A 69,264-nucleotide genomic window follows, 5' to 3' on the forward strand; every position below is an offset into this window, starting at 1 on the left:
AGGCTTATGAACGGGGCTGAGATGACAACACGGCCTGAGGCGGCAGGAAAAAATGGACACATGTGCTCAGCTGCATTGTGCAGGGTGCCTTCAGAAACTGGCAAGGACAAGTTGCCTTTCTGGGCCTGAATCTCAGCCAGAGTCCTGGCATTTGGAGGTCAGGTTTCTGCCTCCTTTCCTTTTGGTGGTGCAGCTTGCTGCTCACAGGTGTTTTGGAGGCAAAAAGCGCCTAAGCTGCTCAGCAGTAAAGCAAGGCCTCCTGTATGCAAGTATGCAGCCAAGCACAAAGGAATATCCAGTGCTGCTGTTTAGTCTCCATCCCCAAGAGGCTGGAGGTGCTGCCAGGAGGTCACCTTCTCCCCGGCAGCAGTGTGCCCACCCTAGTGCTGACAGCAGTCCTCCTCAGGTAAATCTGAGAAGCAAAGCGGGGTGTAATATCCCACCCCACAAGACGTCTGAGGAGAAGGCACTGGGAGCTGCAGCTGTAGCCCCTGGGGTTCCGCCTCTCAAGGCCTCTGGGAGCCCGGTACGTGGCACGCTGAGCGCAGCACCCAAGTGCAGGGCTTTGAGTGGAGCGTGGCCCTGAAAGTGCCAGGGAGCCGTGTGTCAGTTCTCCCAGCATGGGATGAGCAGGGCAGGGAGGGCTGGAGCAGGTAGTTGTGGCCGAGTGGTGAAGGCGATGGACTAGAAATCCATTGGGGTTTCCCCGCGCAGGTTCGAATCCTGCCAACTACGGGGTGCAGTCTGCTTTTGGGCTGCCTGCAATTAACTGCGTGGGACTTGGCTCCTCCATACTGTACCTGCTGCCCAGGGAGACTGTAAAACCCCCTTGCCCACAGCACTTGTCCTCCCCCACAAGCTGTCCCAGAAATTCCTCGATGAATGGGCAATCTCCATCCCCTTGACAAGATAGGCAAGCTGGGGAAAGAGAAGGGACCAGAACGGAGTATGAGCCATGAGAAGAGGTCCAATGTTGTTGCTTCTTGAGCAGAACTTAAGAGCCTGATCTCACCTAACATCCCAAGCAGCACAGCACAGAAACTTCAGCAGCTCATCTCCAAAGACAGCCTGCACAGCATGGCTCTCTCTCAGTGCTAAAGATGAAGGGAAGGCACCTTATGGATCTCAGACCTTGCCAGCACAAAAGACCCCAGAGCCTTCCTGGGATACCTTGCAGCATTTATGACTGGACAGCACACAGTCTGGAACGGTTAGCCCTACCCTGGGGTGACTGGGAACCACCACCACTCCCAGCAGTCTTGGGCAGGACAGGCACCGCTCAAGGCACAGAGAGGAGGGCTTGCGGTTTCCCTGACTCCCTGGCACCCTGCACGGCGGCAGAGGCAGCCCTCAGCTGTCAGAGAGCAGCAAGGACAGGGCTGCGCCAGGAGGGAGGACCAGCTGGGAGCTGTGGGGGAGCACAGCACAGCATAGGCAGGGCAAGACCCAAACAGCCGCTCTGAAAGGCAAGGCACTAGCTGCTATGCACCTGGCTGAGAGGAACAAACACTGCCTAGGACAAGGAGCTTTTACTCCAGGCTCAGTGTGACATGAAGACCCAACCTAAAGCAGCTCTCACTGGCTGAGAACACCCCATACTGATGAGAAAACATTAGGAGAAGTGCCGTTCATAAAAACCCCAGGTATATGACCATGGACAGCATAGCAATCGACCGGAATCTAGTATAAAACCTCTCCAATTCCACTTGACATTGCTTTAGAGCAATGGAGACTAACATCCCAGTGATCGTACATCCACAGCAGCTGCTGGGATAAAGCACATATTGATTTCTGTGCGAATAACGAACTGATCAGCCCAGCCCTTAACAGCAGTAATTTGATTGTTCAGCACAACTGTATTGTAAACATCCATAAACCTTGTTTGCCTCTATACCGGGGTCCTCCATGCTGGGTGGTCTCTGTGAGAAGAGATAAGAGGCAGCCCTGTGCCAGATATGGCTGGTTCCAGCTGCCTCCACAACTCTGAGCCAAGGTGAAGTTTGTGGCATGGAGAGCACCCGTGATGGAGCTCCAGGATGCCTTGCTCCTTCCCTTGCCAGGCCATGACCTTTCGATTGCAATGACCCCTCAAAGACAATCCAGGACGGCCTCTTCCAGAAGTCCTCCCTGTCCCAGTGCTTCGGGAGTTGGCAGCAGGAACACAGCACGGGTATCTGCAGGTGAGCTCCCTACTACCTGAGTAACTGAGGGGCCAGTAGCCACAGGTTCGCTTGGATGTTGGCTGTGAGGCCACGTCTGGCTCTGCGGGCAATGGGCCATCCACAGGACTATGGCTTGCACTGGGTGTCAGTCTTCATTCCATAGTGGATACCGCTGTAGGATAAATCTCTTTACGTCCAAACTCTTCTCGGTGCAAAGTCCGTCACTTTTATATCCAGTCACTCCCTGGTCCACAACGGTTTTGCTGAGCCATGTCCTTGCGTTTGTCTTGACCCATGAACTTTCTCATCCAGTTTTCTGTGCCCTGCACCCCACTGAAGGTGGGGAACGGAGTGAGCAGCTGGGTGAGTGTTTGGCTCGGTGCTTAAACCACCACAGCTACATGCACAGAAACGCACACACGAGTGCGGGGTCCATGCGTAGCTGGCACAGCTACGAACACAGACGGGGAGCGTTTCCATTAGCAGCACCCCCAGAAGCAGCCCGCGCACTCCGAGCAGCATGAACAAGAGAGAGGCCCGACCGTTTTCTTTCCCTCTGGCTGCTTAGGACGGGAGATCAGTGCTGGACAAGGATACCTTCCGTCCCACATGCAGAGCAGCAGGTCTGCCGAAGCCTGGTCTGTAGGATCGGTGTGTGCAGTGTCGCTGCACGGAGTTCAGTCCCGGTTTGTCCCGTGTGGTGCTGCAAGCGTGGGCAGTCGCCAGTGCTGATCTCGCCTAGGCGGTGAGTAGTGCATGTCGGGATTCCCTAGCTGCCGTGTTACCCAGAGAGAAAGCACTCACAGGCAAGCACCTTGAGGTCGTGTGTGTGCGCAGGGGCCTGGCAGGAGGAGGCCGCCCAGGCTCGGAAGAGGAGGAGCCGGAGGGATGAAGGCCTGAGGTGCGTTGGTGGTAGAGTGGTGAGCATAGCTGCCTTCCAGGCAGTTGACCCAGGTTTGGTTCCTGGCCCACGCAGACAAGCTTTTCTTTCACCCGGCCCCACAGTGCTTTGCCCACCTGGAAACAGCAGGCTGCAGGGCACTGCCTTGGATCCTTCAGACACTCGCAGGGAGTGCTGAAGCACCGGAGCAGGCGCTCAGAGAACTTTGGGATTCTCCCTGCCTGGGTATCACGCTCAGGTTTCAATGGGGCTCAGGCACTGAGCAGCCTGCTCTACCTTTGGAGCTAGCCCTGCTTTGAGCCGGCGTTTGGACTAGTGTCGTCCTGAGGTGCCCTGTAGTCAAGCTCCTTCCATGAAGTTCCTCACCAGCAAGCATGGAGAGCACCCGTGGGAAGAGGGGCACCTGGGAGTAAAGGCCCAGCAGTAAGAGGCCAAGAGGGACATGGCAAGCTCTGGGGCATTTCCCTTCAGCACTGCTGACGGGTCAGAGTCAATCCTCACACAATCCCACCACGGGTTGCACAAGCACTGGTAGCATTTCTCGGAAGGCCTGCCCTCAAGCAGCATGAGCCACAGAAGAGATCTTCCTGTGCACACTGGAGGAGGAAGAGGAGACATGCCTAAGGTGGAATCCGACCATGCCGGATAATGTTGTGATTGAGGGAGATGCTGAAGGCGCTGGGTTTGTTCAGCCTGAAGAAGAGAAGGCGAGGGGTCCTCTGCTGTGTGAAGGTGGCTCTCTGGCTCTCCAAGGTCTGCACTGTACCCAAAAGTTTTCAGTAGTGCAGGAGCCAGGAGTGGCCTGGCATCCTCTGTGAGCCAGCCTGGCCTGAGCTGCAGCTCCGAGGGGCTGCGGAGCTCTGGGAGATCTCGGGCTGCCCACTGAAGCCTGTAAGGGGGGCGCAATGTGTCCTTTGCGCAGCGTACCCCAGGGAGGAGCAGCAGCGGAGTCTACAGTGGTAGGAGCAGACAACATGACCTTGGGGAAGCAAACAGAGTGGGGACTCTGGAAGCCCCAGCAGGCAGAGCTGCCAGGAAGGACACCAAGGGCACAAAGGCCTGAGCAAGAAAGCTGCCTGCACGGGCCCACACAACCCATTGGCCCAGAATCCTTTCTCCCCAAGTGCTGAGTGGGCCTAGCAGAGCCCCAGGAACACCTTCCCTTGCTTGGAGAAAGGCTGTCTCAGCCCCAGAAGGGACATCCCTCCTCCGGCAGTGGCACGGCACCTGCATGGGAAAGGGGTCCCTCCACCTCTTTGCAAGAGGCCCTGCTCTTGCTCCTCCCGGATACTCCTCCCACCCTTCTCGGTCCTGCAGGTCCCAGGGGTGGATGAGGAAAGCCCTCAGTGATGCTGCTTCTCCGGGGCATGCTTTCAGAGTAGTGACTCTGTACAGATTTAACCCTTCTCCGGTGACTGGCTGTTTCTCATGCCCTCTCTGAATGTAACCTGCCATTTGATAGCTTAGGCTTTGGCATGGCCTGTCTCCTGGGTTCAGCAGTATCGGATGCCAGCCCAGTGCTTCAGGCAGTCCAGAGGTACCAGGAGGTGGTTGCCTCAGGCTCACAGTAATATGTACCTGAGTCTGGAGCAGCCTCAGGGGAGAAAATATCATTCCCACTGATGGCAGGCCTCTTTGGGGTAGGGGGGGAACAGCGTGTCCGGGAGAGAAAGACCCAGACTGGAGGCCATCCAGGACTGTGCGAGCAGAGGAACACAGTCCATGTTGTGCAACCCAAAACAAGCTGCTTTGGGTCCTCCTGCCATCTCTTCCCTCAGTTCAACCTCGTCCCCTGCCCTCTCTCGGTCGCCTCGTTCGGCAAGGTGAGGAGCTTTGCTAGGACTGCAATGGAGAATAGGGATACCTGGCTGCTTAGTATGAGCTACAAGGCGAGAAAGAGGAGAGTCAAGAACACACAGAGGCAGATTGACAGGCTGTCCGACACGGGGGTGAAGGGAGGCATCAGCAGAGACCGCACGTGCAAACATGGAAGCAGCGCTGTCTGGCCGTGAATGTACTTAGTGAGGTGCAATGTTGAAGAGGTTTGTGTGGAAACTTGATAGGCAGGTATATTTATGCAAAATCAGGATGCTCCGAGGCAGTCAGTCCGGGTGTAGTCAGACAGGGCATGCCAGGCTTGCCGAGAGCGCTGTGCATCTCCCCTGAAGGGTTGTGCGAGCAGAGACTGGCTGGTTGCAGAGGAAGAGCGCTGTACTTGGAGTGGGCGAGGGAGACAGAGAGACTGCTGGGCTGAGCCAGGAGCACATGGCTCAGATGGGGTGGCCAGAGGGGAAAGAAAGCTCATGTCCAGGAGGTCCCATGGTGTAATGGTGAGCACTCTGGACTCTGAATCCAGTGATCTGAGTTCAAATCTCAGTGGGACCTTAGCCTTTTGGCTCCCTCCGGGCTTTCCTCACCATGCTTTCACCTTCACAGCCTTCCTCTTGGATCAATTCTTTAAAGACCCCTGATCCTCCCTCCTTTCCTGTGCTCCCAGCCCTACCACCGACAGCAGTGCCCCTTCTCCTGCCCTGTGCTCACCAAACCTCTGCTGCTTTGCTGACAACGCACCCCCATCCACTCTCGGTGTCATTGTGCTTGAGGGCTGCTCCTGGATGAGGGCATCCAGCAGGGCCTCAGAGAATCACACAACAGATGAGGTGGAGATGATGCAGTGCGAACCCAGCTCAAAGCAGGACCAAGTAGAGGACTTTTTTCATGGTGCTGTTTGCGTCGATGTTCGACACCTCCAAAGATGGAGACGTTCAAAACTCCCTGAGCATCAGTAGCCCATTTCAGCAACCTCATAGTTTTACTGTGTGTGGTATTATTGTACTTCCAGCCCTGTCCATTGCCTCTTGCTTTCTCTATGTCTCTCAGGCTTTTCTGTCTCTCGCTCGCCGCCTGGCTTATTTTTGTTGCTCTGGTATCATCTCGGGGAGTGCCACCCACAACTTGCATGATCCAAGCTTGGCAAAATAGTTGCTACTGTGGGAGAGGGCAGGTTGTCCTTCTTCCTTGCAGGGTGGGTGGCTAATCGAGGGAGAAGGAGGAGGACAAACCAGCACGAGTCTCCAGCTATGCTGCACAAAGTCTTTAATGAGAAGGAGCAAGTGCAGTGGCACAGAACAGAGACCAAGAAAGACGGCGACAGGGTACAGGGAGGCACAGAGAACGGCCCATTACCCTAGGAGGACAATCTCCACTCAAAGCACTGGCCTTTCCCCATTCTGCTGTACCTGGTGGCAATCCCAGCCCACCGAGAGCAGCCCCTAACTCCAGCACCCTCCCCCCGTCAGCAGGAGGTTCAGCAAAGCAGAAGAGAACGAGCCCTTTCTCGAGGAGCTCAGAGCAAAGCAGAGCCAGGGGAGGCACGGCGAGGCCTGCCGTGCAGCGAGGAGCAGCGGGCACAGGTCCCTCCTGCCGGGTGGGATGAGGACACCCATGCCGTCTGCAAGCCGGAGCTACGCTCCTGCTGCTGCAGAGTCCTCATCTTCCCTCCCGCTCCACAGGGGATGATCCGGCAGGTTCAGCAGTTCAGACCGCAGCGGGGGGGAGGCAGACAGAGCCCAGACCCCCCCAGACCAAGGGAGCCTCCAGAAGAGATGGGGACCCCCCCGGCGCTGAGGGAGCTCCCAACAGCAGCTGACAGAGAGGATCCCACGGCTGTGCTCTGAGGGAAAGAGGTGAGGATGGGGCCCGGCAGGGTCACCACCACCGGCGAGGCCTCGATGAAGACATTCGAGTCAGCGCAGCGGGCGACACAGGGCTCACTGCAGCTGCTTGCAAGTGGGGTTGGGCCACAGGAGCCGCAGGGGCGTGGGGGACAGGGCCTGAAGCAAGACATCTCTCGGAGAGGGAGGCAAAGCTGAAACACAGAGCAGAGGGGAAAAAGGAACCCCGTTATCAGCCAGTCTATCATTTCTGCAGCTCTCTCTGCAGGTACACCTTCCTGCCCTCCATCTCCCTTTCTAGCTCCATGTCCAGAAAGGGCCTCCAGATGAGCTTGCCAGCACACACAGGGCGTGACAGCTCACTTCCAAGGTTACATTTGAAGGCCTGGGAGCACCGATGTGCCTTACTGGTTGCTGATTCCACCAGGACCTCCTCCTGCATTTCCTGGTGCAGCAGCATGGGTGAAGGTGGATGCGGTTATCCCAGCACAAACAGGCTGGAGTGAACAGGTGTCTCAGAAATCCCCTCTGAAAAAACACACACTGTGCCTACAGCTCCCACGGCCCTCATCGTGCCTTCCAAGCTGCACAGCACAGGAAGGCTGTCCCACTTGTGGGAAAGGAGCCAGCACAGTGGGTTTCAAGCCCCTGTGGAAAGAGTGATCACAGCCCACCCCCAGCGCAAGCACTGCTGCATTGAAGAAGGCACTGGATGCACTTGGCCATTTGGTTAGAGTCCATCTGCTAAAGGCGCAAATTCTGTTGGGCGCACCTCCCTGCATCTGTGCCCCATTGATCCCCTTCTGCTCTTCCCACCTATCCCCGGCCACCACCATCGAAAGGGAAAGAGGTGAGAGCCTTTAAGAATTCCATTCCATGGCCAAACTGGGCAGCTCAAGTATTGACCTGAGTAGCCACCATGACAGCAGTTCAGCCCATAGAGAGAGAGATGGAGCAGTCTCAGGCTTACCTTGTTCCTCAAGGAAAGGGAGGCGAGAGAGGAGGATGCAGAGCCTGGAGCTGCGCAGGCTTTTATGGGGTGTCCCAGAGCCCTGCGGTGCCACACACATTCCTTGCTCATGAAGCATCTGAACTCCTCGTAGCTCTCGCTTGCTGAGGCTCAGTGGTGACTAAGCCCTTCCCTCTTTCATCTGACATGTTGTACTTGCGCTTCATACAACTGAACTTCGAAGTGATGAATGTGTGCCCCAGCCTTCTAATGCCAATTAATTCCAAGGTATCAAGGTTGTATGCAGGGTTGCGTAATATGGAGTCCCAGAATCCCAGAATGCCAGAACGGTAGGGGTTGGAAGGGACCTCTGGAGATCACCTAGTGCACCCCCCCTGCTAAAGTACTTTCGCCTGGAGGACATTGCACACGACTGCATCTGAGTGAGTTTGAATATCTCGAGGGAAGGAGACTCCACAGCCTCCCTGGGCAGCCTGTTCCAGTGCTCTGCCACCCTCAGAGCAAAGAAGTTTTGCCTCCTGTTCAGGCGGAACTTCCAGCGGTCCAGTTTGTGCCCGTTGTCCCTTGTCCTGTCAGTGGGCACCACTGGAAAAAGACTGGCCCCATCCTCTCGACACCCACACTTTAGATATTTTTAAGTGCTGATAAGGTCCCCTCTCAGTCTTCTCTTCTCCAGGCTGAACAGCCGCAGGTCTCACAGAAGAGATACTCCGGTCCCCTCATCATCTTAGCAGCCTGTTGCTGGACTCTGTCCTGTTTTTCCTTGGCCCTCCTTAACCTGGGGACCCGGAACAGGACACAGTACTCCAGATGTGGCCTCATCAGGGCAGAGTCGAGGGGAAGGAGAACCTCTCTCGACCTGCTCACCACTCTTCTTAGTGCAGCCCAGGCTACCACAAGGGCACATTGCTGGCTCCTGATTAACTTGCTGTCCACCAGAACTCCCAGGTCCTTCTCCAGCACCTTGACCTGTACTGGTGCATGGGGTTATTCCTCCCCAGGTGCAGGACCCTGCACTTGCCCTTATTGAACCTCACTAGGTTCCTCTCTGCCCAGCTCTCCAGCCTGTCCTGATCTCGCTGAATGGCAGCACAGCCTTTGGGTGTTATCAGCCACTCCTCCCACTTCAGTATCGTCAGCAAACTTGCTGAGGGTACACCCTGTCCCTTCATCCCGGTCGTTGATGAATATATTGAATAAGACTGGACCCAGTACAGATTGCCTTTCTCACAGTGCCTTCTTGAAGGTGAATACGGCCACCAGTCACAGAGAACTTCAGCTGCGAGGGACACTTCAAATCGACTCTCAGGAGCTTTTAGTGCAGACACTCTAGATGAACTTGAGAGACATTTCTCCCCACGGGCCATCCTAGACACACAGAAAGCTGTAGGTACGTTCAGGCAGAAGGCCGGGACTGCAGTATCCCACACGGGAGAAGGGACGCACGTCTCCAGGCAAAAGTCAACATCAAGGGAAGACCACGGTGTGCTGCAGGGAAGAATCCTGTGGGCAGGAGTGATGGCCATGAGGACCTTGCTCTCGTTAGTCAGTCTCTACCGCGGCCTGTTTTTGTGATCAAAGAGATGCCTGTGTTCTGATGGCTGCTAGGTTGGGCAATGACTTGGAAGGCAGCTATGGCATGAGATTCCACAGAAGTACCGGTTGTTTTGGGAACAGTGTTAAAATGTGTGGAAATGATCTTGAGGAAAGCAGCACTTTGGGAGGAGTGAGCCTAAGAGCTCTGTTATCCCTGGCACGCCTGAGGCCGGGGCAGAGTATTCAGGGAAGTCCACAGCAGGGTGACTCCTGTTTGCCTGGAGTTCAGGGGTTTTCCCAACTCTTCCACATCACGATGACTCCCAGGTGTTCTGGGAGACTGATCCGATGGCCCTTTGTAGCCTGAAATGTGTGGAACGGGGCCACGCCAGTCCTGACACAGGAAAAGGAGCCGTGAGCTTTTGGCTCCCTGCCCTCTGCCTCTCCTCAAAAGCAGCCCATCCAAGTCTGGCCTCGGGGGATGCCCTTGCTGATGAGAACAGCTCCATTTGGGTGTGGGTCTCTTTCAGGGAAGAACACAGGCATCTCTTTGAGCACAAAACAAGTCCGTGCTAGAGCCTGATGAGCATAAACAAGGTCTTCACGGCCCTCACTCCTGACCCGCAAGGGGCTTCCCTGTAGCCCACAAGGGTCTTTCTTTGCCGTTGAGCTTTGGCTAATCCCTGGAGAGGTGCATCTCTTCTTCCATGTGGGATTGTGCAGTCTTGACCTTCTGCCTGAACCTACCCACAGTCTTCTCTGTGTCTACGTTGACCCGTTGGAGAAGAGTCTCTCAGGGTTAGCCTTAATGCCTGCACTTAGAGCACTTGAGAGCTGACTTGAAGTGGCCATCATGGCTCAATTTCACCACGGCTTGTGGCCATGCTCAAAACGAAGAAGGCAATGTGACAAAGGCAATACATGTGACGCAAACCCCCTTCAGATCTCCCTGCGCACTGCCCTGAGACTTTTGGATAACTGGCCTCATGAGCCTGGGACATAGACAAATTGTTCTGATATTAGGAAGCATCATGCTCGTGATGTTTGCACTCAGAGTTGTGGTTAATGGCTCACTGTCCAGGTGGGGGCCTGTGACGAGTGGCATTCCTCGGGGGTCTGTATTGGGACCAGTATTATTTGACCTCTTTGTTGGGGACATGGAGAGTGGGATTGAGTGCACGCTCAGCAAGTTGGCAGATGACACCAAGCTGAGCACTGTGACTGACACGCTGGAGGGAAGGAATGCCATCCAGAGGGACCTTGACAGGCTGGAGAGGTGGGCCCGTGCCAACCTGATGAAGTTCAACAAGGCCAAGCACAAGGTCCTGCACCTGAGTCGGGGCAATCACAAGCCCAGATACAGGCTGGGCGATGAGTGGCTTGAGAGCAGCCCTATGTAGAAGGACTTGGGAGTTCTGTTGGATGAAAAACTGGCTATGAGCCAGCAATGTGCTCTCACAGCCCAGAAAGGAATCGCATCCTGGGGCTGCATCAAAAGCAGCACGGCAGCAGGTCAAGGGAGGTGACTCTCACCTAGTCTGCTCTCGTGAGAGCCCACCTGGAGTACTGTGTTCAGCTCTGGGGCCCCCAGCTTGCCCTTATCGGACATCAACCTGCTTGAGTGTGTCTAGAGGAGGGCCACAAAGATGATCAGGGGGTTGGAGCACTTTCCCTTTGAGGATAAGGTGGGAGAGTTGGGGTTGTTCAGCCCGGAGAAGAGAAGGCTCTGGGGAGATCTTACAGCAGCCCCTTTAAGCATGGGAAGGTGGGGAGAGACTCTTTATCAGCGACCAGAGAGAGAGGATGAGGGGTAATGGTTTTTAAATGAAAGAAGGTAGATTTAGTTCAAATTATTAGGAAGAAATTCTTTGTGGGTAGTGAGACACAGGAATATGTTGCCCAGAGAAGTTGGGGATGTCCCCTCGGAGGAAGTGTTCAAGGCCAGGGTGCACGGGGCTTTGATTAACCTGGTCTAGTGGAAGATGTCACTACCCGCGGCAGGGGGGTTGTAATGAGACAATCTTTAAGGTCTCTTCCAGCCCGAAATTTTCTATGATCTATGACAAGCTCCGAGCTGTGGGGGAGCGCAGGAACCAACAGGCAGGGCAAGACCCGCTCAGCCAATGTGAAAGGCAAGGCTGCAACACGTGTGGTGGGTTGACCTAGGCTGGATGCCAGGTGCCCACCAAAGCTGCTCTATCACTCCCCCTCCTCAACTGGGCAGGGGAGACAAAAATAGAACAACAGTCTCGTGGGTCAAGATAAGGACCGGGAAATCACTCAGCATTTACCGTCATGAGCAAAACAGATTCGACTTGGGAAAAAATGTAATTTTTTATTACAGAGAGGAGCAATGAGAAATAAAACCAAATCTTTAAACACCTTCCCCCCACCCCTCCCTTCTTTCCTGGGCTTAACTTTATTCCCCATTTCTCTCCCTCCTCCCCCTGAGCAGCGCAGGGGGACAGGGAATGGGGGTTGGGGTCAGTTCATCACACTGTTGTTTCTGCTGCTCCTTCCTCCTCAGGGGGAGGACTCCTAACACGCTCCCCCTGCTCCAGTGTGGGGCTCTTCTCATGGGAGAGAGTCCTCCATGACTTCTCCAGCGTGAGTCCTTCCCACGGGCTACAGTTCTTCACAAACTGCTCCAGCATGGCCCCCCCCCCCCCCCCCCCCCCACACACGGGGTCACCAGCAGCAAACCTGCTCCAGCGTGGGCTTCTCTCTCTCCATGGGTCCACAGGTCTTGCCAGGAGCCTGCTCCGGTGCAGGCTTCCCACGGGGTCACAGCTTCCTTCAGGCATCCAGCTACTCCGACGTAGGGTCCTCCACGGGGTGTAGGCAGTCATCTGCTCCACCGCCCATGGGCTGCAGGGGGACAGCCTGCCTCACCATGGTCTTCACCACGGGTTGTAGGGGAATCTCTGCTCTGGCACCTATAGCACCTCCTTCCCCCGCTTCTTCACTGACCTTTGTGTCTGCAGAAATGTTTCTCTCACATATTCTCAATCCTCTCTCTCGCTGCAATTACTGCTACTACTGCGCAATAGCTTTTCCCTTTCTGAAACACGCTGTCCCAGAGTCGCTACCACCATCGCTGACTGGCTCGGCCTTGGAGAGCAGCGGGCGCATCTTAGAGCCGTCCGGCATTGGCTGTAACGGGGGAGCTGTATTCTCACAGAAGCCACCCCTGTAATCCCCCCGCAACCAAAACTTTCCCACGCATACCCATTACAACGGGGGAATGATTTCCCTTGGAAATCCTATGCTAAGCATCCTTGCTCCCTCCTCAGCCAGCAAAGAACAGACTTTCAGAATGGACCCAGTCCCGCAGCACCCTGGGAGCTGGGTTTCTGGGCAGGGTTGCAGCCCTCATGAGCTCGCTGGAGAGCAGCTCCTCTGCGCCCTGCAAAGCAACAAGGTGCCCCCTCACTGTGGGGTTTCCTTCAGCACCTGCAGAGCCGTCTCGGGTGGTCAAAGAGAAAGTGCCCAGGCAGGGTTATGGCAGGAGATGTGGGGAGAAGGGCAAAGCAAGGCCTTTGCGCTGCCCATAGCAGGCCCGCTACCAGTGAGGTTTCCAGGGAGACATTTTCCCAGTTCGGGCAAGGGAAAAAGGACAGAGGAAGGGAAGGAGGCATGAGTGCTGGCAGTGCCAGGGAGCAGCCGGCAGGGCTGCAGGAGGTGCCAGCTGACACCCTCCAGGAGCAGAGTGGCGCAGCGGAAGCGTGCTGGGCCCATAACCCAGAGGTCGATGGATCGAAACCATCCTCTGCTAATTGAGTTTTTTCCTGATTCCTCGTGGTGGCTGCCTCTCCCAGCAAGTTTTAGCCTGCACGGCTCCAGCTCTCTGAGTACCCATGGCCATGCCTTTCCCACACCCTGAGAGCCTACTCTCTGCCGCTGCCCCCTTCTTTCACCTTTGCTATCTTAGGAGGCCTCAGGAGCCAGCAATCCCAAAGTGACCCTCCCAAGGCAGATGGGTGGGTGTCGAGCAGTAGGCAGAGCTCCCCCCACGAGGCAGTGGGTGTCCTGGCAACACGGGTCTTTCTCCTTTCCCATCAGGCATCTCAATCCCAACTTCCCAGCTGCAAGCAGGGACCTCCAGCAATCCGCAGGTGGGGAGGAGGACAAGGCTGCTGCTACTTTGGGAAACACCAATGCGATTGACTCTGCCACCCGGGGGCTTTCTTTGTCCTGCTCTGTCTGCTGAGCAGGGCCAAGCGGGTATTGCCTATGGACACTGTATTGGCTATATGTGGCCAGATGTTGGTAGTGGAGGGCGGCAGGGGTGCTGCAGGGTGGCCTCTCTATAGAAGAGATAAGAGGCAGCCCTGTGCCAGATATGGCTGGTTCCAACTGCCTCCACAACACTGAGCCAAGGTGAAGTTTGTGGCATGGAGGGCACCCGTGATGGAGCTCCAGGATGCCTTGCTCCTTCCCTTGCCAGGCCATGACCTTTCGATTGCAATGACCCCTCAAAGACAATCCAGGGCGGCCTCTTCCAGAAGTCCTCCCTGTCCCAGTGCTTCGGGAGTTGGCAGCAGGAACACAGCACGGGTATCTGCAGGTGAGCTCCCTACTACCTGAGTAACTGAGGGGCCAGTAGCCACAGGTTCGCTTGGATGTTGACTGTGAGGCCACGTCTGGCTCTGCGGGCAATGGGCCATCCACAGGACTATGGCTTGCACTGGGTGTCAGTCTTCATTCCATAGTGGATACCGCTGTAGGATAAATCTCTTTACGTCCAAACTCTTCTCGGTGCAAAGTCCGTCACTTTTATATCCAGTCACTCCCTGGTCCACAACGGTTTTGCTGAGCCATGTCCTTGCGTTTGTCTTGACCCATGAACTTTCTCATCCAGTTTTCTGTGCCCTGCACCCCACTGAAGGTGGGGAAAGGAGTGAGCAGCTGGGTGGGTGTTTGGCTCGGTGCTTAAACCACCACAGCTACATGCACAGAAACGCACACACGAGTGCGGGGTCCATGAGTAGCTGGCACAGCTACGAACACAGACGGGGAGCGTTTCCATTAGCAGCACCCCCAGAAGCAGCCCGCGCACTCCGAGCAGCATGAACAAGAGAGAGGCCCGACCGTTTTCTTTCCCTCTGGCTGCTTAGGACGGGAGATCAGTGCTGGACAAGGATACCTTCCGTCCCACATGCAGAGCAGCAGGTCTGCCGAAGCCTGGTCTGTAGGATCGGTGTGTGCAGTGTCGCTGCACGGAGTTCAGTCCCGGTTTGTCCCGTGTGGTGCTGCAAGCGTGGGCAGTCGCCAGTGCTGATCTCGCCTAGGCGGTGAGTAGTGCATGTCGGGATTCCCTAGCTGCCGTGTTACCCAGAGAGAAAGCACTCACAGGCAAGCACCTTGAGGTCGTGTGTGTGCGCAGGGGCCTGGCAGGAGGAGGCCGCCCAGGCTCGGAAGAGGAGGAGCCGGAGGGATGAAGGCCTGAGGTGCGTTGGTGGTAGAGTGGTGAGCATAGCTGCCTTCCAGGCAGTTGACCCAGGTTTGGTTCCTGGCCCACGCAGACAAGCTTTTCTTTCACCCGGCCCCACAGTGCTTTGCCCACCTGGAAACAGCAGGCTGCAGGGCACTGCCCTGGATCCTTCAGACACTCGCAGGGAGTGCTGAAGCACCGGAGCAGGCGCTCAGAGAACTTTGGGATTCTCCCTGCCTGGGTATCACGCTCAGGTTTCAATGGGGCTCAGGCACTGAGCAGCCTGCTCTACCTTTGGAGCTAGCCCTGCTTTGAGCCGGCGTTTGGACTAGTGTCGTCCTGAGGTGCCCTGTAGTCAAGCTCCTTCCATGAAGTTCCTCACCAGCAAGCATGGAGAGCACCCGTGGGAAGAGGGGCACCTGGGAGTAAAGGCCCAGCAGTAAGAGGCCAAGAGGGACATGGCAAGCTCTGGGGCATTTCCCTTCAGCACTGCTGACGGGTCAGAGTCAATCCTCACACAATCCCACCACGGGTTGCACAAGCACTGGTAGCATTTCTCAGAAGGCCTGCCCTCAAGCAGCATGAGCCACAGAAGAGATCTTCCTGTGCACACTGGAGGAGGAAGAGGAGACATGCCTAAGGTGGAATCCGACCATGCCGGATAATGTTGTGATTGAGGGAGATGCTGAAGGCGCTGGGTTTGTTCAGCCTGAAGAAGAGAAGGCGAGGGGTCCTCTGCTGTGTGAAGGTGGCTCTCTGGCTCTCCAAGGTCTGCACTGTACCCAAAAGTTTTCAGTAGTGCAGGAGCCAGGAGTGGCCTGGCATCCTCTGTGAGCCAGCCTGGCCTGAGCTGCAGCTCCGAGGGGCTGCGGAGCTCTGGGAGATCTCGGGCTGCCCACTGAAGCCTGTAAGGGGGGCGCAATGTGTCCTTTGCGCAGCGTACCCCAGGGAGGAGCAGCAGCGGAGTCTACAGTGGTAGGAGCAGACAACATGACCTTGGGGAAGCAAACAGAGTGGGGACTCTGGAAGCCCCAGCAGGCAGAGCTGCCAGGAAGGACACCAAGGGCACAAAGGCCTGAGCAAGAAAGCTGCCTGCACGGGCCCACACAACCCATTGGCCCAGAATCCTTTCTCCCCAAGTGCTGAGTGGGCCTAGCAGAGCCCCAGGAACACCTTCCCTTGCTTGGAGAAAGGCTGTCTCAGCCCCAGAAGGGACATCCCTCCTCCGGCAGTGGCACGGCACCTGCATGGGAAAGGGGTCCCTCCACCTCTTTGCAAGAGGCCCTGCTCTTGCTCCTCCCGGATACTCCTCCCACCCTTCTCGGTCCTGCAGGTCCCAGGGGTGGATGAGGAAAGCCCTCAGTGATGCTGCTTCTCCGGGGCATGCTTTCAGAGTAGTGACTCTGTACAGATTTAACCCTTCTCCGGTGACTGGCTGTTTCTCATGCCCTCTCTGAATGTAACCTGCCATTTGATAGCTTAGGCTTTGGCATGGCCTGTCTCCTGGGTTCAGCAGTATCGGATGCCAGCCCAGTGCTTCAGGCAGTCCAGAGGTACCAGGAGGTGGTTGCCTCAGGCTCACAGTAATATGTACCTGAGTCTGGAGCAGCCTCAGGGGAGAAAATATCATTCCCACTGATGGCAGGCCTCTTTGGGGTAGGGGGGGAACAGCGTGTCCGGGAGAGAAAGACCCAGACTGGAGGCCATCCAGGACTGTGCGAGCAGAGGAACACAGTCCATGTTGTGCAACCCAAAACAAGCTGCTTTGGGTCCTCCTGCCATCTCTTCCCTCAGTTCAACCTCGTCCCCTGCCCTCTCTCGGTCGCCTCGTTCGGCAAGGTGAGGAGCTTTGCTAGGACTGCAATGGAGAATAGGGATACCTGGCTGCTTAGTATGAGCTACAAGGCGAGAAAGAGGAGAGTCAAGAACACACAGAGGCAGATTGACAGGCTGTCCGACACGGGGGTGAAGGGAGGCATCAGCAGAGACCGCACGTGCAAACATGGAAGCAGCGCTGTCTGGCCGTGAATGTACTTAGTGAGGTGCAATGTTGAAGAGGTTTGTGTGGAAACTTGATAGGCAGGTGTATTTATGCAAAATCAGGATGCTCCGAGGCAGTCAGTCCGGGTGTAGTCAGACAGGGCATGCCAGGCTTGCCGAGAGCGCTGTGCATCTCCCCTGAAGGGTTGTGCGAGCAGAGACTGGCTGGTTGCAGAGGAAGAGCGCTGTACTTGGAGCGGGCGAGGGAGACAGAGAGACTGCTGGGCTGAGCCAGGAGCACATGGCTCAGATGGGGTGGCCAGAGGGGAAAGAAAGCTCATGTCCAGGAGGTCCCATGGTGTAATGGTGAGCACTCTGGACTCTGAATCCAGTGATCTGAGTTCAAATCTCAGTGGGACCTTAGCCTTTTGGCTCCCTCCGGGCTTTCCTCACCATGCTTTCACCTTCACAGCCTTCCTCTTGGATCAATTCTTTAAAGACCCCTGATCCTCCCTCCTTTCCTGTGCTCCCAGCCCTACCACCGACAGCAGTGCCCCTTCTCCTGCCCTGTGCTCACCAAACCTCTGCTGCTTTGCTGACAACGCACCCCCATCCACTCTCGGTGTCATTGTGCTTGAGGGCTGCTCCTGGATGAGGGCATCCAGCAGGGCCTCAGAGAATCACACAACAGATGAGGTGGAGATGATGCAGTGCGAACCCAGCTCAAAGCAGGACCAAGTAGAGGACTTTTTTCATGGTGCTGTTTGCGTCGATGTTCGACACCTCCAAAGATGGAGATGTTCAAAACTCCCTGAGCATCAGTAGCCCATTTCAGCAACCTCATAGTTTTACTGTGTGTGGTATTATTGTACTTCCAGCCCTGTCCATTGCCTCTTGCTTTCTCTATGTCTCTCAGGCTTTTCTGTCTCTCGCTCGCCGCCTGGCTTATTTTTGTTGCTCTGGTATCATCTCGGGGAGTGCCACCCACAACTTGCATGATCCAAGCTTGGCAAAATAGTTGCTACTGTGGGAGAGGGCAGGTTGTCCTTCTTCCTTGCAGGGTGGGTGGCTAATCGAGGGAGAAGGAGGAGGACAAACCAGCACGAGTCTCCAGCTATGCTGCACAAAGTCTTTAATGAGAAGGAGCAAGTGCAGTGGCACAGAACAGAGACCAAGAAAGACGGCGACAGGGTACAGGGAGGCACAGAGAACGGCCCATTACCCTAGGAGGACAATCTCCACTCAAAGCACTGGCCTTTCCCCATTCTGCTGTACCTGGTGGCAATCCCAGCCCACCGAGAGCAGCCCCTAACTCCAGCACCCTCCCCCCGTCAGCAGGAGGTTCAGCAAAGCAGAAGAGAACGAGCCCTTTCTCGAGGAGCTCAGAGCAAAGCAGAGCCAGGGGAGGCACGGCGAGGCCTGCCGTGCAGCGAGGAGCAGCGGGCACAGGTCCCTCCTGCCGGGTGGGATGAGGACACCCATGCCGTCTGCAAGCCGGAGCTAAGCTCCTGCTGCTGCAGAGTCCTCATCTTCCCTCCCGCTCCACAGGGGATGATCCGGCAGGTTCAGCAGTTCAGACCGCAGCGGGGGGGAGGCAGACAGAGCCCAGACCCCCCCAGACCAAGGGAGCCTCCAGAAGAGATGGGGACCCCCCCGGCGCTGAGGGAGCTCCCAACAGCAGCTGACAGAGAGGATCCCACGGCTGTGCTCTGAGGGAAAGAGGTGAGGATGGGGCCCGGCAGGGTCACCACCACCGGCGAGGCCTGGATGGCCACCGTCGAGTCAGCGCAGCGGGCGACACAGGGCTCACTGCAGCTGCTTGCAAGTGGGGTTGGGCCACAGGAGCCGCAGGGGCGTGGGGGACAGGGCCTGAAGCAAGACATCTCTCGGAGAGGGAGGCAAAGCTGAAACACAGAGCAGAGGGGAAAAAGGAACCCCGTTATCAGCCAGTCTATCATTTCTGCAGCGCTCTCTGCAGGTACACCTTCCTGCCCTCCATCTCCCTTTCTAGCTCCATGTCCAGAAAGGGCCTCCAGATGAGCTTGCCAGCACACACAGGGCGTGACAGCTCACTTCCAAGGTTACATTTGAAGGCCTGGGAGCACCGATGTGCCTTACTGGTTGCTGATTCCACCAGGACCTCCTCCTGCATTTCCTGGTGCAGCAGCATGGGTGAAGGTGGATGCGGTTATCCCAGCACAAACAGGCTGGAGTGAACAGGTGTCTCAGAAATCCCCTCTGAAAAAACACACACTGTGCCTACAGCTCCCACGGCCCTCATCGTGCCTTCCAAGCTGCACAGCACAGGAAGGCTGTCCCACTTGTGGGAAAGGAGCCAGCACAGTGGGTTTCAAGCCCCTGTGGAAAGAGTGATCACAGCCCACCCCCAGCGCAAGCACTGCTGCATTGAAGAAGGCACTGGATGCACTTGGCCATTTGGTTAGAGTCCATCTGCTAAAGGCGCAAATTCTGTTGGGCGCACCTCCCTGCATCTGTGCCCCATCGATCCCCTTCTGCTCTTCCCACCTATCCCCGGCCACCACCATCGAAAGGGAAAGAGGTGAGAGCCTTTAAGAATTCCATTCCATGGCCAAACTGGGCAGCTCAAGTATTGACCTGAGTAGCCACCATGACAGCAGTTCAGCCCATAGAGAGAGAGATGGAGCAGTCTCAGGCTTACCTTGTTCCTCAAGGAAAGGGAGGCGAGAGAGGAGGATGCAGAGCCTGGAGCTGCGCAGGCTTTTATGGGGTGTCCCAGAGCCCTGCGGTGCCACACACATTCCTTGCTCATGAAGCATCTGAACTCCTCGTAGCTCTCGCTTGCTGAGGCTCAGTGGTGACTAAGCCCTTCCCTCTTTCATCTGACATGTTGTACTTGCGCTTCATACAACTGAACTTCGAAGTGATGAATGTGTGCCCCAGCCTTCTAATGCCAATTAATTCCAAGGTATCAAGGTTGTATGCAGGGTTGCGTAATATGGAGTCCCAGAATCCCAGAATGCCAGAACGGTAGGGGTTGGAAGGGACCTCTGGAGATCACCTAGTGCACCCCCCCTGCTAAAGTACTTTCGCCTGGAGGACATTGCACACGACTGCATCTGAGTGAGTTTGAATATCTCGAGGGAAGGAGACTCCACAGCCTCCCTGGGCAGCCTGTTCCAGTGCTCTGCCACCCTCAGAGCAAAGAAGTTTTGCCTCCTGTTCAGGCGGAACTTCCAGCGGTCCAGTTTGTGCCCGTTGTCCCTTGTCCTGTCAGTGGGCACCACTGGAAAAAGACTGGCCCCATCCTCTCGACACCCACACTTTAGATATTTTTAAGTGCTGATAAGGTCCCCTCTCAGTCTTCTCTTCTCCAGGCTGAACAGCCGCAGGTCTCACAGAAGAGATACTCCGGTCCCCTCATCATCTTAGCAGCCTGTTGCTGGACTCTGTCCTGTTTTTCCTTGGCCCTCCTTAACCTGGGGACCCGGAACAGGACACAGTACTCCAGATGTGGCCTCATCAGGGCAGAGTCGAGGGGAAGGAGAACCTCTCTCGACCTGCTCACCACTCTTCTTAGTGCAGCCCAGGCTACCACAAGGGCACATTGCTGGCTCCTGATTAACTTGCTGTCCACCAGAACTCCCAGGTCCTTCTCCAGCACCTTGACCTGTACTGGTGCATGGGGTTATTCCTCCCCAGGTGCAGGACCCTGCACTTGCCCTTATTGAACCTCACTAGGTTCCTCTCTGCCCAGCTCTCCAGCCTGTCCTGATCTCGCTGAATGGCAGCACAGCCTTTGGGTGTTATCAGCCACTCCTCCCACTTCAGTATCGTCAGCAAACTTGCTGAGGGTACACCCTGTCCCTTCATCCCGGTCGTTGATGAATATATTGAATAAGACTGGACCCAGTACAGATTGCCTTTCTCACAGTGCCTTCTTGAAGGTGAATACGGCCACCAGTCACAGAGAACTTCAGCTGCGAGGGACACTTCAAATCGACTCTCAGGAGCTTTTAGTGCAGACACTCTGGATGAACTTGAGAGACATTTCTCCCCACGGGCCATCCTAGACACACAGAAAGCTGTAGGTACGTTCAGGCAGAAGGCCGGGACTGCAGTATCCCACACGGGAGAAGGGACGCACGTCTCCAGGCAAAAGTCAACATCAAGGGAAGACCACGGTGTGCTGCAGGGAAGAATCCTGTGGGCAGGAGTGATGGCCATGAGGACCTTGCTCTCGTTAGTCAGTCTCTACCGCGGCCTGTTTTTGTGATCAAAGAGATGCCTGTGTTCTGATGGCTGCTAGGTTGGGCAATGACTTGGAAGGCAGCTATGGCATGAGATTCCACAGAAGTACCGGTTGTTTTGGGAACAGTGTTAAAATGTGTGGAAATGATCTTGAGGAAAGCAGCACTTTGGGAGGAGTGAGCCTAAGAGCTCTGTTATCCCTGGCACGCCTGAGGCCGGGGCAGAGTATTCAGGGAAGTCCACAGCAGGGTGACTCCTGTTTGCCTGGAGTTCAGGGGTTTTCCCAACTCTTCCACATCACGATGACTCCCAGGTGTTCTGGGAGACTGATCCGATGGCCCTTTGTAGCCTGAAATGTGTGGAACGGGGCCACGCCAGTCCTGACACAGGAAAAAGAGCCGTGAGCTTTTGGCTCCCTGCCCTCTGCCTCTCCTCAAAAGCAGCCCATCCAAGTCTGGCCTCGGGGGATGCCCTTGCTGATGAGAACAGCTCCATTTGGGTGTGGGTCTCTTTCAGGGAAGAACACAGGCATCTCTTTGAGCACAAAACAAGTCCGTGCTAGAGCCTGATGAGCATAAACAAGGTCTTCACGGCCCTCACTCCTGACCCGCAAGGGGCTTCCCTGTAGCCCACAAGGGTCTTTCTTTGCCGTTGAGCTTTGGCTAATCCCTGGAGAGGTGCATCTCTTCTTCCATGTGGGATTGTGCAGTCTTGACCTTCTGCCTGAACCTACCCACAGTCTTCTCTGTGTCTACGTTGACCCGTTGGAGAAGAGTCTCTCAGGGTTAGCCTTAATGCCTGCACTTAGAGCACTTGAGAGCTGACTTGAAGTGGCCATCATGGCTCAATTTCACCACGGCTTGTGGCCATGCTCAAAACGAAGAAGGCAATGTGACAAAGGCAATACATGTGACGCAAACCCCCTTCAGATCTCCCTGCGCACTGCCCTGAGACTTTTGGATAACTGGCCTCATGAGCCTGGGACATAGACAAATTGTTCTGATATTAGGAAGCATCATGCTCGTGATGTTTGCACTCAGAGTTGTGGTTAATGGCTCACTGTCCAGGTGGGGGCCTGTGACGAGTGGCATTCCTCGGGGGTCTGTATTGGGACCAGTATTATTTGACCTCTTTGTTGGGGACATGGAGAGTGGGATTGAGTGCACGCTCAGCAAGTTGGCAGATGACACCAAGCTGAGCGCTGTGACTGACACGCTGGAGGGAAGGAATGCCATCCAGAGGGACCTTGACAGGCTGGAGAGGTGGGCCCGTGCCAACCTGATGAAGTTCAACAAGGCCAAGCACAAGGTCCTGCACCTGAGTCGGGGCAATCACAAGCCCAGATACAGGCTGGGCGATGAGTGGCTTGAGAGCAGCCCTATGTAGAAGGACTTGGGAGTTCTGTTGGATGAAAAACTGGCTATGAGCCAGCAATGTGCTCTCACAGCCCAGAAAGGAATCGCATCCTGGGGCTGCATCAAAAGCAGCACGGCAGCAGGTCAAGGGAGGTGACTCTCACCTAGTCTGCTCTCGTGAGAGCCCACCTGGAGTACTGTGTTCAGCTCTGGGGCCCCCAGCTTGCCCTTATCGGACATCAACCTGCTTGAGTGTGTCTAGAGGAGGGCCACAAAGATGATCAGGGGGTTGGAGCACTTTCCCTTTGAGGATAAGGTGGGAGAGTTGGGGTTGTTCAGCCCGGAGAAGAGAAGGCTCTGGGGAGATCTTACAGCAGCCCCTTTAAGCATGGGAAGGTGGGGAGAGACTCTTTATCAGCGACCAGAGAGAGAGGATGAGGGGTAATGGTTTTTAAATGAAAGAAGGTAGATTTAGTTCAAATTATTAGGAAGAAATTCTTTGTGGGTAGTGAGACACAGGAATATGTTGCCCAGAGAAGTTGGGGATGTCCCCTCGGAGGAAGTGTTCAAGGCCAGGGTGCACGGGGCTTTGATTAACCTGGTCTAGTGGAAGATGTCACTACCCGCGGCAGGGGGGTTGTAATGAGACAATCTTTAAGGTCTCTTCCAGCCCGAAATTTTCTATGATCTATGACAAGCTCCGAGCTGTGGGGGAGCGCAGGAACCAACAGGCAGGGCAAGACCCGCTCAGCCAATGTGAAAGGCAAGGCTGCAACACGTGTGGTGGGTTGACCTAGGCTGGATGCCAGGTGCCCACCAAAGCTGCTCTATCACTCCCCCTCCTCAACTGGGCAGGGGAGACAAAAATAGAACAACAGTCTCGTGGGTCAAGATAAGGACCGGGAAATCACTCAGCATTTACCGTCATGAGCAAAACAGATTCGACTTGGGAAAAAATGTAATTTTTTATTACAGAGAGGAGCAATGAGAAATAAAACCAAATCTTTAAACACCTTCCCCCCACCCCTCCCTTCTTTCCTGGGCTTAACTTTATTCCCCATTTCTCTCCCTCCTCCCCCTGAGCAGCGCAGGGGGACAGGGAATGGGGGTTGGGGTCAGTTCATCACACTGTTGTTTCTGCTGCTCCTTCCTCCTCAGGGGGAGGACTCCTAACACGCTCCCCCTGCTCCAGTGTGGGGCTCTTCTCATGGGAGAGAGTCCTCCATGACTTCTCCAGCGTGAGTCCTTCCCACGGGCTACAGTTCTTCACAAACTGCTCCAGCATGGCCCCCCCCCCCCCCCCCCCCCCACACACGGGGTCACCAGCAGCAAACCTGCTCCAGCGTGGGCTTCTCTCTCTCCATGGGTCCACAGGTCTTGCCAGGAGCCTGCTCCGGTGCAGGCTTCCCACGGGGTCACAGCTTCCTTCAGGCATCCAGCTACTCCGACGTAGGGTCCTCCACGGGGTGTAGGCAGTCATCTGCTCCACCGCCCATGGGCTGCAGGGGGACAGCCTGCCTCACCATGGTCTTCACCACGGGTTGTAGGGGAATCTCTGCTCTGGCACCTATAGCACCTCCTTCCCCCGCTTCTTCACTGACCTTTGTGTCTGCAGAAATGTTTCTCTCACATATTCTCAATCCTCTCTCTCGCTGCAATTACTGCTACTACTGCGCAATAGCTTTTCCCTTTCTGAAACACGCTGTCCCAGAGTCGCTACCACCATCGCTGACTGGCTCGGCCTTGGAGAGCAGCGGGCGCATCTTAGAGCCGTCCGGCATTGGCTGTAACGGGGGAGCTGTATTCTCACAGAAGCCACCCCTGTAATCCCCCCGCAACCAAAACTTTCCCACGCATACCCATTACAACGGGGGAATGATTTCCCTTGGAAATCCTATGCTAAGCATCCTTGCTCCCTCCTCAGCCAGCAAAGAACAGACTTTCAGAATGGACCCAGTCCCGCAGCACCCTGGGAGCTGGGTTTCTGGGCAGGGTTGCAGCCCTCATGAGCTCGCTGGAGAGCAGCTCCTCTGCGCCCTGCAAAGCAACAAGGTGCCCCCTCACTGTGGGGTTTCCTTCAGCACCTGCAGAGCCGTCTCGGGTGGTCAAAGAGAAAGTGCCCAGGCAGGGTTATGGCAGGAGATGTGGGGAGAAGGGCAAAGCAAGGCCTTTGCGCTGCCCATAGCAGGCCCGCTACCAGTGAGGTTTCCAGGGAGACATTTTCCCAGTTCGGGCAAGGGAAAAAGGACAGAGGAAGGGAAGGAGGCATGAGTGCTGGCAGTGCCAGGGAGCAGCCGGCAGGGCTGCAGGAGGTGCCAGCTGACACCCTCCAGGAGCAGAGTGGCGCAGCGGAAGCGTGCTGGGCCCATAACCCAGAGGTCGATGGATCGAAACCATCCTCTGCTAATTGAGTTTTTTCCTGATTCCTCGTGGTGGCTGCCTCTCCCAGCAAGTTTTAGCCTGCACGGCTCCAGCTCTCTGAGTACCCATGGCCATGCCTTTCCCACACCCTGAGAGCCTACTCTCTGCCGCTGCCCCCTTCTTTCACCTTTGCTATCTTAGGAGGCCTCAGGAGCCAGCAATCCCAAAGTGACCCTCCCAAGGCAGATGGGTGGGTGTCGAGCAGTAGGCAGAGCTCCCCCCACGAGGCAGTGGGTGTCCTGGCAACACGGGTCTTTCTCCTTTCCCATCAGGCATCTCAATCCCAACTTCCCAGCTGCAAGCAGGGACCTCCAGCAATCCGCAGGTGGGGAGGAGGACAAGGCTGCTGCTACTTTGGGAAACACCAATGCGATTGACTCTGCCACCCGGGGGCTTTCTTTGTCCTGCTCTGTCTGCTGAGCAGGGCCAAGCGGGTATTGCCTATGGACACTGTATTGGCTATATGTGGCCAGATGTTGGTAGTGGAGGGCGGCAGGGGTGCTGCAGGGTGGCCTCTCTATAGAAGAGATAAGAGGCAGCCCTGTGCCAGATATGGCTGGTTCCAACTGCCTCCACAACACTGAGCCAAGGTGAAGTTTGTGGCATGGAGGGCACCCGTGATGGAGCTCCAGGATGCCTTGCTCCTTCCCTTGCCAGGCCATGACCTTTCGATTGCAATGACCCCTCAAAGACAATCCAGGGCGGCCTCTTCCAGAAGTCCTCCCTGTCCCAGTGCTTCGGGAGTTGGCAGCAGGAACACAGCACGGGTATCTGCAGGTGAGCTCCCTACTACCTGAGTAACTGAGGGGCCAGTAGCCACAGGTTCGCTTGGATGTTGACTGTGAGGCCACGTCTGGCTCTGCGGGCAATGGGCCATCCACAGGACTATGGCTTGCACTGGGTGTCAGTCTTCATTCCATAGTGGATACCGCTGTAGGATAAATCTCTTTACGTCCAAACTCTTCTCGGTGCAAAGTCCGTCACTTTTATATCCAGTCACTCCCTGGTCCACAACGGTTTTGCTGAGCCATGTCCTTGCGTTTGTCTTGACCCATGAACTTTCTCATCCAGTTTTCTGTGCCCTGCACCCCACTGAAGGTGGGGAAAGGAGTGAGCAGCTGGGTGGGTGTTTGGCTCGGTGCTTAAACCACCACAGCTACATGCACAGAAACGCACACACGAGTGCGGGGTCCATGAGTAGCTGGCACAGCTACGAACACAGACGGGGAGCGTTTCCATTAGCAGCACCCCCAGAAGCAGCCCGCGCACTCCGAGCAGCATGAACAAGAGAGAGGCCCGACCGTTTTCTTTCCCTCTGGCTGCTTAGGACGGGAGATCAGTGCTGGACAAGGATACCTTCCGTCCCACATGCAGAGCAGCAGGTCTGCCGAAGCCTGGTCTGTAGGATCGGTGTGTGCAGTGTCGCTGCACGGAGTTCAGTCCCGGTTTGTCCCGTGTGGTGCTGCAAGCGTGGGCAGTCGCCAGTGCTGATCTCGCCTAGGCGGTGAGTAGTGCATGTCGGGATTCCCTAGCTGCCGTGTTACCCAGAGAGAAAGCACTCACAGGCAAGCACCTTGAGGTCGTGTGTGTGCGCAGGGGCCTGGCAGGAGGAGGCCGCCCAGGCTCGGAAGAGGAGGAGCCGGAGGGATGAAGGCCTGAGGTGCGTTGGTGGTAGAGTGGTGAGCATAGCTGCCTTCCAGGCAGTTGACCCAGGTTTGGTTCCTGGCCCACGCAGACAAGCTTTTCTTTCACCCGGCCCCACAGTGCTTTGCCCACCTGGAAACAGCAGGCTGCAGGGCACTGCCCTGGATCCTTCAGACACTCGCAGGGAGTGCTGAAGCACCGGAGCAGGCGCTCAGAGAACTTTGGGATTCTCCCTGCCTGGGTATCACGCTCAGGTTTCAATGGGGCTCAGGCACTGAGCAGCCTGCTCTACCTTTGGAGCTAGCCCTGCTTTGAGCCGGCGTTTGGACTAGTGTCGTCCTGAGGTGCCCTGTAGTCAAGCTCCTTCCATGAAGTTCCTCACCAGCAAGCATGGAGAGCACCCGTGGGAAGAGGGGCACCTGGGAGTAAAGGCCCAGCAGTAAGAGGCCAAGAGGGACATGGCAAGCTCTGGGGCATTTCCCTTCAGCACTGCTGACGGGTCAGAGTCAATCCTCACACAATCCCACCACGGGTTGCACAAGCACTGGTAGCATTTCTCAGAAGGCCTGCCCTCAAGCAGCATGAGCCACAGAAGAGATCTTCCTGTGCACACTGGAGGAGGAAGAGGAGACATGCCTAAGGTGGAATCCGACCATGCCGGATAATGTTGTGATTGAGGGAGATGCTGAAGGCGCTGGGTTTGTTCAGCCTGAAGAAGAGAAGGCGAGGGGTCCTCTGCTGTGTGAAGGTGGCTCTCTGGCTCTCCAAGGTCTGCACTGTACCCAAAAGTTTTCAGTAGTGCAGGAGCCAGGAGTGGCCTGGCATCCTCTGTGAGCCAGCCTGGCCTGAGCTGCAGCTCCGAGGGGCTGCGGAGCTCTGGGAGATCTCGGGCTGCCCACTGAAGCCTGTAAGGGGGGCGCAATGTGTCCTTTGCGCAGCGTACCCCAGGGAGGAGCAGCAGCGGAGTCTACAGTGGTAGGAGCAGACAACATGACCTTGGGGAAGCAAACAGAGTGGGGACTCTGGAAGCCCCAGCAGGCAGAGCTGCCAGGAAGGACACCAAGGGCACAAAGGCCTGAGCAAGAAAGCTGCCTGCACGGGCCCACACAACCCATTGGCCCAGAATCCTTTCTCCCCAAGTGCTGAGTGGGCCTAGCAGAGCCCCAGGAACACCTTCCCTTGCTTGGAGAAAGGCTGTCTCAGCCCCAGAAGGGACATCCCTCCTCCGGCAGTGGCACGGCACCTGCATGGGAAAGGGGTCCCTCCACCTCTTTGCAAGAGGCCCTGCTCTTGCTCCTCCCGGATACTCCTCCCACCCTTCTCGGTCCTGCAGGTCCCAGGGGTGGATGAGGAAAGCCCTCAGTGATGCTGCTTCTCCGGGGCATGCTTTCAGAGTAGTGACTCTGTACAGATTTAACCCTTCTCCGGTGACTGGCTGTTTCTCATGCCCTCTCTGAATGTAACCTGCCATTTGATAGCTTAGGCTTTGGCATGGCCTGTCTCCTGGGTTCAGCAGTATCGGATGCCAGCCCAGTGCTTCAGGCAGTCCAGAGGTACCAGGAGGTGGTTGCCTCAGGCTCACAGTAATATGTACCTGAGTCTGGAGCAGCCTCAGGGGAGAAAATATCATTCCCACTGATGGCAGGCCTCTTTGGGGTAGGGGGGGAACAGCGTGTCCGGGAGAGAAAGACCCAGACTGGAGGCCATCCAGGACTGTGCGAGCAGAGGAACACAGTCCATGTTGTGCAACCCAAAACAAGCTGCTTTGGGTCCTCCTGCCATCTCTTCCCTCAGTTCAACCTCGTCCCCTGCCCTCTCTCGGTCGCCTCGTTCGGCAAGGTGAGGAGCTTTGCTAGGACTGCAATGGAGAATAGGGATACCTGGCTGCTTAGTATGAGCTACAAGGCGAGAAAGAGGAGAGTCAAGAACACACAGAGGCAGATTGACAGGCTGTCCGACACGGGGGTGAAGGGAGGCATCAGCAGAGACCGCACGTGCAAACATGGAAGCAGCGCTGTCTGGCCGTGAATGTACTTAGTGAGGTGCAATGTTGAAGAGGTTTGTGTGGAAACTTGATAGGCAGGTGTATTTATGCAAAATCAGGATGCTCCGAGGCAGTCAGTCCGGGTGTAGTCAGACAGGGCATGCCAGGCTTGCCGAGAGCGCTGTGCATCTCCCCTGAAGGGTTGTGCGAGCAGAGACTGGCTGGTTGCAGAGGAAGAGCGCTGTACTTGGAGCGGGCGAGGGAGACAGAGAGACTGCTGGGCTGAGCCAGGAGCACATGGCTCAGATGGGGTGGCCAGAGGGGAAAGAAAGCTCATGTCCAGGAGGTCCCATGGTGTAATGGTGAGCACTCTGGACTCTGAATCCAGTGATCTGAGTTCAAATCTCAGTGGGACCTTAGCCTTTTGGCTCCCTCCGGGCTTTCCTCACCATGCTTTCACCTTCACAGCCTTCCTCTTGGATCAATTCTTTAAAGACCCCTGATCCTCCCTCCTTTCCTGTGCTCCCAGCCCTACCACCGACAGCAGTGCCCCTTCTCCTGCCCTGTGCTCACCAAACCTCTGCTGCTTTGCTGACAACGCACCCCCATCCACTCTCGGTGTCATTGTGCTTGAGGGCTGCTCCTGGATGAGGGCATCCAGCAGGGCCTCAGAGAATCACACAACAGATGAGGTGGAGATGATGCAGTGCGAACCCAGCTCAAAGCAGGACCAAGTAGAGGACTTTTTTCATGGTGCTGTTTGCGTCGATGTTCGACACCTCCAAAGATGGAGATGTTCAAAACTCCCTGAGCATCAGTAGCCCATTTCAGCAACCTCATAGTTTTACTGTGTGTGGTATTATTGTACTTCCAGCCCTGTCCATTGCCTCTTGCTTTCTCTATGTCTCTCAGGCTTTTCTGTCTCTCGCTCGCCGCCTGGCTTATTTTTGTTGCTCTGGTATCATCTCGGGGAGTGCCACCCACAACTTGCATGATCCAAGCTTGGCAAAATAGTTGCTACTGTGGGAGAGGGCAGGTTGTCCTTCTTCCTTGCAGGGTGGGTGGCTAATCGAGGGAGAAGGAGGAGGACAAACCAGCACGAGTCTCCAGCTATGCTGCACAAAGTCTTTAATGAGAAGGAGCAAGTGCAGTGGCACAGAACAGAGACCAAGAAAGACGGCGACAGGGTACAGGGAGGCACAGAGAACGGCCCATTACCCTAGGAGGACAATCTCCACTCAAAGCACTGGCCTTTCCCCATTCTGCTGTACCTGGTGGCAATCCCAGCCCACCGAGAGCAGCCCCTAACTCCAGCACCCTCCCCCCGTCAGCAGGAGGTTCAGCAAAGCAGAAGAGAACGAGCCCTTTCTCGAGGAGCTCAGAGCAAAGCAGAGCCAGGGGAGGCACGGCGAGGCCTGCCGTGCAGCGAGGAGCAGCGGGCACAGGTCCCTCCTGCCGGGTGGGATGAGGACACCCATGCCGTCTGCAAGCCGGAGCTAAGCTCCTGCTGCTGCAGAGTCCTCATCTTCCCTCCCGCTCCACAGGGGATGATCCGGCAGGTTCAGCAGTTCAGACCGCAGCGGGGGGGAGGCAGACAGAGCCCAGACCCCCCCAGACCAAGGGAGCCTCCAGAAGAGATGGGGACCCCCCCGGCGCTGAGGGAGCTCCCAACAGCAGCTGACAGAGAGGATCCCACGGCTGTGCTCTGAGGGAAAGAGGTGAGGATGGGGCCCGGCAGGGTCACCACCACCGGCGAGGCCTGGATGGCCACCGTCGAGTCAGCGCAGCGGGCGACACAGGGCTCACTGCAGCTGCTTGCAAGTGGGGTTGGGCCACAGGAGCCGCAGGGGCGTGGGGGACAGGGCCTGAAGCAAGACATCTCTCGGAGAGGGAGGCAAAGCTGAAACACAGAGCAGAGGGGAAAAAGGAACCCCGTTATCAGCCAGTCTATCATTTCTGCAGCGCTCTCTGCAGGTACACCTTCCTGCCCTCCATCTCCCTTTCTAGCTCCATGTCCAGAAAGGGCCTCCAGATGAGCTTGCCAGCACACACAGGGCGTGACAGCTCACTTCCAAGGTTACATTTGAAGGCCTGGGAGCACCGATGTGCCTTACTGGTTGCTGATTCCACCAGGACCTCCTCCTGCATTTCCTGGTGCAGCAGCATGGGTGAAGGTGGATGCGGTTATCCCAGCACAAACAGGCTGGAGTGAACAGGTGTCTCAGAAATCCCCTCTGAAAAAACACACACTGTGCCTACAGCTCCCACGGCCCTCATCGTGCCTTCCAAGCTGCACAGCACAGGAAGGCTGTCCCACTTGTGGGAAAGGAGCCAGCACAGTGGGTTTCAAGCCCCTGTGGAAAGAGTGATCACAGCCCACCCCCAGCGCAAGCACTGCTGCATTGAAGAAGGCACTGGATGCACTTGGCCATTTGGTTAGAGTCCATCTGCTAAAGGCGCAAATTCTGTTGGGCGCACCTCCCTGCATCTGTGCCCCATCGATCCCCTTCTGCTCTTCCCACCTATCCCCGGCCACCACCATCGAAAGGGAAAGAGGTGAGAGCCTTTAAGAATTCCATTCCATGGCCAAACTGGGCAGCTCAAGTATTGACCTGAGTAGCCACCATGACAGCAGTTCAGCCCATAGAGAGAGAGATGGAGCAGTCTCAGGCTTACCTTGTTCCTCAAGGAAAGGGAGGCGAGAGAGGAGGATGCAGAGCCTGGAGCTGCGCAGGCTTTTATGGGGTGTCCCAGAGCCCTGCGGTGCCACACACATTCCTTGCTCATGAAGCATCTGAACTCCTCGTAGCTCTCGCTTGCTGAGGCTCAGTGGTGACTAAGCCCTTCCCTCTTTCATCTGACATGTTGTACTTGCGCTTCATACAACTGAACTTCGAAGTGATGAATGTGTGCCCCAGCCTTCTAATGCCAATTAATTCCAAGGTATCAAGGTTGTATGCAGGGTTGCGTAATATGGAGTCCCAGAATCCCAGAATGCCAGAACGGTAGGGGTTGGAAGGGACCTCTGGAGATCATCTAGTGCACCCCCCCTGCTAAAGTACTTTCGCCTGGAGGACATTGCACACGACTGCATCTGAGTGAGTTTGAATATCTCGAGGGAAGGAGACTCCACAGCCTCCCTGGGCAGCCTGTTCCAGTGCTCTGCCACCCTCAGAGCAAAGAAGTTTTGCCTCCTGTTCAGGCGGAACTTCCAGCGGTCCAGTTTGTGCCCGTTGTCCCTTGTCCTGTCAGTGGGCACCACTGGAAAAAGACTGGCCCCATCCTCTCGACACCCACACTTTAGATATTTTTAAGTGCTGATAAGGTCCCCTCTCAGTCTTCTCTTCTCCAGGCTGAACAGCCGCAGGTCTCACAGAAGAGATACTCCGGTCCCCTCATCATCTTAGCAGCCTGTTGCTGGACTCTGTCCTGTTTTTCCTTGGCCCTCCTTAACCTGGGGACCCGGAACAGGACACAGTACTCCAGATGTGGCCTCATCAGGGCAGAGTCGAGGGGAAGGAGAACCTCTCTCGACCTGCTCACCACTCTTCTTAGTGCAGCCCAGGCTACCACAAGGGCACATTGCTGGCTCCTGATTAACTTGCTGTCCACCAGAACTCCCAGGTCCTTCTCCAGCACCTTGACCTGTACTGGTGCATGGGGTTATTCCTCCCCAGGTGCAGGACCCTGCACTTGCCCTTATTGAACCTCACTAGGTTCCTCTCTGCCCAGCTCTCCAGCCTGTCCTGATCTCGCTGAATGGCAGCACAGCCTTTGGGTGTTATCAGCCACTCCTCCCACTTCAGTATCGTCAGCAAACTTGCTGAGGGTACACCCTGTCCCTTCATCCCGGTCGTTGATGAATATATTGAATAAGACTGGACCCAGTACAGATTGCCTTTCTCACAGTGCCTTCTTGAAGGTGAATACGGCCACCAGTCACAGAGAACTTCAGCTGCGAGGGACACTTCAAATCGACTCTCAGGAGCTTTTAGTGCAGACACTCTGGATGAACTTGAGAGACATTTCTCCCCACGGGCCATCCTAGACACACAGAAAGCTGTAGGTACGTTCAGGCAGAAGGCCGGGACTGCAGTATCCCACACGGGAGAAGGGACGCACGTCTCCAGGCAAAAGTCAACATCAAGGGAAGACCACGGTGTGCTGCAGGGAAGAATCCTGTGGGCAGGAGTGATGGCCATGAGGACCTTGCTCTCGTTAGTCAGTCTCTACCGCGGCCTGTTTTTGTGATCAAAGAGATGCCTGTGTTCTGATGGCTGCTAGGTTGGGCAATGACTTGGAAGGCAGCTATGGCATGAGATTCCACAGAAGTACCGGTTGTTTTGGGAACAGTGTTAAAATGTGTGGAAATGATCTTGAGGAAAGCAGCACTTTGGGAGGAGTGAGCCTAAGAGCTCTGTTATCCCTGGCACGCCTGAGGCCGGGGCAGAGTATTCAGGGAAGTCCACAGCAGGGTGACTCCTGTTTGCCTGGAGTTCAGGGGTTTTCCCAACTCTTCCACATCACGATGACTCCCAGGTGTTCTGGGAGACTGATCCGATGGCCCTTTGTAGCCTGAAATGTGTGGAACGGGGCCACGCCAGTCCTGACACAGGAAAAAGAGCCGTGAGCTTTTGGCTCCCTGCCCTCTGCCTCTCCTCAAAAGCAGCCCATCCAAGTCTGGCCTCGGGGGATGCCCTTGCTGATGAGAACAGCTCCATTTGGGTGTGGGTCTCTTTCAGGGAAGAACACAGGCATCTCTTTGAGCACAAAACAAGTCCGTGCTAGAGCCTGATGAGCATAAACAAGGTCTTCACGGCCCTCACTCCTGACCCGCAAGGGGCTTCCCTGTAGCCCACAAGGGTCTTTCTTTGCCGTTGAGCTTTGGCTAATCCCTGGAGAGGTGCATCTCTTCTTCCATGTGGGATTGTGCAGTCTTGACCTTCTGCCTGAACCTACCCACAGTCTTCTCTGTGTCTACGTTGACCCGTTGGAGAAGAGTCTCTCAGGGTTAGCCTTAATGCCTGCACTTAGAGCACTTGAGAGCTGACTTGAAGTGGCCATCATGGCTCAATTTCACCACGGCTTGTGGCCATGCTCAAAACGAAGAAGGCAATGTGACAAAGGCAATACATGTGACGCAAACCCCCTTCAGATCTCCCTGCGCACTGCCCTGAGACTTTTGGATAACTGGCCTCATGAGCCTGGGACATAGACAAATTGTTCTGATATTAGGAAGCATCATGCTCGTGATGTTTGCACTCAGAGTTGTGGTTAATGGCTCACTGTCCAGGTGGGGGCCTGTGACGAGTGGCATTCCTCGGGGGTCTGTATTGGGACCAGTATTATTTGACCTCTTTGTTGGGGACATGGAGAGTGGGATTGAGTGCACGCTCAGCAAGTTGGCAGATGACACCAAGCTGAGCGCTGTGACTGACACGCTGGAGGGAAGGAATGCCATCCAGAGGGACCTTGACAGGCTGGAGAGGTGGGCCCGTGCCAACCTGATGAAGTTCAACAAGGCCAAGCACAAGGTCCTGCACCTGAGTCGGGGCAATCACAAGCCCAGATACAGGCTGGGCGATGAGTGGCTTGAGAGCAGCCCTATGTAGAAGGACTTGGGAGTTCTGTTGGATGAAAAACTGGCTATGAGCCAGCAATGTGCTCTCACAGCCCAGAAAGGAATCGCATCCTGGGGCTGCATCAAAAGCAGCACGGCAGCAGGTCAAGGGAGGTGACTCTCACCTAGTCTGCTCTCGTGAGAGCCCACCTGGAGTACTGTGTTCAGCTCTGGGGCCCCCAGCTTGCCCTTATCGGACATCAACCTGCTTGAGTGTGTCTAGAGGAGGGCCACAAAGATGATCAGGGGGTTGGAGCACTTTCCCTTTGAGGATAAGGTGGGAGAGTTGGGGTTGTTCAGCCCGGAGAAGAGAAGGCTCTGGGGAGATCTTACAGCAGCCCCTTTAAGCATGGGAAGGTGGGGAGAGACTCTTTATCAGCGACCAGAGAGAGAGGATGAGGGGTAATGGTTTTTAAATGAAAGAAGGTAGATTTAGTTCAAATTATTAGGAAGAAATTCTTTGTGGGTAGTGAGACACAGGAATATGTTGCCCAGAGAAGTTGGGGATGTCCCCTCGGAGGAAGTGTTCAAGGCCAGGGTGCACGGGGCTTTGATTAACCTGGTCTAGTGGAAGATGTCACTACCCGCGGCAGGGGGGTTGTAATGAGACAATCTTTAAGGTCTCTTCCAGCCCGAAATTTTCTATGATCTATGACAAGCTCCGAGCTGTGGGGGAGCGCAGGAACCAACAGGCAGGGCAAGACCCGCTCAGCCAATGTGAAAGGCAAGGCTGCAACACGTGTGGTGGGTTGACCTAGGCTGGATGCCAGGTGCCCACCAAAGCTGCTCTATCACTCCCCCTCCTCAACTGGGCAGGGGAGACAAAAATAGAACAACAGTCTCGTGGGTCAAGATAAGGACCGGGAAATCACTCAGCATTTACCGTCATGAGCAAAACAGATTCGACTTGGGAAAAAATGTAATTTTTTATTACAGAGAGGAGCAATGAGAAATAAAACCAAATCTTTAAACACCTTCCCCCCACCCCTCCCTTCTTTCCTGGGCTTAACTTTATTCCCCATTTCTCTCCCTCCTCCCCCTGAGCAGCGCAGGGGGACAGGGAATGGGGGTTGGGGTCAGTTCATCACACTGTTGTTTCTGCTGCTCCTTCCTCCTCAGGGGGAGGACTCCTAACACGCTCCCCCTGCTCCAGTGTGGGGCTCTTCTCATGGGAGAGAGTCCTCCATGACTTCTCCAGCGTGAGTCCTTCCCACGGGCTACAGTTCTTCACAAACTGCTCCAGCATGGCCCCCCCCCCCCCCCCCCCCCCACACACGGGGTCACCAGCAGCAAACCTGCTCCAGCGTGGGCTTCTCTCTCTCCATGGGTCCACAGGTCTTGCCAGGAGCCTGCTCCGGTGCAGGCTTCCCACGGGGTCACAGCTTCCTTCAGGCATCCAGCTACTCCGACGTAGGGTCCTCCACGGGGTGTAGGCAGTCATCTGCTCCACCGCCCATGGGCTGCAGGGGGACAGCCTGCCTCACCATGGTCTTCACCACGGGTTGTAGGGGAATCTCTGCTCTGGCACCTATAGCACCTCCTTCCCCCGCTTCTTCACTGACCTTTGTGTCTGCAGAAATGTTTCTCTCACATATTCTCAATCCTCTCTCTCGCTGCAATTACTGCTACTACTGCGCAATAGCTTTTCCCTTTCTGAAACACGCTGTCCCAGAGTCGCTACCACCATCGCTGACTGGCTCGGCCTTGGAGAGCAGCGGGCGCATCTTAGAGCCGTCCGGCATTGGCTGTAACGGGGGAGCTGTATTCTCACAGAAGCCACCCCTGTAATCCCCCCGCAACCAAAACTTTCCCACGCATACCCATTACAACGGGGGAATGATTTCCCTTGGAAATCCTATGCTAAGCATCCTTGCTCCCTCCTCAGCCAGCAAAGAACAGACTTTCAGAATGGACCCAGTCCCGCAGCACCCTGGGAGCTGGGTTTCTGGGCAGGGTTGCAGCCCTCATGAGCTCGCTGGAGAGCAGCTCCTCTGCGCCCTGCAAAGCAACAAGGTGCCCCCTCACTGTGGGGTTTCCTTCAGCACCTGCAGAGCCGTCTCGGGTGGTCAAAGAGAAAGTGCCCAGGCAGGGTTATGGCAGGAGATGTGGGGAGAAGGGCAAAGCAAGGCCTTTGCGCTGCCCATAGCAGGCCCGCTACCAGTGAGGTTTCCAGGGAGACATTTTCCCAGTTCGGGCAAGGGAAAAAGGACAGAGGAAGGGAAGGAGGCATGAGTGCTGGCAGTGCCAGGGAGCAGCCGGCAGGGCTGCAGGAGGTGCCAGCTGACACCCTCCAGGAGCAGAGTGGCGCAGCGGAAGCGTGCTGGGCCCATAACCCAGAGGTCGATGGATCGAAACCATCCTCTGCTAATTGAGTTTTTTCCTGATTCCTCGTGGTGGCTGCCTCTCCCAGCAAGTTTTAGCCTGCACGGCTCCAGCTCTCTGAGTACCCATGGCCATGCCTTTCCCACACCCTGAGAGCCTACTCTCTGCCGCTGCCCCCTTCTTTCACCTTTGCTATCTTAGGAGGCCTCAGGAGCCAGCAATCCCAAAGTGACCCTCCCAAGGCAGATGGGTGGGTGTCGAGCAGTAGGCAGAGCTCCCCCCACGAGGCAGTGGGTGTCCTGGCAACACGGGTCTTTCTCCTTTCCCATCAGGCATCTCAATCCCAACTTCCCAGCTGCAAGCAGGGACCTCCAGCAATCCGCAGGTGGGGAGGAGGACAAGGCTGCTGCTACTTTGGGAAACACCAATGCGATTGACTCTGCCACCCGGGGGCTTTCTTTGTCCTGCTCTGTCTGCTGAGCAGGGCCAAGCGGGTATTGCCTATGGACACTGTATTGGCTATATGTGGCCAGATGTTGGTAGTGGAGGGCGGCAGGGGTGCTGCAGGGTGGCCTCTCTATAGAAGAGATAAGAGGCAGCCCTGTGCCAGATATGGCTGGTTCCAACTGCCTCCACAACACTGAGCCAAGGTGAAGTTTGTGGCATGGAGGGCACCCGTGATGGAGCTCCAGGATGCCTTGCTCCTTCCCTTGCCAGGCCATGACCTTTCGATTGCAATGACCCCTCAAAGACAATCCAGGGCGGCCTCTTCCAGAAGTCCTCCCTGTCCCAGTGCTTCGGGAGTTGGCAGCAGGAACACAGCACGGGTATCTGCAGGTGAGCTCCCTACTACCTGAGTAACTGAGGGGCCAGTAGCCACAGGTTCGCTTGGATGTTGACTGTGAGGCCACGTCTGGCTCTGCGGGCAATGGGCCATCCACAGGACTATGGCTTGCACTGGGTGTCAGTCTTCATTCCATAGTGGATACCGCTGTAGGATAAATCTCTTTACGTCCAAACTCTTCTCGGTGCAAAGTCCGTCACTTTTATATCCAGTCACTCCCTGGTCCACAACGGTTTTGCTGAGCCATGTCCTTGCGTTTGTCTTGACCCATGAACTTTCTCATCCAGTTTTCTGTGCCCTGCACCCCACTGAAGGTGGGGAAAGGAGTGAGCAGCTGGGTGGGTGTTTGGCTCGGTGCTTAAACCACCACAGCTACATGCACAGAAACGCACACACGAGTGCGGGGTCCATGAGTAGCTGGCACAGCTACGAACACAGACGGGGAGCGTTTCCATTAGCAGCACCCCCAGAAGCAGCCCGCGCACTCCGAGCAGCATGAACAAGAGAGAGGCCCGACCGTTTTCTTTCCCTCTGGCTGCTTAGGACGGGAGATCAGTGCTGGACAAGGATACCTTCCGTCCCACATGCAGAGCAGCAGGTCTGCCGAAGCCTGGTCTGTAGGATCGGTGTGTGCAGTGTCGCTGCACGGAGTTCAGTCCCGGTTTGTCCCGTGTGGTGCTGCAAGCGTGGGCAGTCGCCAGTGCTGATCTCGCCTAGGCGGTGAGTAGTGCATGTCGGGATTCCCTAGCTGCCGTGTTACCCAGAGAGAAAGCACTCACAGGCAAGCACCTTGAGGTCGTGTGTGTGCGCAGGGGCCTGGCAGGAGGAGGCCGCCCAGGCTCGGAAGAGGAGGAGCCGGAGGGATGAAGGCCTGAGGTGCGTTGGTGGTAGAGTGGTGAGCATAGCTGCCTTCCAGGCAGTTGACCCAGGTTTGGTTCCTGGCCCACGCAGACAAGCTTTTCTTTCACCCGGCCCCACAGTGCTTTGCCCACCTGGAAACAGCAGGCTGCAGGGCACTGCCCTGGATCCTTCAGACACTCGCAGGGAGTGCTGAAGCACCGGAGCAGGCGCTCAGAGAACTTTGGGATTCTCCCTGCCTGGGTATCACGCTCAGGTTTCAATGGGGCTCAGGCACTGAGCAGCCTGCTCTACCTTTGGAGCTAGCCCTGCTTTGAGCCGGCGTTTGGACTAGTGTCGTCCTGAGGTGCCCTGTAGTCAAGCTCCTTCCATGAAGTTCCTCACCAGCAAGCATGGAGAGCACCCGTGGGAAGAGGGGCACCTGGGAGTAAAGGCCCAGCAGTAAGAGGCCAAGAGGGACATGGCAAGCTCTGGGGCATTTCCCTTCAGCACTGCTGACGGGTCAGAGTCAATCCTCACACAATCCCACCACGGGTTGCACAAGCACTGGTAGCATTTCTCGGAAGGCCTGCCCTCAAGCAGCATGAGCCACAGAAGAGATCTTCCTGTGCACACTGGAGGAGGAAGAGGAGACATGCCTAAGGTGGAATCCGACCATGCCGGATAATGTTGTGATTGAGGGAGATGCTGAAGGCGCTGGGTTTGTTCAGCCTGAAGAAGAGAAGGCGAGGGGTCCTCTGCTGTGTGAAGGTGGCTCTCTGGCTCTCCAAGGTCTGCACTGTACCCAAAAGTTTTCAGTAGTGCAGGAGCCAGGAGTGGCCTGGCATCCTCTGTGAGCCAGCCTGGCCTGAGCTGCAGCTCCGAGGGGCTGCGGAGCTCTGGGAGATCTCGGGCTGCCCACTGAAGCCTGTAAGGGGGGCGCAATGTGTCCTTTGCGCAGCGTACCCCAGGGAGGAGCAGCAGCGGAGTCTACAGTGGTAGGAGCAGACAACATGACCTTGGGGAAGCAAACAGAGTGGGGACTCTGGAAGCCCCAGCAGGCAGAGCTGCCAGGAAGGACACCAAGGGCACAAAGGCCTGAGCAAGAAAGCTGCCTGCACGGGCCCACACAACCCATTGGCCCAGAATCCTTTCTCCCCAAGTGCTGAGTGGGCCTAGCAGAGCCCCAGGAACACCTTCCCTTGCTTGGAGAAAGGCTGTCTCAGCCCCAGAAGGGACATCCCTCCTCCGGCAGTGGCACGGCACCTGCATGGGAAAGGGGTCCCTCCACCTCTTTGCAAGAGGCCCTGCTCTTGCTCCTCCCGGATACTCCTCCCACCCTTCTCGGTCCTGCAGGTCCCAGGGGTGGATGAGGAAAGCCCTCAGTGATGCTGCTTCTCCGGGGCATGCTTTCAGAGTAGTGACTCTGTACAGATTTAACCCTTCTCCGGTGACTGGCTGTTTCTCATGCCCTCTCTGAATGTAACCTGCCATTTGATAGCTTAGGCTTTGGCATGGCCTGTCTCCTGGGTTCAGCAGTATCGGATGCCAGCCCAGTGCTTCAGGCAGTCCAGAGGTACCAGGAGGTGGTTGCCTCAGGCTCACAGTAATATGTACCTGAGTCTGGAGCAGCCTCAGGGGAGAAAATATCATTCCCACTGATGGCAGGCCTCTTTGGGGTAGGGGGGGAACAGCGTGTCCGGGAGAGAAAGACCCAGACTGGAGGCCATCCAGGACTGTGCGAGCAGAGGAACACAGTCCATGTTGTGCAACCCAAAACAAGCTGCTTTGGGTCCTCCTGCCATCTCTTCCCTCAGTTCAACCTCGTCCCCTGCCCTCTCTCGGTCGCCTCGTTCGGCAAGGTGAGGAGCTTTGCTAGGACTGCAATGGAGAATAGGGATACCTGGCTGCTTAGTATGAGCTACAAGGCGAGAAAGAGGAGAGTCAAGAACACACAGAGGCAGATTGACAGGCTGTCCGACACGGGGGTGAAGGGAGGCATCAGCAGAGACCGCACGTGCAAACATGGAAGCAGCGCTGTCTGGCCGTGAATGTACTTAGTGAGGTGCAATGTTGAAGAGGTTTGTGTGGAAACTTGATAGGCAGGTGTATTTATGCAAAATCAGGATGCTCCGAGGCAGTCAGTCCGGGTGTAGTCAGACAGGGCATGCCAGGCTTGCCGAGAGCGCTGTGCATCTCCCCTGAAGGGTTGTGCGAGCAGAGACTGGCTGGTTGCAGAGGAAGAGCGCTGTACTTGGAGCGGGCGAGGGAGACAGAGAGACTGCTGGGCTGAGCCAGGAGCACATGGCTCAGATGGGGTGGCCAGAGGGGAAAGAAAGCTCATGTCCAGGAGGTCCCATGGTGTAATGGTGAGCACTCTGGACTCTGAATCCAGTGATCTGAGTTCAAATCTCAGTGGGACCTTAGCCTTTTGGCTCCCTCCGGGCTTTCCTCACCATGCTTTCACCTTCACAGCCTTCCTCTTGGATCAATTCTTTAAAGACCCCTGATCCTCCCTCCTTTCCTGTGCTCCCAGCCCTACCACCGACAGCAGTGCCCCTTCTCCTGCCCTGTGCTCACCAAACCTCTGCTGCTTTGCTGACAACGCACCCCCATCCACTCTCGGTGTCATTGTGCTTGAGGGCTGCTCCTGGATGAGGGCATCCAGCAGGGCCTCAGAGAATCACACAACAGATGAGGTGGAGATGATGCAGTGCGAACCCAGCTCAAAGCAGGACCAAGTAGAGGACTTTTTTCATGGTGCTGTTTGCGTCGATGTTCGACACCTCCAAAGATGGAGATGTTCAAAACTCCCTGAGCATCAGTAGCCCATTTCAGCAACCTCATAGTTTTACTGTGTGTGGTATTATTGTACTTCCAGCCCTGTCCATTGCCTCTTGCTTTCTCTATGTCTCTCAGGCTTTTCTGTCTCTCGCTCGCCGCCTGGCTTATTTTTGTTGCTCTGGTATCATCTCGGGGAGTGCCACCCACAACTTGCATGATCCAAGCTTGGCAAAATAGTTGCTACTGTGGGAGAGGGCAGGTTGTCCTTCTTCCTTGCAGGGTGGGTGGCTAATCGAGGGAGAAGGAGGAGGACAAACCAGCACGAGTCTCCAGCTATGCTGCACAAAGTCTTTAATGAGAAGGAGCAAGTGCAGTGGCACAGAACAGAGACCAAGAAAGACGGCGACAGGGTACAGGGAGGCACAGAGAACGGCCCATTACCCTAGGAGGACAATCTCCACTCAAAGCACTGGCCTTTCCCCATTCTGCTGTACCTGGTGGCAATCCCAGCCCACCGAGAGCAGCCCCTAACTCCAGCACCCTCCCCCCGTCAGCAGGAGGTTCAGCAAAGCAGAAGAGAACGAGCCCTTTCTCGAGGAGCTCAGAGCAAAGCAGAGCCAGGGGAGGCACGGCGAGGCCTGCCGTGCAGCGAGGAGCAGCGGGCACAGGTCCCTCCTGCCGGGTGGGATGAGGACACCCATGCCGTCTGCAAGCCGGAGCTAAGCTCCTGCTGCTGCAGAGTCCTCATCTTCCCTCCCGCTCCACAGGGGATGATCCGGCAGGTTCAGCAGTTCAGACCGCAGCGGGGGGGAGGCAGACAGAGCCCAGACCCCCCCAGACCAAGGGAGCCTCCAGAAGAGATGGGGACCCCCCCGGCGCTGAGGGAGCTCCCAACAGCAGCTGACAGAGAGGATCCCACGGCTGTGCTCTGAGGGAAAGAGGTGAGGATGGGGCCCGGCAGGGTCACCACCACCGGCGAGGCCTGGATGGCCACCGTCGAGTCAGCGCAGCGGGCGACACAGGGCTCACTGCAGCTGCTTGCAAGTGGGGTTGGGCCACAGGAGCCGCAGGGGCGTGGGGGACAGGGCCTGAAGCAAGACATCTCTCGGAGAGGGAGGCAAAGCTGAAACACAGAGCAGAGGGGAAAAAGGAACCCCGTTATCAGCCAGTCTATCATTTCTGCAGCGCTCTCTGCAGGTACACCTTCCTGCCCTCCATCTCCCTTTCTAGCTCCATGTCCAGAAAGGGCCTCCAGATGAGCTTGCCAGCACACACAGGGCGTGACAGCTCACTTCCAAGGTTACATTTGAAGGCCTGGGAGCACCGATGTGCCTTACTGGTTGCTGATTCCACCAGGACCTCCTCCTGCATTTCCTGGTGCAGCAGCATGGGTGAAGGTGGATGCGGTTATCCCAGCACAAACAGGCTGGAGTGAACAGGTGTCTCAGAAATCCCCTCTGAAAAAACACACACTGTGCCTACAGCTCCCACGGCCCTCATCGTGCCTTCCAAGCTGCACAGCACAGGAAGGCTGTCCCACTTGTGGGAAAGGAGCCAGCACAGTGGGTTTCAAGCCCCTGTGGAAAGAGTGATCACAGCCCACCCCCAGCGCAAGCACTGCTGCATTGAAGAAGGCACTGGATGCACTTGGCCATTTGGTTAGAGTCCATCTGCTAAAGGCGCAAATTCTGTTGGGCGCACCTCCCTGCATCTGTGCCCCATCGATCCCCTTCTGCTCTTCCCACCTATCCCCGGCCACCACCATCGAAAGGGAAAGAGGTGAGAGCCTTTAAGAATTCCATTCCATGGCCAAACTGGGCAGCTCAAGTATTGACCTGAGTAGCCACCATGACAGCAGTTCAGCCCATAGAGAGAGAGATGGAGCAGTCTCAGGCTTACCTTGTTCCTCAAGGAAAGGGAGGCGAGAGAGGAGGATGCAGAGCCTGGAGCTGCGCAGGCTTTTATGGGGTGTCCCAGAGCCCTGCGGTGCCACACACATTCCTTGCTCATGAAGCATCTGAACTCCTCGTAGCTCTCGCTTGCTGAGGCTCAGTGGTGACTAAGCCCTTCCCTCTTTCATCTGACATGTTGTACTTGCGCTTCATACAACTGAACTTCGAAGTGATGAATGTGTGCCCCAGCCTTCTAATGCCAATTAATTCCAAGGTATCAAGGTTGTATGCAGGGTTGCGTAATATGGAGTCCCAGAATCCCAGAATGCCAGAACGGTAGGGGTTGGAAGGGACCTCTGGAGATCACCTAGTGCACCCCCCCTGCTAAAGTACTTTCGCCTGGAGGACATTGCACACGACTGCATCTGAGTGAGTTTGAATATCTCGAGGGAAGGAGACTCCACAGCCTCCCTGGGCAGCCTGTTCCAGTGCTCTGCCACCCTCAGAGCAAAGAAGTTTTGCCTCCTGTTCAGGCGGAACTTCCAGCGGTCCAGTTTGTGCCCGTTGTCCCTTGTCCTGTCAGTGGGCACCACTGGAAAAAGACTGGCCCCATCCTCTCGACACCCACACTTTAGATATTTTTAAGTGCTGATAAGGTCCCCTCTCAGTCTTCTCTTCTCCAGGCTGAACAGCCGCAGGTCTCACAGAAGAGATACTCCGGTCCCCTCATCATCTTAGCAGCCTGTTGCTGGACTCTGTCCTGTTTTTCCTTGGCCCTCCTTAACCTGGGGACCCGGAACAGGACACAGTACTCCAGATGTGGCCTCATCAGGGCAGAGTCGAGGGGAAGGAGAACCTCTCTCGACCTGCTCACCACTCTTCTTAGTGCAGCCCAGGCTACCACAAGGGCACATTGCTGGCTCCTGATTAACTTGCTGTCCACCAGAACTCCCAGGTCCTTCTCCAGCACCTTGACCTGTACTGGTGCATGGGGTTATTCCTCCCCAGGTGCAGGACCCTGCACTTGCCCTTATTGAACCTCACTAGGTTCCTCTCTGCCCAGCTCTCCAGCCTGTCCTGATCTCGCTGAATGGCAGCACAGCCTTTGGGTGTTATCAGCCACTCCTCCCACTTCAGTATCGTCAGCAAACTTGCTGAGGGTACACCCTGTCCCTTCATCCCGGTCGTTGATGAATATATTGAATAAGACTGGACCCAGTACAGATTGCCTTTCTCACAGTGCCTTCTTGAAGGTGAATACGGCCACCAGTCACAGAGAACTTCAGCTGCGAGGGACACTTCAAATCGACTCTCAGGAGCTTTTAGTGCAGACACTCTGGATGAACTTGAGAGACATTTCTCCCCACGGGCCATCCTAGACACACAGAAAGCTGTAGGTACGTTCAGGCAGAAGGCCGGGACTGCAGTATCCCACACGGGAGAAGGGACGCACGTCTCCAGGCAAAAGTCAACATCAAGGGAAGACCACGGTGTGCTGCAGGGAAGAATCCTGTGGGCAGGAGTGATGGCCATGAGGACCTTGCTCTCGTTAGTCAGTCTCTACCGCGGCCTGTTTTTGTGATCAAAGAGATGCCTGTGTTCTGATGGCTGCTAGGTTGGGCAATGACTTGGAAGGCAGCTATGGCATGAGATTCCACAGAAGTACCGGTTGTTTTGGGAACAGTGTTAAAATGTGTGGAAATGATCTTGAGGAAAGCAGCACTTTGGGAGGAGTGAGCCTAAGAGCTCTGTTATCCCTGGCACGCCTGAGGCCGGGGCAGAGTATTCAGGGAAGTCCACAGCAGGGTGACTCCTGTTTGCCTGGAGTTCAGGGGTTTTCCCAACTCTTCCACATCACGATGACTCCCAGGTGTTCTGGGAGACTGATCCGATGGCCCTTTGTAGCCTGAAATGTGTGGAACGGGGCCACGCCAGTCCTGACACAGGAAAAAGAGCCGTGAGCTTTTGGCTCCCTGCCCTCTGCCTCTCCTCAAAAGCAGCCCATCCAAGTCTGGCCTCGGGGGATGCCCTTGCTGATGAGAACAGCTCCATTTGGGTGTGGGTCTCTTTCAGGGAAGAACACAGGCATCTCTTTGAGCACAAAACAAGTCCGTGCTAGAGCCTGATGAGCATAAACAAGGTCTTCACGGCCCTCACTCCTGACCCGCAAGGGGCTTCCCTGTAGCCCACAAGGGTCTTTCTTTGCCGTTGAGCTTTGGCTAATCCCTGGAGAGGTGCATCTCTTCTTCCATGTGGGATTGTGCAGTCTTGACCTTCTGCCTGAACCTACCCACAGTCTTCTCTGTGTCTACGTTGACCCGTTGGAGAAGAGTCTCTCAGGGTTAGCCTTAATGCCTGCACTTAGAGCACTTGAGAGCTGACTTGAAGTGGCCATCATGGCTCAATTTCACCACGGCTTGTGGCCATGCTCAAAACGAAGAAGGCAATGTGACAAAGGCAATACATGTGACGCAAACCCCCTTCAGATCTCCCTGCGCACTGCCCTGAGACTTTTGGATAACTGGCCTCATGAGCCTGGGACATAGACAAATTGTTCTGATATTAGGAAGCATCATGCTCGTGATGTTTGCACTCAGAGTTGTGGTTAATGGCTCACTGTCCAGGTGGGGGCCTGTGACGAGTGGCATTCCTCGGGGGTCTGTATTGGGACCAGTATTATTTGACCTCTTTGTTGGGGACATGGAGAGTGGGATTGAGTGCACGCTCAGCAAGTTGGCAGATGACACCAAGCTGAGCGCTGTGACTGACACGCTGGAGGGAAGGAATGCCATCCAGAGGGACCTTGACAGGCTGGAGAGGTGGGCCCGTGCCAACCTGATGAAGTTCAACAAGGCCAAGCACAAGGTCCTGCACCTGAGTCGGGGCAATCACAAGCCCAGATACAGGCTGGGCGATGAGTGGCTTGAGAGCAGCCCTATGTAGAAGGACTTGGGAGTTCTGTTGGATGAAAAACTGGCTATGAGCCAGCAATGTGCTCTCACAGCCCAGAAAGGAATCGCATCCTGGGGCTGCATCAAAAGCAGCACGGCAGCAGGTCAAGGGAGGTGACTCTCACCTAGTCTGCTCTCGTGAGAGCCCACCTGGAGTACTGTGTTCAGCTCTGGGGCCCCCAGCTTGCCCTTATCGGACATCAACCTGCTTGAGTGTGTCTAGAGGAGGGCCACAAAGATGATCAGGGGGCTGGAGCACTTTCCCTTTGAGGATAAGGTGGGAGAGTTGGGGTTGTTCAGCCCGGAGAAGAGAAGGCTCTGGGGAGATCTTACAGCAGCCCCTTTAAGCATGGGAAGGTGGGGAGGGACTCTTTATCAGCGACCATAGAGAGAGAGGATGAGGGGTAATGGTTTTTAAATGAAAGAAGGTAGATTTAGTTCAAATTATTAGGAAGAAATTCTTTGTGGGTAGTGAGACACAGGAATATGTTGCCCAGAGAAGTTGGGGATGTCCCCTCGGAGGAAGTGTTCAAGGCCAGGGTGCACGGGGCTTTGATTAACCTGGTCTAGTGGAAGATGTCACTACCCGCGGCAGGGGGGTTGTAATGAGACAATCTTTAAGGTCTCTTCCAGCCCGAAATTTTCTATGATCTATGACAAGCTCCGAGCTGTGGGGGAGCGCAGGAACCAACAGGCAGGGCAAGACCCGCTCAGCCAATGTGAAAGGCAAGGCTGCAACACGTGTGGTGGGTTGACCTAGGCTGGATGCCAGGTGCCCACCAAAGCTGCTCTATCACTCCCCCTCCTCAACTGGGCAGGGGAGACAAAAATAGAACAACAGTCTCGTGGGTCAAGATAAGGACCGGGAAATCACTCAGCATTTACCGTCATGAGCAAAACAGATTCGACTTGGGAAAAAATGTAATTTTTTATTACAGAGAGGAGCAATGAGAAATAAAACCAAATCTTTAAACACCTTCCCCCCACCCCTCCCTTCTTTCCTGGGCTTAACTTTATTCCCCATTTCTCTCCCTCCTCCCCCTGAGCAGCGCAGGGGGACAGGGAATGGGGGTTGGGGTCAGTTCATCACACTGTTGTTTCTGCTGCTCCTTCCTCCTCAGGGGGAGGACTCCTAACACGCTCCCCCTGCTCCAGTGTGGGGCTCTTCTCATGGGAGAGAGTCCTCCATGACTTCTCCAGCGTGAGTCCTTCCCACGGGCTACAGTTCTTCACAAACTGCTCCAGCATGGCCCCCCCCCCCCCCCCCCCCCCCCACACACGGGGTCACCAGCAGCAAACCTGCTCCAGCGTGGGCTTCTCTCTCTCCATGGGTCCACAGGTCTTGCCAGGAGCCTGCTCCGGTGCAGGCTTCCCACGGGGTCACAGCTTCCTTCAGGCATCCAGCTACTCCGACGTAGGGTCCTCCACGGGGTGTAGGCAGTCATCTGCTCCACCGCCCATGGGCTGCAGGGGGACAGCCTGCCTCACCATGGTCTTCACCACGGGTTGTAGGGGAATCTCTGCTCTGGCACCTATAGCACCTCCTTCCCCCGCTTCTTCACTGACCTTTGTGTCTGCAGAAATGTTTCTCTCACATATTCTCAATCCTCTCTCTCGCTGCAATTACTGCTACTACTGCGCAATAGCTTTTCCCTTTCTGAAACACGCTGTCCCAGAGTCGCTACCACCATCGCTGACTGGCTCGGCCTTGGAGAGCAGCGGGCGCATCTTAGAGCCGTCCGGCATTGGCTGTAACGGGGGAGCTGTATTCTCACAGAAGCCACCCCTGTAATCCTCCCGCAACCAAAACTTTCCCACGCAAACCCATTACAACGGGGGAATGATTTCCCTTGGAAATCCTATGCTAAGCATCCTTGCTCCCTCCTCAGCCAGCAAAGAACAGACTTTCAGAATGGACCCAGTCCCGCAGCACCCTGGGAGCTGGGTTTCTGGGCAGGGTTGCAGCCCTCATGAGCTCCTTCCTGGGGAAGGGAAGACTGAGGTGGCACCTTATCGGCGTCTCCCAACATGTCAGGTAGGAAGGCGGAGAGGTGGGATAAAGAAGTGAGAGCCATCCTCTTGCCAGTAGTGCTCAGCGGGAGGGCAAGAAAAAATGGAAATAACAGAAATGTCACCCACAGTAACCACGCGTTACTGCGGGGGGGGGTGTCAAAGACCAGTGTCCCAATTGGTCAGACCTGAATGTTACCACAGACCTTTCAGCTAACGTCTCAGTCCTCTCAAGAGTTGTTCTCAAACATCGAAAACAGTCATGGCTCATCTCTCTTTCATTGGTGTTGTGGGAATAAACTCCAGGGGGTGGGTATGGAGTGGAAAGGAGGAAAACACTGTTTTTCAGGTCTGGACGTAGGCAGAGTGACTGCAAGGAAGGGTTAGGGCGGGCCCTCCTCATGCTCACCCTCTCAACTGCAACCACCTCCCACCCTTGCTCTGCATGCAGACAGGCACTGCCAGATGCACCACCTCCACACTGACACCTTAAACCCACTTTCCAAATAGTCCTGCTCCAAAGCCAAAAGGGAATAGGGACCGCTTTCATCTAATGGTGGAGATGATCACTTTTCCAGATCGTTTGGCCTTCTGGTCCCTGATCAGGCATTGTCATTCCTGACCAGTTCTGGCAAAAAGCTCTAGGCAAACCTATTCCACCAAAACAAACTCTCTCCTGTTGTCCTCACCCACGTCTCCCGTTTATTCTCCTTCTACCCTTCCACAGTTTTTCTCAGCCAGGCTCCACCTTGCCCTTTCTATAGACCTCTCCCACTCACACAAGCCATTCCCTCTACACACCCCAACAAGCTGCACGATACTCAGGGTACTTGTTCAAGGGCTGACACCACCCTCCGTCCCCAAGAGGCTGGAGGTGCTGCCAGGAGGTCACCATCACCCCGGCAGCAGTGTGCCCACCCTAGTGCTCACAGCAGTCCTGGAGTCCTCCTCAGGTAAATCTGAGAAGCAAAGCGGGGTGTAATATCCCACCCCACAAGAACCACCATCCCTGGTTGTCTCCACACAGCTGCCTCCCCTTCTTCCCTGGAAGCAGTCAAGAGGGCAGGTGGGGCATGAAAGCAGCCCCCTGTGTTGGGATATCCCAGCTGCCCGTCTGAGGAGAAGGCACTGGGAGCTGCAGCTGTAGCCCCTGGGGTTCCGCCTCTCAAGGCCTCTGGGAGCCCGGTACGTGGCACGCTGAGCGCAGCACCCAAGTGCAGGGCTTTGAGTGGAGCGTGGCCCTGAAAGTGCCAGGGAGCCGTGTGTCAGTTCTCCCAGCATGGGATGAGCAGGGCAGGGAGGGCTGGAGCAGGTAGTTGTGGCCGAGTGGTGAAGGCGATGGACTAGAAATCCATTGGGGTTTCCCCGCGCAGGTTCGAATCCTGCCAACTACGGGGTGCAGTCTGCTTTTGGGCTGCCTCCAATTAATCACACTGCGGCTGTTGGGCAGAGCCCCCACTGACACAGGGGGCACCCACTGACACAGTAAAACCAGTTGCTCACGGATCTCTTCCTCACCTCCCCCTAGAAAATCCTGAATGGATAGGAAATCCTGCTCCCCATGACAAGATAGGCAAGTTGGGGAACGAGAATGGACCAGTGCTGAGTATGAGCCATGAAAAGAAGTTCCATGTTGTTGCTTCTTGAGCAGAACTTAATAGCCTGATCTCCACTGACAACCCAAGCAGCACAACCCCACCAGCTCTCTCCTCTACACCTGAAACCGCAGCAGCTCATCTCCAAAGACAGCATGCACAGCATGGCCCTCAGTGCTAAAATGAAGGGAAGAAACCTCACGGACTGCAGTCACAGCACAGCACAGATCTTCATTCGCAAAGCAGTGCGTGTCCTCAGGACAAAGCTAATTCTCCCTTCCCATTTGGCAGTGCAATCACCAAATTTATATCCATAAGCAAGCATGTCCGTGGCTCTGCAGGTGGGAGGAGGACAAGGCCGGTTCTACTTCAGGGAAGACCAGTTAGACGGACTAGGTGGCCTGGGGCCTTTTTCCATCCTATTACCATTTCCATCCTGTTTGAAATGTGCTGACAAGCTGAGACAACTGAAACTGATGCTTGAGTCATGTTGAGCTGGGTCTCCATCGCCAGGTTTACCAGAGTTTTACCAGGTTTTAATACAAGTTCCTGCCTGGGAATTCTAGTGTCTTTGTCCTACACAAGAGGTTGATGCCAGGCCTGTATTTGGATCCCGGGCACAGCCTCTGGCCTGGTGGCTACATGGTTGGAAGCAAAGACTCAGAACTTCTGACCTCTTTCAGTGCCCAGGGCTCCTGAGGTGCTGCATGAGGCCCTGGTAGTGCTATGCCTTCCTGCAAATGTCACTGGCGATAAGAGCGGGGTGGTTTTTGCCCGTCTACCCTGTGCCTCTGCCCTGTATCCACTCAGGTATACAAGTGAAGCCCTGGAAATTCTCAGAGGCTTTGGTTCCCAGCAGACACTTTTGTCTCATCCACATCTCAGCCCAGCTGTGCTCCTTGTAGCCTCTAAGGCCAGAGACACGTGGCCAAGCCACCCTCTGGCTTACCAAGGCCTGCCATCAGCCAGAAAGACCTCAGGAAGGTCTTTCCAACTTCTAGGGAGAACAGCAGCCCCACTGGTCCCATCTACAAAACCAGAACCTGCAAAAAAGCCAAGAAGGAAGCAGGCAAATGTCCAGATATGAAAGACTCAGCCCGCTGGGGCTTGAAGCATCTTTGAGATTTATTGCTTCCTGTGACTCACATGTGCACACCCATCCAGGGGAGCAGCCGTGCTGGAAACCCTCTGGCAGGGGCTGGACCCCTGACAAGGAGACAGGGCATGCAGCAGACCTGGTCTTCAGGACCAGATGTAAGGATTCAGGGCCCAGTGGAGGACTGAGGAGTCATTTGGCCTCCTGTGTGGGTCAGCCTGGCCTGAGCTGCAGCTCCAGGTGCTCGGCAGCTCTGGGAGATCCCTGGCTGCCCACTGAAGCCTGTAAGGGAGGAACAAAGTGTCCTCCCCATTGTCACTCAGGGAGAAGCAGCATCAGAGGCTACAGTGGTACGAGCAGATACCATGATCTTGAGGAAGGAAATGGGCTGGAGACTGCAGTAGACTAAGCAGGCTGAGGAAAGCCCGGAGGGAGCCAAAAGGCTAAGGTCCCACTGAGATTTGAACTCAGATCACTGGATTCAGAGTCCAGAGTGCTCACCATTACACCATGGGACCTCCTGGACATCTGTGCTTATTTTCATTTTATTTTATTTTTTAAATTTTATTTTATTTTTTTTCCCTGTGGCCACCCCATCTGAGCCATGTGCTCATGGCTTATCCTTGCAGTTACTCTGTCTCCCTGGCCAGCACCAAGTGCAGCTTTCCTCCAGGACCACTGGGCACTCTCTACTCACAGGGCCTTTCAAGAGAGTAGCAGAGCTCTTGGCCCAAGTCTAGTATACCGTCTCTTACAACACCCAGCCTGCTAATCTGTGAGAATCTTACTTTCACATAATTAGACCTGGTTATGAAGTTTCTAGCTGAACCTTTTCAACGTTGCCCCCCACTGAGTACATTCATGGCCAGCAATCAGCATTTTGACGCTTGCACTGTGGTTTCTGCTGATGCCTCCCTTCACCCCTGTGTTGGACAGCCTGTCAATCTGCCTGTGTAAATTATTGCCTCTCCTGTTTCTGTGCAGCCTCAGAAGGCTTTCTCTTCTAGAGAGGAAGGTTCCATTTGTCAGGCTGAGCATCTAGTGAAAAAGTATGTGAACAGCTGAGCCGGGATAAACTGAAATTCCATGTATGTTCTCTTGCTGCCATCACGTGGACATTTTGGGTACTCCCATTTCAGTCTGCAACAGCTGAACTACAAAGCCCGAAGTCAAATTAATTCTGCTGGCTCCTTGCTGCAGCACTCACATAAAGTACCGTTTCATTGTTCAGTAAAGGAAGGCACTGCAGTGGATTGCAGGGAAGGGGAAGAGCGAAGGAGGAGGAAAATGGCTAGGGGAAGAAGGATCGGTTCAAGTAATTTCCAAAGCGTGCCAGATTAATGGCATGTTTGTATCTTTTCCCACTGACCACTCTGAAGCTCCCACCCTCAGTGCTGTGGGAGTGTGCAGGTCTAGTACTGTCTATGCTCCTGCCAGAGTCTGGAGGGGCTTTGTCCCATGCTGAGAAACTGCAATGGAAACAAACATCTTTCAGGAGTGAGCCTCAGTCTGCTTGCCACCTGTGCCCATAGAAACAGTCCCAGAATCCTGACAGGCAGCAACAAAGCTTCAAGAGCCTGAGCTGCCCGTGGCTCCCACCCAGGCAATCTCCTACTGCTCCCTGAGCAGGATGATGCCTGAGGCCTGTGCTTATCTCCTCCTTTCCTGGGGGTTGCTGTCTTCTTTCTTCTGGCAGAGGCTTTTTTCACACTGTAGGTCTCCTCATTCAAAGTTCCTGCACCCCTGACAGTTCTGGTCTGCTTTCTGGTGACTGGTGCATGCACAGGGTAAGTTTTACCTTGCCTGAGGACAGGTGAAATTTTGGCTGCTGCTCTCTCCTTCCCCAGTGCCAATGGACATCTGTGATCAAGGCATTAATGTCCCAGAACGAGCCCTGCATTTGGGCTCTGCAACCCTGTGTAGTGGATTGTGGCCTGGGGAGGTAGTGTGTGAAGGGGCACATGGGACACGTGGTGATCCACTCTGCTGACTGGATACAGTGGTTCTGGGACAGGCTGCAGCAATCAGGACAGAAGCAGAAATGCCTTGAGTCTCTGGGTACTGACAGATCCAGGGGTCCTGAAACCCCTGAACTCTCACCATGCTGAAAGACTTGTGAAAGAGCGGTTCATGTGGCCATCAGAAACTACCTCATTTCCTTCATTGCTCACCCCAAGGTTCATACTCCCCACGCATGTTGCCAGTGGCCTTCAACTTCAGGGAGAACGTCTTGACCTGATCTCCCACCTTGAGCCGAATCTGGCAAGAACCATGAGGAGCAAAAAGAAAGGCTTATACAAGTACATCCGCTGCAAAAGGAAGACTGAATAGTAGTCACTGAGGTGAAGGGCTCTGGAGCAGGGAATCGCTCCAGGGGATCCTTCCTGAAGCACCAAAACTGTGGCAAGACCAAGGCAACTTAAGCACAGGGAGTGAGAGGGTGCCCTAGCCCCACCCCCTCACGCCCAGTGGGAAGAGTAAGTTTCTGACGAGGGTCAGTGGCCAACCCCCTCATAGACAAGAGTAGCCCCTGGGAAGCACAAGTGACCAGAAGCATGGCAAACAGGATGGGCAAAGTAGGCGTGGTGCATCAGAAGGGCATGGCGTGGCAGTTGACGTGTGCAGGGAAGGTGTGAGGACAAGGCGCAGTCCCTCTCCTGGCTCTGGAGACCAACTGCTATGGTTTCCACTCAGCTGCAAGCCATCGCCAGAAGGAATGTCGCAACTCAGACAGAGCTCCCTGCAGCTGTCCAGGTCTCTGGCTGCAGGGGGTGCCTGAGCCTGTCACTCGTGCCAGAGGGCAGCAGGGACAACACCTGTGTGAGGTGTGACCAGGTGGGTGATCTGCTCAGCCTGGTGGCAGAGTTGAAAGAGGAAGTGGAAAGGTTAAGGAACATCAGGGAGTGTGAGAGGGACATAGATTTGTGGAGCCACACCCTACCATCCCTGAGGCAAAGGCAGCAGATGGAGGTGTCCTAAAAGTGGATTCTTTACCCAGTGTGCAATAACCCAATTCCACACATTCAGGAGAGATACTGTTTTTATTCAGGCCCAGGTGCTCAATTGAATCAATCCACAAATCAAGGACACCTGGGAACACCTGTTGATCACATTTCTGTTCCAAAATATATATTATTCAACATCCAGCTAATACATATTCATAACTAATTTGCACCATGCTGAATCATGGTCGAGGCTTGATGTGTGCATACTTGGGGGTCTCATACAGTCTCTGGTGGTTGGTCGGGGGTCCCAACCACTCCTTGAATTGACCATGTACGCTCAAGAATCTTTTAAGGACACTGTGTGTATGGTCCAGACTATCATGTTCCTGACAGTTTTCTCTTATCTTGGGATATCTTCCAGAACTTCATCAACTCCTTCCTTCTCTTTGTTTCTTGCTTCTGTCCTTGATCGAGGGTTGCGGTTTGATGGACATGATAAACTGTACTTACTTTTTATGTATAGTCAGGTAAGCCTCTGTCACCTGTGTAATAACAGTACATTATTTAGATGTTCAAGCTAAATCGCTGTAACTAAGCTAAATCCCTTTGACCATATCCCTGCATGCAAACAAAATTTCCAACACAACAGAGACTCCACAAGGAGTAGAGGACCCCCTACCCTCTTGCCACTAGGCAGAAGGAGGAGACCTAAGAGACAACTGGGGAATGGAAACAGGTCCCTGCTCAGGGTGGCAGGCAAATCCCCTCCTGGCCTCCCTCACCTTCCCAGTTGCCCCTACACAAATGAGGAGGTAGATGAAGGTCCATCCAGGGAGTTGCCTAGGGAGAGTCAGTCAGCCCCACACATTATGACTGCCTCTGTTAATTAAAAAAGGAGGGTAGTTGTTGTAGGTGGTTCCCTTCTGAGGGAAACGGAGGGCCCAATATGCCAACCACACCCATTCCACAGGAAAGTCTGCTGCCTTCCTGGAGCCTGGGTTAGAGATGTTAGTCTGGTACAGCTCTCTGACCACTACCCACTATCGGTTATGCAGGCTGGTAGCGCTGAGGTTGCGGAGAGAAGTCCAAAGGCTATCAAAAGGGACTTGAGGGGACTGCGGCGATTGCTATGTTCAGGAGCACAGGTAGTGTTTTCCTCAGTCCCTTCAGTGGCATGGAAGAATGCTGAAAGGAATAGGAAAACACACCTGATTAATATCCACGTATCAGACGGTGGTATCATTGGTGGAATTTTGTTTTTTGTGATAACGGGGAGGTTTACATGGCACTGGGCCTGCTGGCAACAGATGGGGTTTGGCCTTCTAGAAATAGGAAAAGGATTCTCGCATATGAGTTGTCTGGGCTCATCGAGAAGGCTTTAAACTAGGCTCAGGGGGGAAAGGGGACAAAACAAGGCCCACCACTGTTGAACCTAGGAGTGACATGCCGGTGTTGGAACTAAAATCAACAGCTCAGCTTAAGTGCATCTACACCAATGCACACAGTGTGGCCAATAAACAGGAGGACCTGAAAGACATTGTGCAGTAGGATAGCTGTGATTTGGTTGCAATCACAGAAACATGGTGGGATGACTCTCATGAGTGGAGTGCTGCAATGGGTGGCTATAAGCTCTTCAGAGGGGATAGGCAAGGAAGGAGAGGCAGTGGTGTGGCTTTGTGTGTTAGGGAGTGTTTCAATTGTGTAGAGCTTAATGATTGTGAAGACAAAGCCAAGTACTTATGGGTAAGGATGAGGGAGAAGGCCAACGAGGCAGATATCTTGCTGGGAATCTGTTATAGCTCACCCAGCCAGGATGAAGAGCCAGATGAGGCATTCTACAAGCAGCTGGCAGAAGTCTCGCGAATGTTAGCCCTTGTCCTCGTGGAGGACTTGAATTTATCAGATGTCTTCTGGAAATACAACACAGCAGAGAGGAAACAGTCCAGGAAGTTCCTGTAGTGTGTGGAAGATAATTTCCTGACACAGATGGTAAGGGAGGATATTGGGGAGGTGCCTTGCTTGATCTACTGTTTACAACAGAGGAGGTCTGGTGGGAGATTTGGTGGTCAGAGGCCGTCTTGGGCTTAGCACTCATGAAATGACGGAGTTCTCTGTTCTTGGTCTAGTAAGGAGGGGGTTCAGCAAAACCACAACCATGCACTTCCAGAGGGCTGACTAGTCCTGAAGGGCGAAGGGGTCCAGGAAGGCTGAACATTCTTCAAGAACAAAGTCTTAAAGTCGCAGGAGCAGTCTGTCCCCGTGTGCCATAAGATGAAACAGCCGGGAAGACAACCAACCTGGCTGAACAGGGAGCTTGTGCTAGAACTCAGGGGAAAAAAAAGGAATGTTTACCACTATTGGAAGAAAGGGCAGGCAACTCAAGAAGAGTATAGGGATCTCGTTAGGTCATGTAGAGGGAAAGTTAGAGAGGCAAAAGCCCAATTAGAACTCAAGCTGGCCAGTCATGAGAGACAACAAAAAATGTTTCTACAAATACATTAATAACAAAAAGAGAACGAAGGAGAATCTCCATCCTCTACTGGATGTGGAAGGGACCATTGCCACCACAGATGAGAAAAAGGCTGAGGTACTTAATGCCTTCTTTGTCTCAGTCTTTAATAGTCAGACAAGCAATCTGCAAGGTAATCATCCCCCTGACCTGTAAGATGGGGACTGAGAGCAGAATAACCCCCCCCCATAATTCAGGAGGAAGCAGTTAACGACCTGCTATGCCACCTGGACATTCACAAGTCTATGGGGCCAGATGGGATCCACCTGAGTACTGAGGGAGCTGGCAGAGGAGCTGGCCAAAGCACTACCCACCATTTATCAGAAGTCCTTGTTAACAGGGGAGGTCCCAGATGACTGGAGGCTTGCCATCTACAAGAAGGGCCAGAAGGAGGATCCGGGGAACTACGGGCCTGTCAGCCTGACCTTGGTGCTGGGAAAGATTATGGAGCAGTTCATCTTGAGTGTGCTCACACAGCATATGCAGGACAATTAGGGACTCAGGCCCAGGCAGCATGGGTTCATGAAAGACAGGTCCTGCTTAACCAAACTGATCTCCTTCTATGACCAGGTGACCCACTTTTAGTCAATAAGGGGAAGGCTGTGGATGTGATCTACCTGGACTTTATTAAAGCCTTTAACACCATCTCCCACAGCATTCTCCTAGGAAAGCTAGAGGCCCATGCCCTAGACAGGTGCACTCTTTTCTGGGTAAAAAACTAGATGGACAACTGAGCAAAGGGAGTTGTGGTGAACAGAGTTAAATCCAGCTGGCAGCCGGTCACAAGCGGAGTCCCCCCAAGCTCAGTATTGGGACCAGTCCTGTTTAACATCTTTATTGATGATCTGGATGAGGGGGTTGAGTGTTCCCTCAGTAAGTTTGCAGCTGACACTAAATTGGGTCAGAATGTTGATCTACTCAAGGGTAAGAAGGCTCTGCAGAGGGACCTGAATGGGCTAGATAGATGGGCTGAGGCCAATGCTATGAGTTTTAACAAGGCCAAATGCCAGGTCCTGCAATTGGGTTGCAACAACCCCATGCAATGCTACAGGCTTGGGGATGAGTGGCTGGAAAGATGCCCAGCAGAAAATGACCTGGGGGTGCTGGTCAACAGCCAGCTGAACGTGAGCCAACAGTGTGCCCAGGTGGCCAAGAAGGCCAACAGCATCCTGGCCTGTGTCAGAAATAGTGTGGCCAGCAAAAGTAAGGAAGTGATCGTCCCCCTGTACTCAGCACTGGTCAGGCCACACCTTGAGAACTGTGTGCAGTTTTGGGCCCCTCATTACAAGAAAGGCACTGAGGTTCTGGAGTGTGACCACAGAAGGGCAACAAAGCTGGTGAAGGGCCTGGAGAACAAGTCTTAGGAGGAGCGGCTGAGGGAAATCGAGTTGTGTAGCCAGAGAAAAGGAGGCTGAGGGGAGACCTCATCTCTCTCTACAACTACCTGAAAGGAGGTTGTAGTGAAGTGGGTGTCAGTCTCTTCTCCCAAGTAACTAGAGATAGGACAAGAAGAAATATCCTCAAGCTGCACCAGGGGAGGTTTAGATTAGATGTTAGGAAAATTTTCTTTACTATAAGACTACTCAAACATTGGAGCAGGCTGCCAAGGGAAGTGGTGGAGTCACCATCCCTGGAAGTGTTCAAAAAACTTGTTGATGTAACAGTTATGGACATAGTTTAGTGGGCGTGGTGGTATTAAGTTGATGGATGGACTTGGTGATCTTAGAGGTCTCTTCCAACCTAATGATTCTATGATTTATGAAGTGATATTGATTTTCTTGACTTCAAACAGCTCACTCTCACGATAGTCTCACAGAAGAATTAATGAAGTGTGAACCAGATAAGTGGACAGAGAGATGATTGAAAACTGGCTGAAGTGTGAGGCCCAGAGGCTTCTGTTCAGATGCATAACTCGAATTGGAGGCAAGGCACTCAAGCTGTAGACTAATGGTGATTGATACAGGTTTCTGTATGATTTAACATTTTTGGTTAATGACATGGAAAATGGGGCAGAGTGAACCTTCAGCAAGTTTATAGATGATACAAATCTTAGAGGAGTGGGTGATACAGTTCAAACTGCAGATAGACAATGCCAGCTGTAGCAGAAGCAGTTGCATCATGCTCAGAGGAAGATAAGGCTTGTGATGTAGCCAGGGTGTGACTGAGGGGGTTTTGATTACAAGATGGCAGGCAGCAAGCATCCTTAAAAGCGTGAAATGAGTGAGAGCTGGGCAGAGCTACCTGTCTCCCTTGCCACTTCAAGGCACGGGAAGTTGTATATAGCTGGCCCCTAGGGAGCACCAGCCACCAGGGTGTGCAAACAGGGAGTGCCATCTTTAGAGTGCAGACAGTCATGCTGTCATTCAGGAGGATCTTGACAGACTGGAGAAAGAGGTTGACAGGAATTCCATGCATTTCAATAAAGAGAAAAAACAAAGTCCTCTATTGAGGAAGAAGATTCTCATCCGCCAGTACACAGTGGAGACTGACCAACTGAAAAGCAGCTTGACAGAAAGGGACCTGGGAGTCCAAGTTAAAGATGAGCCAACAATGTGACCTTGCAGTAAAGGTGGCCAGCAATATTCACTGTTGTGTTAGGAAGAGCTTTGTCAATAGGTCAAAGGATGTTATTATTCGACTCTATCCAGTAACGGTGAGACCACATGTAGACCACTTGTCTGTTTCCAAGCATTGCAGTACAAGAGAGAAATGGACATACAGAAGTGAGTGCAGAGGAAGTCCACAAAGATGATGAGCATTGGAGCATCTGTCATGTGAGCAGAGGCTGAGAGCCCTGTGTCACCTGCTGCACTGATTTGACGATGGCCATTAAGGTCTCCCCGGTGGTGGTGACCCTGCCAGGCCCCATCCTTGCTTCTTTCCCTCAGAGCACAGCTGTGGAATCCCCTCTGTCAGTTGCTGTTGGGAGTTGCCTCAGAGCTGGAGGGGCTCCCATTTCTTCTGGGGGCTCCCTTGGTCTGGGGGCAGGATCAGGTCTGTGATTGATTTCCCCTCCCCTCCACTGTAGTCTGAACCAAAAGAAAAAGGAAAGAGCAAGGGGGAAGGAGAAATAAGGGAAAATAGGGGAAGGGTAAATAGGGGAAGGGGAAGTAAATGGGAGGGAGGAGGGAAAGCAAAGGGGAAGGTTTGGGAAGTCAGCAAAATTGTGTTCAGAACTCTTGAGGAGCAGACAGTGTGGTTCCCCTCTAGGGAGTGAAAAATCTCAACAGAGATGCCATCCAGCTTCCGGTTGCAAAAAGCACTCAGGCTAATTCCCACCCCCAGAAAAAAAAAAGCAAGCCAATCAAGCCAAACATAACCCGACAAAACCCAACTCAGCTGCATCCAACCCAGTGCTGTGCAATTCAACCCAGCCTTCTCAAACAAACCAAACACAAAGTCAAACAATATCATTCCAAAATAAATCATATCAAATCAAATCAAATCAATCCACTTTAGACAAATTGACTCTCCCCTTCGTAACTCTTCTCTGGAAGGAGATATTCTGCTTTTCAATGTAAAAAGACCAGGGTCTGAGTCCTTGGTGAGCCTCTGCCTTCCCCCTTTTCCCAGCACCATGCTCCAATTCCGTTCTTCACCATGTCTCTCCTTTATCAAGGGGGACTCAGGGACAAAACATGCTGATGGCCAACAAGGAGGGGAGCTGCCAACAGAAGGAAGAAGAGTTACATTCTGGGGTCAGCAGCAAATAGAAACAGCCTTTGCCTCTGTTGATTACACTAAGGGTCCACGAGTCACCTGAAGGAAGGCAGCTCCTGGACAGATGGCCCTGGGGCTAATGCAAGACTTTTGTGCCATTCACAGCCAAGAAGCTGAGGCTTGTGCCTGAGCTTTTGTGCTGTGCTTGCTCATGGCTGCTCTGCCAGGGAAGACAAGCTGGGAGCCAAGGGTAGAAAAAAGGAAGAAGTGGCATCGGCCTTACCGACACGGATGTCTAGTATATCAAGCCTCACTACGTAGTGCTGGGGCAAGAGGGAATCTTCCCACTCCTCCCATTAATTTTTTTGGTTTTCTTTTCCACACAGGTGGGTATCAATGAAAGCCAAACCATAAAAATCTTCCTGCTATATTCTGAGGACAGTGGTAGGATGGGAAGGAACTGAAAAGAAAGACTTTTTTCCTGGAAAATTAGTGTGGCTGCCAGTATTTGGACAAAAAGGTGAATTTGTTTGGATTCCTGGAACACCTCTTCTCCTTGGCCGTTGCCCATGATGATGACCTTCCTCATTCTAGACAACACTTTCAGACTTTCCTCTCTTCACTTTCTTGTTCTTTGGTGGTAGTTACATGAGAGGGGAGAAGAGAAAAACCAAATGGACAGGAAAGATACAAGTACACAACTTCCTATTAAAGCTCCATGGTTTCCAGCTGGACAGTGGGGGAAAAAACAAGACACAAATACGAGGAATACTTTATGAACTGTAGGAAAACATGCCAGGTTCTGAGAACATGCCTTCCTGCCCTGCAGCTGGGCATCCCTGCTGCTCCCTGCCACCATACCCCTTGCCTGGTGCAGCATGCTGTGCAAAAGTCACAGAGTGCAACCTGAGAGCAAAGGGGCTGTTGGCAGCAACTTCCCCCAGCTCCACCAGCACAGGGCCCCTGCAGCTAATGCTGGCAGAAGCAGGAGCCTTCAAGTACAAAAGTGTCCATCAAGCAAGAGAGGCAGTGAATGAACGGGGTAGTCTCAACCTGGGATGGCCTCCTTCCGTGTAGGCTGCTCCCAAGGGGGCAGAGAACCTGCTGCAGAAATCCATCTGAAAGACGTCCCCTGTCCTGGGACAGGTCTAAGGGCTTGTCTGACTTAGACCCTGCTGTGAGTTCCCTGTGGCGGGCTGGCCAGGAGCTCCTCTGGGCACAGCAGCTACAGGATCTGCTCCATGCTGCGGCTCTGTGGCTTCAGACAGTCAGTTTGAGGCACAGCTCTGCCAGCAAGCTGCGAGACTTCTGCACCCTGCTTCGCCACCTCGCTCAAAATGGCACCGGTCCACTCCTGGGGGCACGGGGTTTGACATAAATTTGTTTTCTCTCTTTCCTTCACCTATTAAGCCATTTTTATCTTGAACCATGGATTTTCTCACTTTCACTTTTCCTGTTCTCTCCCCCGTCCTGCTGGGGTGGGGGGCAGGGGGGGAGGCAGTGAACTGGTGGCTGTGCAGGTGTTTAGTTGCTGGCTGTGATCAACCCACCTCAGCCCCAAGCTGCTGATACTGGATCAGCACTTCCCACCAGCACCCTCATTTGGCAGGCCATGGGAGAGAAACCAAAAGAGTACCGTGACTGAAGAGCCAGGCACCACCATGGAGAGACGCTGCTGAGAGAAAGCAGAGGCAGTCGCTCCCTCCTGCCTGGAGGGAGGAATGAAACAAAGCAGAAAGTTGTGTCTGCTACGTCCCTCACAGCTATGGGGCAGCACCTTGCCACTCTGCTCTTCTCTTGTCCCCAGTGAGGAAAGGATGCCTGGTGCAAAAAGGAAAAGAGAGAGTACTTCTTGATCAAAGAACTTTGATCCTGGAACCGAACAGTTCTGCTATTGCAATTAGGCGCCATCGCCCACATCAGCCACAAGAGTCACCAGTAGTCCTGTCACCTTTCCAGACCACATTAAAATCACCCAGTTCCCTGCTGTTGTCTCCTGGCTGGGGGAATCCAAGTGAGACATTTTCCTTTACTGGGGTAAATTAGGAGGATACTGAGCAGATCACACTCCTATCCCAAGTCTCTTACAGGATCACAGCCTTCTCTGTGGTGTCAGTGTCTGTGTAGCCCAGGGGTTGATAGTGGGTCCAATGCTGTTTAACATCTTCAGGAATAACCTGGACCATGAGCAGAGTGCACCCTCAGCAAGTTTGCAGATGGTACAAAACAGGGAAGAGGGGCTGGTAGGCCAGATGGCCACTGCCATTCAGGTGGACCTCTACAGACCTTTGCCATGCGGCTTGTAGGCTGTCTCACAGGAGACAGGTAGATGGGCATGTATTGAAGAACAAAGTGCTGGCTCTTTTGAGAACACAAAGAGAAAGGCATGAACGCTTCCAGGGGAGGTAATTATTTTATTTCTATCACAGCAACGGTGGGAGAAAATTGTAGAATCCTTCATCCCGTCTGATGCTGGGAACCCCAAGACGGTGCAGCCATTGGTCAGCGCATGGCACACTGCACAGATGCTGTCCGTGGTGGTATGCACAAGCTCTGCATTTGCTTGCACTTTTGCAAGAGCCTTGATTACAATACAGCTTCAGTATGTTAACAGTCACTGGTAGCAGTCAGGCCTGAAATGTGGAGTTAGTTTTGAAGATCTGTCCCTTGGGTGACAGCTCCTAATATTCTTAGCACATTAATAAAACTAGAGTTCCTGGGAACAGTGAACACAGTTGGTGCTAGAAGCCGTTGTGTAGGGAGTCTTGCAGCAGGCATTGTATTTGTGGAGTTCATGAATGTCGTGGTTTAACCCCAGCAGGCAACTAAGCACCGCACACCTGCTTGCCTTGGTGGGATGGGGAGAGGCTCAGAAGGGTAAAAAGGAGAAAATTCATGGGTTGAGATAAAGGCAATTTAACAGGTAAAGCAAAATCTGCACATGCAAGCAAAGCAAAACAAGGAATTTGCTCAGTACTTCCCTTCAGCAGGCAGGTGTTCAGCCATCTCCAGCAAAACAGGGCTTCATCATGCGTCATGGTTACTTGGGAAGACAAATGCCGTAACTCCAAATGTCTTCCCCTTCCTTATTCTTCTCCCAGCTTTGTATGCTGAGCATGACGTCATACACTATGGAATATCACTTTTTGGTCAGTTGGGGTCAGCTGTCCCGGCTGTGTCCACTCCCAGTTTCTTGTACACCCGCAGCATATTCGCTGGTGGGGTGGTGTGAGAAGCAAAAAAAGGCTTTGACTCTGTGTAAACACTGCTCAGCAGTAACTAAAACACTATTATCAGCACTATTTCCAGCACAAACCCAACACATACTATGATGAAAATTAACTCGACTCCAGCCAAAACCAGCACAGTGACCTTGAACAGGCCACGTCTGCTTAATCAGGCCTTGTACTTAAGGCTCATCGTGTTAGCGTATCAGCTGGAGCGCCCCGTGCCAGTCTCCTTTGTAGAAGTCTGTGTGGAAATTGCACTGATGATCTATACTTTGGGGACAGAGCCAAACAACTCAGGTGCCAACACTGAAGATGATCAGACAACTACCAGCTCAACAGGTAATAGTGGGAAAGAGGAAATACTCCTTTCTCCTGCCTGACTCTGTCCTCATTGTAGCCCCAACCCAGTGTCTTGCTTGTTGCTGTTGTTGCTGTTGTTGCTCAAGAAGGGCTTGTCCTATGAAATTCTGTAATGGAGAAGAGGGAGAAGGAGATGTGCTGGCATGTCTTAGTTGCACTTTCTCTTGTGACAATGAAGAGAAGAGAAGCTGGAGCAGAAGAGATAAGATCAGGGAAGACAAGTGAGTTTGTATGAAAGGAAGTCAATGTAATGGTTTCCAAGTTGGAAGTGAGGAAATGTGCCTAAGACAAACAAAACAAAACCAATGAAACAAACAAAAATGCTTTAAATGGCTTCTATGCGTGAAAGACTGTTGACGCTTGCATTCAGACAGCCTGACTTGCATTCAGACCTGACTCCCTGTGGCCTGCTGACAGACAGATTCCTGCCCATGGATGGGTAGGATGTAGAAGGGTATGCTGGCCTTCGGTCTTCACTGCTTTACTCATCTCAAAGCACCTCTCATCTTCTCAGCCTCAAAATGTCATAATGAGGAGCTAGGAACCAGGATTCGTTATGGCTGTCACATGTCCAGGAGGGCAAGTGGCGTAGAGCAGGGGAGGGCAATGGCAAGAAGGAACTCAAAAGAGCTCATTTCCCCATGTTGGTTGGAGAATTAAAAGATCTAAGCCAGGATGGAGTGACTAGAGGGAGTCTTTTCTCCACAGCCTCTCAAGAATCCTTCTCCCACACACAGCTGGGACTGCTACCTGCATGGCATAAGCACTTTTTTTCTCAGTAGGGAGCAGCATTTGGGTGTAAATGAGCTCAAGGCCCAGAGTGAACAGAGGGCCTTGAGCCTGCACAGTTGAATTTAAAAAAAAAAATCAAACCATTATTGCTCTGGCTGTGGAGGAACAAATCATATAATTTCTAAGCCTCTGTTTCCCTCATTCAGAGGATGGACCTGCGGGTTGTTCCAGGCCACGTTGAAAAGTATTCACTTTACGGCAAACTAATAAGTCAAAAGGACACAATTAGGGTTTTGCTCCTTAAATGTCCTTCTTCCTCTTATCGCCCACAGGGCCTTCCAATCTAAATGTGCTATGGATTTGGCAGTTTGACACAGCAATGCTTGTCCTTAACAGACTTCACTCCCCAGTGTTCTAGAGTTTAGAGGTTTAGAGTACCTGGAGATCCATGCTTTCAACAGCCAAAGGATAGAGACAAAAGTTTTGTCTTGGGAACTGGCTGCAAAACTTCCATTTCAGCTTCCTCAAACATGTCTCAGGAGAGGTAGCAGCAGAGCTCAGGTGTTGACCATGTGTCTTTTCTGTGTTTTCATCTTAGAGAGTACCTGCAATGCAACAAGGACCATGTCTCTAGGGCTGCTGAAGAAATACCAAATACTTCATTCCCTCCTAGATCTAGTGGGTGCAACATGGAAACAAGGAAAGGACTGCAGAGATAGGTAAAAAATTTCTTTGCTTGACTGGAATTTTTCCCATGGTCATTGAATTGTCCCAAACAAGCTGAGTTCCACTGTGTCTGGACAGTTTCTTTGGTTTCTTGAACTCAACTATCACCAAATTTCTACTAAGGGCTTAGTACAGTAGTTTACAATGCAGCATCAGTGACTGAGACAAAGCTAATGTCAAAGTTCTTTTTATTTTTCTCAGATAGCGAATGTTCCCTTCAGAAAATATTATTAAGGTCAGTTTAATCTAATTCATTATAAGAAATTACAGCCATGCCTGAGAACTTGTGATATGTGCTTTTTATGATTGAGTGTGTGGGACAGCATTGTCATTAGTGGTGATTTTTTTTTTTTTAAGTATGGAAAATGTTTTAGTATTTACATCAGTTTAAGAGGAAAAACAAAGCATCCTGAATGTTAAAATTTGGTAGAATGTTTTAGAGTTGGCCATCTGCATTCTCAAGGCAGATTCTTTTGAATTCCTGTATGCAGGATTGAGAGATTCTTTTGAAAATGCATGCTAACAGCAACCCATATTTTTGTTAGAAATATAAAAGTAAAGGAATGTTTACTTGAAAAGAAATTACCAGGGGGAGTAGAGGCAGAGAGAGCTGTGCGAAAGGGTAGAACAGGAGATCTGCAAAAAGTTTGGAAAAGTAAAGGTAGAAGGGTCAAATAGAGGTGATGAGAATGAGGAAGGGATGATTCCCAGGTAAACCGGGTCCCACCTTAAAGTACAGGTTGTACCATGCTGTGCTGTACTGTGAAGTATATGACCCAGTGCTATCAATAACTGTTTGTAATAATTCTACTTCTGATAATGCATGTATGCAGAATCACGCAATCATTGGACTTGTGCTTTCTTTTCAACAGATATATTCCAGGAGATACCTGATACAACTGATCTCACCTCATCTTAGACACTGATAGACATCTGTACCTGAACTGACTATTGAGGCACCTGTGACAGCTGATGAAAAGAAATACTTTCTTCTAATGGGTGATTTGTCACAGGTCCATTTTAAGCTTTTACCTCAGAACAAGGCACCTTTGTCCCCTGCAAGTGCCTATTTCCACCACTGGAGACTGATTTTCTCCTTAATTTACCTCTGTGTAAATCAGTTGAGGCAAACTCTAATCCTGAAAAAGCTTTTTTTAAAAAAATGCACATTCTTTGGGCCATTTTCTGTTTCAACTCAGGAGGCTGGTATGAAGCCTTTCTTTTCTGTACTGAGCACAGAATAGTCTAAAGGCTTGTAGGCATGATCATGATGAAGGGGCCTGAGAGATTACAGAATCTTTCTTGAGCCATTTTATCTGGTCATAACAGGCATTGATTTACCCCAAATTCCATGCCTAGGAGTTAGGAGGTGTCTAAACACAGTTGCTCAGTTTCATTGTATAGCCTCGTTAGGTTCCTGGCAGACTTCCAGTTGAATAGAGTGAGACTTCTCTCAATCCTGCTGAAGAACCTGTGGGATTGTCTTGGATAACTGAGACATATAAACCAGCACAGGACACGTATGTATAAGCACCTAAATGTCCATGCATACAAAGTGATCTGAACTTGTCATCCAATGCTACCTAAGCTTTCAAATGGAAGAGTACACCATGACAGGTCGTCTCTTTCATTTTAAGATTTATGACTGTTATATGTGTCCAAACTCCAATGCAAGGTGAGAGTAGAATGAAAGTGTTTAAACTAAAATCCTGCACAGATCAACTATTGTTCTTATAGAACATGCACATAGCACAGACATCATACCAGGTTAGTATCAAATGGGTGGGAGGACGGAAAAACTGTCTTATGGGCTGCTGGACAGGTTGGGTGGGATTTGTCCTCATTGTTTAGCAAGACATGTAAGATTACAGCATCTGAAACACAGAAATCACACCAGTGATTGAGAAGCCTAAGCACAGGTCTACAGATTCAGATATCATGGGCTATCCAGCATATACACGCAAAGCTCAGAAATATAACACAAGAGCCACAGGAGTGCACCCTGTCTTCACTACATGGCAGATGGTGGCCAGGGTGCAGACCATCAGTCTTCTCAAAAAGCAGTAGATGCCTTACTTTAGTACTGTAATTGATTCTCTGAATTTCATGTAAGGTGCTGCTAAAAAAAAAAATAAATAAAAAGGAGCCATTTGGCTTCCTTAAGAAGTGTGCTATACTGTTTCGTTGTTGCCACTGTGTCTTTATTGTTCCAAGATTAAATCTTCTGAATAAGGGACCACTGGAAAGAAAACTTGCGGTCATGTTTGTTATCCTGTTTTTTTTTCGCATCACCCAGATATGAAAGTCATCTTCTTCATCATGTTTCTATGTATTTACATTATCACGGTGCTAGGAAAACTAACAATTCTTCTTGTACTGAACATGGACTCTGTGCTCAACACCCCGCATGTAGGTCTTCCTCGGGATCTTGTCGTTTCTGGAGATCTGCTACACCTCTGTCACCCTGCCCACAGTGCTGGTCAATCTTCTCTCGAGTTATACATCCATGTCTTTTGCAGGTTAGATGTCTTCTATTCTTTGGGGCAACTGAGTGCTGCCTCTTAGCTGTCATGTCATACGACTGCTACCAAACCCTCTGCATGAATAAGAAGGCATGCATGCAGTTGGCTGCTTCCTCATGGATATGTGTCAACCTTGTGGTACTTGGGCACATTCCATTTATTTTCTCTTAGCCCTTCTGTGGCTCCAACGTGATCAAATATTTCTTCTGTGAGATCCAGCCAGTGCTGATGCTGATGTGTGTGGACACTTACTGGAATGAACTACAGATCATTCTGGCTGCTGCCTTTGTTATCGTGATGCCTTTTCTGCTCATTTTGGTGTCCTATGGCCTCATCGTTCCGTCCATCCTCAAAATCAGATCTGCCAAAGGAAGGTATAAGGCATTCTCCGCTTGCTTCTCTCATCTCACTGTAGTGACATTATTCTATGGGACAGTTGTGTTCATCTACATACATCCCAAATGCAGCTATTCTCTGGATGTGGACAAGGTGCTCTCTCTCTGTTCTATTCCGCAGTGACCCCTATACTGAACCCTGTAATCTACAGCCTTAGGAATAGGGAGGTAAAATGGGCTCTATTAAAAAGAGAATGAAGCTAATTTCACCCCAACTCCTATGTGAGTTTGCCTCAGCTGAACAGCCACCCACAAATATCTCACTCAGAAGCGGCACTGGCACATTGCCAGAGGCATATAGGAAAGATCAGTGACAGGACTTTAGTATAGGAAAGTAATCAGATCACCTGAGTTCAGAAAAGTAATTAGGTCTGTGGTGGCATTTGAAGCACATAGCATCCAGCTGCTCTTACAGAAAATGTGTATGTCTATTAAGTTACAGTTGCCAGTATGACATGAAGATCTCGGATACAGTAGGACATCTCATGTGATCCCAGGCATATACCTTTAGGCATAAGAATTACTCCCCAGATGTCTACGACATGCTAGAGGGAAGTGATGTCACCAAGAGGGACCTGGACAAGCTCCAGAAATTGGCCCATGTGAACCTCATGAGGATTTGTATCAGAAATAGCATGGCCAGCAGGGGTAGGGAAGTCGCTGTACTTGGCACTGGAGAGGCAGCACCTTGAGTACTGTGTGCAGTTTTGGGCCCCTCACTAGAAGAAGTACATTGAGGTGCTGGTGCATGTCCAGAGAACGGCAACGAAACTGGTGGAGTGTCAGGAGAGCAGGACTTATGAGGAGTGGCTGAGGGAAGTGAGGGTGTTTGGGCTGGAAAAGGAGGCTGAGGGGAGACCTTATTGCTCTTTACAACTATCTGAAAGGAGGTTGTAGTGAGGTGTGTGTGGGGGGGTTGGTCTCTTCTCCCAAGTAACAAGTAATAGGATGAGAAGAAATTACCTCAAGTTGTGCCAGGGGAAGTTTATATTGGTCGTTAAGAGAAATTTCTTTATGGAAAGAGTAGTCTAATATTGAAACAGGCTGTCGAGGTGGTGGAGCACCATCCCTGGAGGTATTTCAAAAACGTGTACATGTGGCACTTCAGGACATGGTTTAGTGAACTGGAACACCTCTCCTATGAAGAGAGGCTGAGAGAGTTCAGACTGGAGAAGCAAAGGCTCCAAGGAGACCTTATGGTGGCCTTCCAGTACCTAAAGGGAGCCTACAGGAAAGGTGGGGAAGGACTCTTTATCAACATCTGTAGTGACAGGTCAAAGGGAAAGTGTTTTAAAGTGACAAAGGGTAGGTATAGCTTGGACAGAAGGAAGAAATGTTTTATGATGAATGTGATCAGACAGTGCAAAAGGTGGCCCAGAGAAGTGTTCAAAGTCAAATTGTACAGGGCTTTAAGCAAACTGATCTAATAAGAGATGTCCCTGCCAATGGCGGGGGGGGGGGAGAATTAGATGCTGTTTAAAAGTCTCTTCCAACGCAAACTGTTCAATGGTTCTGTTATTCTATGATAAAAGTTAATCTGGCCGGCTTGATTCAATTGTGTGTATTCAGAGGTACCTACTGCCACCTGATATCCCCTGGGATTTTCATAGGCTTGGAGCTATGACACTGGATGTACAGAAGACATACTGCCTTCTGCAGTAGTGCCTGGGGAGCAGGCAGGATGCTGGGGGACATCGACAATAGCATAGACACCTACTGCTTCATACATGGGTTGAGCCACGGAGTGATACATGAGACCCAATGCATGTCTCTCCTTTATAAGCAAACGAATCTTCCAGGCTGACGCCTGCATGGCCATGCTGAGCAAAAGAAGGGCTTGCCCTGGGGACTTCTCTCAACCCTTTCACTCTGTTAAAAACAGGATGTCAGCTGCCTGTGAAACTGCCCCATATCACTCCAGGTCACGCTTTGGACTGGCAGGA

The 69,264-nt window shown here is 53.4% G+C and overlaps 1 protein-coding gene and 10 non-coding genes across 11 annotated transcripts; 10 read left to right on the forward strand and 1 right to left on the reverse strand.

Annotated features, from left to right (window-relative positions):
• Positions 1 to 653: 653 nt before the first annotated feature.
• TRNAS-AGA (transfer RNA serine (anticodon AGA)) lies at positions 654 to 735 on the forward strand. Its single transcript has one exon. It is a non-coding gene; the product is annotated as a tRNA-Ser (tRNA).
• Positions 736 to 5,376: 4,641 nt separating this feature from the next.
• TRNAQ-CUG (transfer RNA glutamine (anticodon CUG)) lies at positions 5,377 to 5,448 on the forward strand. The gene has a single exon. It is a non-coding gene; the product is annotated as a tRNA-Gln (tRNA).
• Positions 5,449 to 12,946: 7,498 nt separating this feature from the next.
• On the forward strand, positions 12,947 to 13,018 carry TRNAM-CAU (transfer RNA methionine (anticodon CAU)). The gene has a single exon. It is a non-coding gene; the product is annotated as a tRNA-Met (tRNA).
• Positions 13,019 to 17,006: 3,988 nt separating this feature from the next.
• TRNAQ-CUG (transfer RNA glutamine (anticodon CUG)) lies at positions 17,007 to 17,078 on the forward strand. The gene has a single exon. It is a non-coding gene; the product is annotated as a tRNA-Gln (tRNA).
• Positions 17,079 to 24,576: 7,498 nt separating this feature from the next.
• Positions 24,577 to 24,648, forward strand: TRNAM-CAU (transfer RNA methionine (anticodon CAU)). Its single transcript has one exon. It is a non-coding gene; the product is annotated as a tRNA-Met (tRNA).
• A 3,988-nt stretch (positions 24,649 to 28,636) lies between these two features.
• Positions 28,637 to 28,708, forward strand: TRNAQ-CUG (transfer RNA glutamine (anticodon CUG)). The gene has a single exon. It is a non-coding gene; the product is annotated as a tRNA-Gln (tRNA).
• Positions 28,709 to 36,206: 7,498 nt separating this feature from the next.
• TRNAM-CAU (transfer RNA methionine (anticodon CAU)) lies at positions 36,207 to 36,278 on the forward strand. Its single transcript has one exon. It is a non-coding gene; the product is annotated as a tRNA-Met (tRNA).
• A 3,988-nt stretch (positions 36,279 to 40,266) lies between these two features.
• TRNAQ-CUG (transfer RNA glutamine (anticodon CUG)) lies at positions 40,267 to 40,338 on the forward strand. Its single transcript has one exon. It is a non-coding gene; the product is annotated as a tRNA-Gln (tRNA).
• An 8,525-nt stretch (positions 40,339 to 48,863) lies between these two features.
• TRNAS-AGA (transfer RNA serine (anticodon AGA)) lies at positions 48,864 to 48,945 on the forward strand. Its single transcript has one exon. It is a non-coding gene; the product is annotated as a tRNA-Ser (tRNA).
• A 1,743-nt stretch (positions 48,946 to 50,688) lies between these two features.
• Positions 50,689 to 50,760, reverse strand: TRNAQ-CUG (transfer RNA glutamine (anticodon CUG)). Its single transcript has one exon. It is a non-coding gene; the product is annotated as a tRNA-Gln (tRNA).
• An 11,927-nt stretch (positions 50,761 to 62,687) lies between these two features.
• On the forward strand, positions 62,688 to 67,519 carry LOC104349720 (olfactory receptor 10C1). Its single transcript, XM_086471336.1, is given in 5 exon segments — positions 62,688 to 62,925; positions 66,701 to 66,810; positions 66,812 to 66,909; positions 66,911 to 67,418; positions 67,421 to 67,519. Coding segments are annotated over 5 exon segments (1,053 nt in total).
• Positions 67,520 to 69,264: the final 1,745 nt, after the last annotated feature.

This window comes from Leptosomus discolor, chromosome 11 (assembly GCF_034619465.1).
Source record: "Leptosomus discolor isolate bLepDis1 chromosome 11, bLepDis1.hap2, whole genome shotgun sequence".
Classification (NCBI taxonomy): domain Eukaryota; kingdom Metazoa; phylum Chordata; class Aves; order Leptosomiformes; family Leptosomidae; genus Leptosomus; species Leptosomus discolor.